A 72,089-nucleotide genomic window follows, 5' to 3' on the forward strand; every position below is an offset into this window, starting at 1 on the left:
GTGTGCCCTGATGCTTCAGTCACATCTGTATGGTTTGACCCTTGCGTCTGCGAGGATCTGAATGCAGCATTGAGGCGTTACAGTGGAAGCAGTGTGGGAGAGCAGCATATTTGTCGTCACCTTGGATAGGCTAACACAACAGAAATAAGTCAAGTGCACATAACTTGAGTTAACTTCTCTGAAGAGGCACCTTTTTTGTAAATGTGCTTAGATTTTAAAGGGTCAAAATATTAGGCAAGGCTGCTAAAAGAAAAAAACACATAGTACCTTCTGTTGTTGTACATGTGTGGAGGGAGAGAGGATAGTGGTAGTAGTAATGTAAATAAACTATTAGTATAGTACGAGCAGGAAAGCTTTGTTACACAGGGCAGAGAACTCCCCTGTTCCTCTAACCTCTTTATTTAATGGTAGAATTTCAAGAGGTTTTTCTAAAGTGATGTAGGATTCAAGACCTGTGATTAAAGCAAAAGCTGTTTAAGGAATTTACAGTGTTCATCTCAGTACAGGTCTCAAATCCCCCTTCATCCAGTAGAACCTCACCCCCAATCCTCATACTAGTTCCTAATCCCCTGCACCCATCAGATTCCCTCACGCCCCATACACATAAAAGTCCCTAATCTCTTTACCAACCCCCCAATGCCCATACAGGTCCCAAATACCCCCCATACCCACACTGGTTCTTAATCCATGCAGTAGATTCCCTCCTTCCCATAAGCATAAAGTTCCCTAATCGCCCTACCAACCCCCCATTCCCATTCAGGTCCCTAATTCCCAATCCCCACATACTGGTTCTGTAATTCCCCCAAGCAGATGTTCCCCTCATGCCCTTGGTCCCCCAATCCCTGCCTTGAGCAGACCATCCCCACTGGTACCTGAGCCCTCCCATGGCCATACAGATAATAACTCCCCCCTGCCCATACAGCTCTCTGCCCCTAGCAACCCCCAGCAAGTCCCACCCCCGTGCAGCTCCCTACTCCTAGCACCCCCCCACCCCTTGCAGCTCCCTGCCCCCCTGCCCCTAGCAACCCCCCGCCCCCCTGCCCCTAGCAACCCCCCAATCCCCAGCAGGTCCCGCCCCCCCGTGCAGCTCCCTACTCCTAGCACCCCCCCCCACCCCTTGCAGCTCCCTGCCCCCCTGCCCCTAGCAACCCCCCGCCCCCAGCAGGTCCCGCCCCCCCGTGCAGCTCCCTACTCCTAGCACCCCCCGCCCCCCGTGCAGCTCCCTGCCCCCCTGCCCCTAGCACCCCCCAACCCCCAGCAGGTCCCGCCCCCCGTGCAGCTCCCCGCCCCCCTAGCAGGTCCCGCCCCCCGTGCTGGTCCCACCAATTAACACGCAGCCCCTCCCTTCTCCCCGCCCCGCAGCTGTTTGGGCGGCGCGTGAGCCAGAGCCAGGCCCAGGCCCGGGCCGAGGGGTAGCCGCCGCCGCCGCCATGGAGCTGGGGCAGGTGCCGCTGCGCTTCTCCCGCCTGCCCATGTTCCCCTTCTTCGACGCGGCGCATTACCTGGCCTCCGTCATGGCGCTGAAGGAGCAGCGGGGTGAGCTCGCCCCCCCACCCCGGTGTCCCCAGACACCGCCGGGCCCGAGGCCGGACCCCCCAACTGCCGCTTCCGTCCCCGGGGAGCCCGGCGCCTTCCCCCCGTGCCCTCCCCAGCCAGGAGCCCTGGTTCTTGGGCTGCCCCGCCTCCCCCTCCGGCGGGTCCCCGGGGGCCCCAGCAGGGCCGGGGGAGGGACCCCGGCAGCCGGGGGTGGTGGGGGTAAAGTATATGGTCACCCCAGCCCCCCCCCGCATCTGTCTCTGGTAGCGCCGGCCCTGGGCTTTGTGGGGCTGTACATGGGGTGGCATGGGGACCCCCACATCCCCTTCCACCCCCCAGCCAACCTCCCCCTCACCCCGACCTTCCCTGTCCTGGGTGCTTCTCCCTGACACCCACCCACCTCTCGGGGAACTCTGAGCGCTCCCTGCCCCTAACAGGCACTCCTGCTGAAACACAACTGAGCCTGTCCGAGCAGGAGAGCGGGTGTCTGAGGGATTGAACATCTGCCACAGCCTCTTGGCACCCGAGACCTGCAGTTAGATTTGTATCTGTAAATGTCGGTGAACACCCATTGCAGTGCACACAGGCAAACTGACGAAAACAATATTGCCAGCTCTAAAAACCGAAGTGCTGCTTGAGAACCACAGTGTGATTTAAGGGTATTTACTGTGTATGTTTTGACGTGTTATGTTGACAATTTAAGCTTTAACGTTGTGAATCGCAGTATCTACTGTTGTTAAATAATTTAGACCCCCTCCCCCCATAAATTGCCCCTGCTGTGAACATTTAAATAGATAACAATGGGAAAAATGTTTAAACCCATAATGTTGCACTAAAATAAACAGCTAATTTATCTGTTGAAATTATATAAAAAAATTGAGTTCTGCCAAGCCTGTATGTATCAGACCATGGATAGGAAATGGAGACTGGTGCTCTTGGCAGTTAAATGTGTGCATGGGGCACAGACGTAAATGGTGGGTTCTACATGACTGAAGATTTCCCCCTCCCTAAAAGCTATGCTCTACTTAAAGCGGGAAGTTCTATGACTTCTGTTATTCAGGAGGTTAGACTACATAATCATAGTGGACCCTTCTGGTTTTATAATCTGTGAATTGTATGCACTTAAAATTGCCACTGATTTCAGCCCCAGAAATTGAATCTCTGTGTGCCTGTGGAGTGGAGGGTCTCAATCTGTTGCCTGATGCACCTGTTACTGCTCCCACAAACCCCTTCCATGCCAGCACTGTGGGAATGATATACATACGCTTTGTTGGTGAGTGGTGGTGTGAATATTTGCAGGCGATAGGGAATAGGTAACATTAAGCAGGGTTAGATAATATAATGGTAAACAATCTTGACCCTTGTCTACACTATAGCTTCTACTATTGCTACAAACTTTGAAAAACCATGTTCCCCTTTTTTCTATTGTTGTTGCAGACACAAGAGATCTTAAAGAACTTGTGTTCATTTTCAGAGGAATTGAGGCTTGCTCTGGTGGCCTTAGATAACCATTCCTTTTTATGCATGTTCTGTGCTTCAGCTGGTTGCTGCTGTCCACCCCAGAGGTAGCTGCATTTCAGTTGTAGTACATACAGTTTGCAAAATAATTAGGGATGAATGGTGTTAGAACTGTAAAATTATTCTAAAAAAGTTATTCTTACACTTAAGTGTTCTGAACTTCAGAATGCGATATTATTGCAACTGATAATGATAACTTGAAACTTCAGTTCTCTCGTGTCTATTTCTGAAGTTTGTTTTCTCATGTCTATTCCACTACAATTTCAAGTGGTGTATGTCCTGTCTAACTTAGTGGCAAATTACTGGAAAACTTTCTGTAACATTTTTTTGAAATGAGTGCCCCCAAGCAGGGAGGCTCTAATGTTGTATATGGATTTGTAGGGATCTCTCTCCTTATTGACTTTATATTTGTACAGTTCAAGTCAGGTGATTGTGCTCTTGCTGCTATTCTTTTACTTAATACACAAAATTATAGTGCTCATCCTTATCTAGATGCTTTTTGACAATTTTGAAATATACAACAGTGAAGGACCTCTTCATTAATCAGCATATTCACAACAAATAGCAATAAATCAGCAACAAAAGCCACCTAGTTATGATCTCCTACCAATGCCATGCCTTCCCATTTTTTCAAGCTAGGGAAAATAAATTGACAAATCATCCAGTAACTTGCTGGTTGAAAGCCTTGCTATTGGTGCTTGATTTTTTTTTTTTTTCCCTGCATGGCTTTGGACAGAAGGGATGAGTGGTTGAAGTTCCTTAGAAATTCAAAACATCCCATTTTTGAGGGATTGAACAAAGATGGGCCCAGAAACTCTCCAGAGTCAACACGACAGTCAGGTGTGTAGAAGCTAATTCGACTGTTATAAGAGTAAATCCTTCCCTGCTATGGAAAGCTATGTTGTAGCATTTCCAACATTTTTCTTCTGTATAGGAGTTGGTGCAGTATTTGGAAAGTCTGTGTTGGGGTGCAAGCTCTGTGGGGTTTGTTGTGCACTATGGATTTGGGGCTATCAACTAGCCTTCACTTCGCATAGAGTTGGGTCAAATGTTGTATAGATTAATCCAGCCTTGAGACTGGAATAGCTACTGTGGAGTGACTTAAAACTTTCTGTAAAAGAGTAACTGCCCCCGAGTAACTTCCCCATATCTGGGTCTTTGGCAGTTCATGACTGTTGTATCAGACTTATGCAGATTTAGGAAGACCATTGCATTGCTCTGTTTACTTCATGTTCTGAAAGCTATTTGCTACCAGAAGGGCTAGACGCTTTATTTTTGTTTAAATGAAAGCTTACTTCTATGATAACTGATGAGTAAATTCGCCAAGAAAAGTTTTACTGTTTGCCATTGGCAAGTGGATTTGTCAAGGCTTGCTTATTAACTAACATAGTGTCCAACAGTATTTGAAATTTCTCTAATGTCATGAACTAGATAAAATAACTGAAAAAATCTAAATAAGACTATAAATATATACAGTGTCAATTATTTGCATAATATCAAAGTGTGGTAGGCAGATGCATTAAAAATACCTAAACCACACATTTCTGTGTTCCACAGATACTAATCTATGCTGATTACTCTAATGGTAATGTTAATAGAAGCTTTTTACCTTTTGCGTCTCCTGATGGATTGCATCTCTGTGTAAACCAATTGTGGTAGTAAATTCCCTACTGTAAAAGTGGTTGTGATGTCACAAATATTGGCTTATGACATTATTGAATGAACAAGCAGATTAAAAGTGAGAAATCTCCTATTTATAGATAATTGAGAAGATGTTGCATTACTTTCAAGTTCCAAATTCCTCTCAGCTTCAGAATTGGGTCCAAATTGGAGATGGACATTAGTGAAGAAAGGACATACTCCCCCCCCCCCCCCCCCATGGCACGTCTTCAGTGTGGCTTTAGTAAAATGTTGCATTTTAGAAAGTTTGCCTTAGTTTCAGTACTTCCCTAGCTCTGGCTAGAGCTAGACAAATAATTCATAAAGATAAAATATGTCAAATGAGTAGTTCTGTTTTAACAGGCTTGAACAGAGCTTCACTTTAAAAAATAATTAATATTTAGAACTACCAGCCAAATTTCAGTGAATAAATCTTCGTCTGTTACTTATTTTCAAGCAGTTCATTGTGGCTATTTGATATTGAAAGTTTAAGCTGTTGAGTAAATTGGGTACTTTGGTCTTACGGTATATTTTTGTTCTTGGATTGTAATTTTTTGTCTGACTTGCTTTTCTTTTGCATGCCTCACTTTAGTATCTGTGCATCTCACAAACATTAATAAAATGCCCACATTTTACAGATAGATGATCTGATTCGGTGATTAAAGATTGGTGCAAGGTCACACAGGAAGTATGTGGAAGAGCCAGAAATAGAGCCCCGATCTCCTGTGTCCTCAGTCCACTACTTTAAATACAACAAGATCATCATTCCTATTTTAGAATCAGGTTTCTGATAGGAATACTTATGTATATGTATTCAACATTTATTTTCCATATGCTTAATTTTTTGTTGCTTCTACACTTACTCCTATCAACAAACTGCAATGCTGTAAATGACCATAGAATCAGTTTGAGAACACATTGAATTCACTTAGAAATTTCAATTAATGTACATAAATTTGTTTTCGTAATATTTATCTAGGTTTAAGTATAGCTCATTTTCTAACTTGAGCATGGAATTAGTAATTTTTTTGGGGGGGGAAGGGGCGTTGAGCTCCCCCCTCCCCCCCCGGAAAAGAATTGTAACGTAAATACTGGAGTTGCGAATGGGCCAAAATCATTCCAGCTGTAACTCAGTCAGTAGACTTGCAGTATAGGTGGTGTCCCATTGTGTTACAGCATAGTCAGTCAGCAGCCTGCATCATATTTTATTACATTGAGGGTTTACTGCATTCTTTTTAGAAACTGACTTTCCTTTTTTGAAATGCTTCCTTTGTTTTCACAACTTAAACCTTGGACCATGTATCATATATAGGACTCCAAATTTATTCTTTTCTAAGTACTCTGTAGGGATAATTTGTGGAAACGGTGTCTTTTTTTTTTTTTTTTTTTTAGTAATGGCATGATCACCAGTTAAAGTATGAGGTTTTTTTAAGAGGGGAAAAAAAACTTATTTACTATACACTTTGTGACATAAGAAACATTTTCTTTAAATTGTGAAGGGAAATTTAGTTTTCATGAGTGAGGTACTGGTGCCACTTGTTAGTCATATTTAATGTAGAGTTTTTATTTGTAGGTTTCTCCACATAAACTGATTTTTTCCCCAGGAGAATTATAGAATCCTTGGCATAGGGTTTTGATAAGTGAATCTGATTCTTTTTTTTTTTTTTTTTTTTTTTTTTTTTTAGTGCTAAGTTGTTGTTGTTAATAACTATATTGTTACTGATATGGAAACTAAGTAATCTTGAATAGTGTTTAAAAGCATTTCATTTTAAAAGGGCTTTTTATTTCACCCTTTAGGTGTATAACCAAGACAAGCATGGTGTGTGATTAATATTAATCATTTATTTTGTAGGTTGGAGGAGGACAGTGAGGAAAAAATGACAGGGGAGAGCATTAAAAAGCAAGGCTTTGTCACACTTTTTTTTTACAAGAATAGTTATTTAATGTCAAACATTTATAAAAACCAACTCTGCAACAGCCACTGCTTTTGAAACCTTAACTTCACCCCTAAACTATGGTATTTTCAGACTAGTTGGCTTTGCTCAAATCACATTCTGCATGATTTCATGATGCCTCATTAGTGTTAAAGGATGCTTCATGGGACAAACATAAATGACAGTTTATTTGTAAGTGAATGACCTACTTGAAATTGAATTTCTGTGTTTTGAAAGGTTTTATTCCACCCAGAAGGTTGTTAGCAATAGTAATACTAAAAGACAGTTAAAATAGAAAAGCAATGAAGCAACAAGCTTTCTAGCTATGTCAGCACTATAGCAAGAAAACAATTGCAAAACCCCAGTGTTTAGAGCCCAGAGATTTCTAATGATGCCTAGCATAATCTTTGCTAGGCTACCTTATAGTTTTGATTTGTTTGTGATACTTAAACTACCTTTTTATTGCTTAGTGCAGAGATTCCCGAACTTTGATCTCTGCTGGCTTTTGATATTTAGTTTCCAGCTGCTTTGCTGTCATCAAAGATTGCTAAGAAGAGCCTGGAAGTACGAAAAAGCAGGTGGAAACAAGGAAGAAGAAGTCAGCTTATCTACCTCTACTAGAGACCGCTACTGTGGATGAGGAGGAGACTAAATAGGAGCCATCCTTAGGCCTGGTCTGCACTATACGGTTAGGTCGATGTATAGCTAAGTGAACACAAGGCAGCTTACAAGTGTCTTCACTTAAATTTGACTCCCGCCAATGTAAGTGCCTCACTATGCCAATTTAGTGACACCACCTATCCGAGTGGCAAAGAGTCATGGTTGATGTAATTAGGTTGACGCAGTGTCAATGTAGACACTGCGCTGCTTACATTGACTGTTACTGGCCTTCAGGAGCCATTCCACAGTGCCCCACACCGACAATATAATCAATACAAGCGGTCCTGGTGAGGATGTGCAGTGCTGACACAAGGAGCAAGTGTGTGCGCACACAAGTGATTTAATAACTGTGGTGGCCGTAGGTTGACATAATTTGCTAGAACTGCCCAACCAGGCTCAGCCACCGAGGGTACCAGGTCAACATGATGGAACTGTACTGTGACAGGGAGAGGCTGGTACTGGCCGTGTGTGGTCAATGGAAGAAGGGGGAAGAGCCGGCCCCTTGCTGGAATGAATTCCCCTCTCTGACCAGCTAACCCCTGCCCTGCAGGCAGAGATCAGAAAGATACTGCATTCCTACCAACAGCTGTTTTCCAACTGGCCTGGGCTCACTTAGAGCTGGAGCTGTCCACTGGGTGGAGATGGGAGCTGGCCCTCCCATCAGGTGTGCCCCATTCAGAGTATGGTAACTAGGAACACAGCCCAGGCCCTGGAGTGAGAGGTCAGAAACATGCTGGCTTTAGGGGTGATCCAGTCATCCACCAGCCCTGGGGGTCTCTCCCATGGTGCTGGGCCCCAGGAAAAATGGGTCGATCTGATTCTGTGTGGCCTATCGGAAGCTCAGTGCCATCACCATGTCTGATGCCTGCCCATGCCTAGGCCTGATGAGATCCTAGACAAGTTGGGGGGGACTTGGTACCCCATGACCAGGGATGTCACCAAAGGCTACTGGCAGGTGCCTTTGGATCCAAATGCCAGGTTGAAACCGGCTTTTGTCACGCCTTTGGGGCTGTACAAGTCCCTGGTCCTACCTTTCAGGCTCAAGGAGGTGCTGGTCACCTACCAGCGCCAGGTGAATCAGTTACTGAGGGGGATGGAGAATTTTACCCTAACGTACATTGATGATATTTGTGCCATTAGCCAGATCTGGGAGGACCATGTGTCCCAGGTGAAGAGGGAGCTGAGTCACCTCCAGGATGCAGGGCTGACTGTAAAAGCTGGGACATGCATGGTGGAGTTGGCAGAGGTGTTGTACCTGGGCCACAAGGTGGGGAGCGGCTGCCTAAAGCCAGAGCTGGCCAAGGTGGGGACTGACCTGCTCCCCAGACTAAGAAACAGGCCCAGGCCTTTATTAGGATGGTGGGGCACTACCGGAGGTTTGTGCCCCACTTTAGCTCTGTGTCTGCTCCCATCTATGCAAGAAGGCTAAGCCAGACAAGCTGGTCTGGACTGGGCAGTGCCAGAGGGCTCTCTGCACGCTGAAGGAGGATCTGGTCAAGGGCCCGGTGCTGGGAAAACCAGACTTTGACAAGCCCTTTATGGTGTTGACAAGCCCTTTATGGTGTTCACCGATGCCCCAGACACAGGGCTGGGCGCGGTGCCGAGGCAAGCCAATGCAAAGGGGGAGAGAAACCCCATCGTGTACCTGAGCAGGAAGCTGCTGCCCCGGGAGCAGGGCTATGAAGCCATAGAAAAGGAATGCCTGACCATGGAGTGGGCTCTTAAAAGGCTGCAGCTGGATCTATTTGGGTGGCGCTTCACGGTGTATCCGGACCACTCGCCCTGCTGTGGCTGCACCAGATGAGAGGGGCCAATGCCAAGCTCCTGAGGTGGAGTCTGTCCTTCCAGGATTATGAGATGGAGGTGGCCCATGTTAAGGGGAGTGCAAATGTTATAGCTGATGCTTTGTCCCAGAGAGGGAGACCTGAACTTCCCCAGGTCACTGGCTAAAGTGACCCCGCTCAGTTCAGTCTCGAAGGGGGGAGAGATGTGACATAGTATGGATTTTCCCTTGTTATGTTGTATGTGAGTCTTACTGTTTTGCAGGAATGCTGTGTGTGCCTCAGTTTCCCTGTGTATTGCACCAATGTCTAGGTGGTGGGAATAAGGGTGCGTGACTTCAGCGGGGGCTGCCCCAGCTGCCTGTGCGGATGCTATGGCTGTCCCTTTGTAACCTGAGACCCAGGAGAGGGGATGCGAACAGGTGACTCTTGGCCAGGGAAGCGAGACAAAGGCTGGAGGAGGAGCAACGGGCAGGGCAGGGGCCAGGCAGCTGGAAGCAAGTCAGTCTTGGCTGGCTTGGGGCGCAGGGGGAGGGCTAGGGCCCTGGTTCTGGGCTCTCCTTCCGCCAAGATGGACTAAGCACAGAAATCAGTGACTTTCAGCCAACAAGTTCTGTCCGACGCTGTGTTCCTGTCGACTAATAAACCTTCTGTTTTACCGGCTGGCTGAGAGTCACGTCTGACTGCGGAGTTGGGGTGCAGGGCCCTCTGGCTTCCCCAGGAGACCCGCCCAGGTGGACTCACTGTGGGAAGCACATGGTGTGGAAGGGGATGCTGAATGCTCCGAGGTCAGATCCAGGAAGGTCGAAGCTGTGTAAGCTTCTTGCCCTGGCGACAGTATGCTCAGAGAGAGGAGGCATGCTCCCCCAGAGTCCCAACTGGCTTCATATGGAGTAGTTCCAGAGCATCGCCCCGGTGACTCCGTGACATGCGTGCACACAAGTAATTTATTTCAGAGTAGCAGCCGTGTTAGTCTGTATCCGCAAAAAGAACGAGGAGTACTTGTGGCACCTTAGAAACTAACAAATGTATTTGAGCATAAGCTTTCGTGGCTACAGCTCACTTCATTGGATGCGTAGAATGGAACACACAGAAAGAAGATATTTATACATACAGAGAACATGAAAGGGTGGAAGTAGCCATACCAACTGTAAGAGGCCAATCAATTGAGATGAGCTATCATCAGAAGGAGGAAAAAAAACTTTTAAAGTGATGATTGAGATGACCCATAGAAGGTGTGAGGATACTTAACATGGGGAAATAGATTCAATTAGTGTAATGACCCAACCATTCCCAGTCTCTGTTTAAACCTAAGTTAATTGTATCTAATTTGCATATTAATTCAAGTTCAGCAGTCTCTCTTTGGAGTCTGTTTTTGAAGTTTTTTTTGGTTGCAAAATTGCCACCTTCAAGTCTGTCACTGAGTGGTTAGAGAGGTTGAAGTGTTCTCCCACTGGTTTTTGAATGTTATGATTCCTGATGTCAGATTTGTGTCCATTTATTCTTTTGCGTAGAGACTGTCCGGTTTGGCCAATATATATGGCAGATCTTGGGAGACAGGCCAATCCTCGCTTACAGACAGCCTCCCAACCTGAAGCAAATACTCACCAGCAACCGCACACCATACAAACCCAGGAACCTATCCTTGCAACAAAGCCTGATGCCAACTCTGTCCACGTATCTATTCAAGTGACACCATCATAGGACCTAATCACATCAGCCACGCCATCAGGGGTTCGTTCACCAGTACATCTACCAACGTGATATATGCCATCATGTGCCAGCAATGCCCCTCTGCCATATACATTGGCCAAACCGGACAGTCTCTATGCAAAAGAATAAATGGACACAAATCTGACATCAGGAATCATAACATTCAAAAACCAGTGGGAGAACACTTCAACCTCTCTAGGTTTCAGAGTAGCAGCCGTGTTAGTCTGTATCCGCAAAAAGAACAGGAGTACTTGTGGCACCTTAGAGACTAACAAATTTATTAGAGCATAAGCTTTCGTGGGCTACAACCCACTTCTTCGGATGCATATAGCGTGAAACATATATTGAGGAGATATATACACACACACACATACAGAGAGCATGAACAGGTGGGAGTTGTCTTACCAACTCTGAGAGGCCAATTAAGTAAGAGAAAAAAAACTTTTGAAGTGATAATCAAGATGGCTCAGTACAGACAGTTTGATAAGAAGCAAGTGTGAAAATACTTACAAGGGGAGATAGATTCAATGTTTGTAATGGCTCAGCCATTCCCAGTCTTTATTTAATCCTGTGTTGATTGTGTCTAGTTTGCATATCAATTCCAGCTCAGCAGTCTCTCCTTGGAGTCTGTTTTGAAGTTTTTCTGTTTTAAGATAGCCACCCGCAGGTCTGTCATAGAATGGCCAGACAGGTTAAAGTGTTCTCCCACTGGTTTTTGAGTATTATGATTCCTGATGTCAGATTTGTGTCCATTAATTCTTTTGCGTAGAGACTGTCCGGTTTGGCCAATGTACATGGCAGAGGGGCATTGCTGGCACATGATGGCATATATCACATTGGTAGATGTGCAGGTGAACGAGCCCCTGATGGTATGGCTGATGTGATTAGGCCCTATGATGATGTCACTTGAATAGATATGTGGACAGAGTTGGCATCGGGCTTTGTTACAAGGATAGGTTCCTGGGTCAGTGTTTTTGTTCAGTGATGTGTGGTTGCTGGTGAGTATTTGCTTTAGGTTGGGGGGTTGTCTGTAAGCGAGGACAGGTCTGTCTCCCAAGATCTGTGAGAGTAAAGGATCATCTTTCAGGATAGGTTGTAGATCTCTGATGATGCGCTGGAGAGGTTTTAGTTGGGGGCTGAAGGTGACAGCTAGTGGTGTTCTGTTATTTTCTTTGTTGGCCCTGTCTTGTAGGAGGTGACTTCTGGGTACTCGTCTGGCTCTGTCAATCTGTTTTTTCACTTCAGCAGGTGGGTATTGTAGTTTTAAGAATGCTTGATAGAGATCTTGTAGGTGCTTGTCTCTATCTGAGGGATTGGAGCAAATGCGGTTATATCTTAGAGCTTGGCTGTAGACAATGGATCGTGTGGTGTGTCCTGGATGGAAGCTAGAGGCATGTAGGTAAGTGTAGCGGTCAGTAGGTTTCCGGTATAGGGTTGTATTTATGTGACCATCGCTTATTAGCACAGTAGTGTCCAGGAAATGGACCGCTTGTGTGGATTGATCTAGGCTGAGGTTGATGTTGGGATGGAAATTATTGAAATCATGGTGGAATTCCTCAAGGGCTTCTTTTCCATGGGTCCAGATGATGAAGATGTCATCAATGTAGCGCAAGTAGAGTAGGGGCGTTAGGGGACGAGAGCTAAGGAAGCGTTGTTCTAAGTCAGCCATAAAAATGTTGGCATACTGTGGGGCCATGCGGGTACCCATAGCAGTGCCGCTGACTTGAAGGTATATATTGTCCCCAAATGTGAAATAGTTGTGGGTGAGGACAAAGTCACAGAGTTCAGCCACCAGGTTAGCTGTGACATTATCGGGGATACTGTTCCTGATAGCTTGTAGTCCATCTTTGTGTGGAATATTGGTGTAGAGGGCTTCTACGTCCATAGTGGCCAGGATGGTGTTTTCTGGAAGATCACCGATGGATTGTAGTTTCCTCAGGAAGTCAGTGGTGTCTCGAAGATAGCTAGGAGTGCTGGTAGCGTAGGGTCTGAGGAGAGAGTCCACATAACCAGACAAGCCTGATGTTAGGCTGCCAATGCCTGAGATGATGGGGCGTCCAGGATTTCCAGGTTTATGGATCTTGGGTAGCAAATAGAATGTCCCTGGTCGGGGTTCTAGGCATGTGTCTGTACAGATTTGTTCCTGTGCTTTGTCAGGGAGTTTTTTTAGCAGATGGTGTAGTTTCTTTAGGTAATCCTCAGTGGGATCAGAGGATAATGGCCTGTAGAATGTGGTGTTAGAGAGCTGTCTAGCAGCCTCTTGGTCATATTCCAATTTATTCATGATGACAACAGCACCTCCTTTGTCAGCCTTTTTGATAATGATGTCAGGGTTGTTTCTGAGGCTGTAGATGGCGTTGTGTTCAGCATGGCTGAGGTTATGGGGTAAGTGATGTTGCTTTTCCACAATTTCAGCCTTTGCACGTTGACGGAAGCAATCTATGTAAAAATCCAGTCTGTTGTTTCGACCGTCCGGAGGAGTCCACGCAGAACCTCTCTAACCACTCAGTGACAGACTTGAAGGTGGCAATTTTGCAACCAAAAAAACTTCAAAAACAGACTCCAAAGAGAGACTGCTGAACTTGAATTAATATGCAAATTAGATACAATTAACTTAGGTTTAAACAGAGACTGGGAATGGTTGGGTCATTACACTAATTGAATCTATTTCCCCATGTTAAGTATCCTCACACCTTCTATGGGTCATCTCGATTATCACTTTAAAAGTTTTTTTTTCTCCTGCTGATGATAGCTCATCTCAATTGATTGGCCTCTTACAGTTGGTATGGCTACTTCCACCCTTTCATGTTCTCTGTATGTATAAATATCTTTCTGTGTGTTCCATTCTACACATCCAATGAAGTGGGCTGTAGCCACGAAAGCTTATGCTCAAATACATTTGTTAGTCTCTAAGGTGCCACAAGTACTCCTCGTTCTTTTTACAAGTGATTTAATAACTGCGGTGGCTGTGATGTTGGTAGGTTGGAGGAAGCTATTGGAAGATATTGAAAGGATTATTTCTACACCTATGTTTGAGAGGTGTGCCTGTCACTTGTGAAGTGGTGTGTTACTGCATCCCCAGGTACTGTTAAATGATCATATGGCAGCAGTGTCCAGGAATGCTTCTTTAGTGTCTGCACCTGGCTGGAAAACTCTCAGGTTTTTTGGATGTGAACCCTGTTATTGTGATACATACTTTTGTCACTCCAAGACTGGATAAGTACAATACATTCTGCATGGGGCTGTAACTTTAATCAGTCCAGAAACTAAGGCAAGTGCAGAATGCAGTAGTCTGCCTATTAAATGGTACTTCCCAGTTGCAGTACATGATACCTGTACTCAGTGATTTACATGGGCTACCTTTTGGTTTCCTGATTGAATTTTAAATGTTATGTTTGATCTATAAAGCCCTAAATAGCTTGGGAGCTTGCTGCTTGAGATACTGCCTCTCTCCTTGTGCCATATTGCCACAGTTGTGATTAGTGGAGGTGTGCTAGGTGGATCCTCCTTAATTTAAGAGGTGGAGCATGGTTAAAAGAGATGGTAGTGTATTCTCTGTGAGGGTCCCTCAGCTCTGTAATAAGTTCCTTTCCTCAATCTTAAATAGCCATGTGTTCTGGGGTGAAGGGCATGCTGCAAGGTTAATCAATTTATACCTTTTAATGCAGGGGGAGGGAAATTGTTTTGTTGGAGGTTTAGTCCTGGTGGCTGGCAGACAGGTAAGCTGCTGTTTAATTCATTTCTGGTTTTGTAATGTATTGGGGGGGGGGGCAGAGCTCTGGATAGGTGCCCCTTTTATTATAGTAGAAATCCAAATAAATATTTAAAAAACCGAAACTACCCCATATTCTGCATGTCTTCTTCTCCTGTATGGTGTATCCTCTTTTTTATTATATGGGATCTGGAGCTAATGACCCTTTTATACACTTCACCTGTGTCATTAAGCGAACCTGATAGTTCACCCAGATCATTATCTCCTTTGTTAACCTTGTCAATTACAATTAAACTTAATTAACTGCAACTTTAATGCCCAAACCAGTGATAATAGAATTCAAGCTGAACAGATATCCTCTGATTTTGAACTCTAATAATTATTGCAGTATTGTAAAATAAATCATGCAATACATATAAAATACAGACTGTAAAGATTTAATGTTTAAATTTGAAACTCCAAGATACTAGTTGGTGTCTGTTTTGTAAACTTGGCTTTTGTGCTGGAGTTCACAGATCTAATAGCTGACTTTACCGGATATTTGCTTGTATCTATGATTAGAAATGCAGCCTTTTGTGACTATTCCAATTAAGTGAATACAGTAAGGGCTGTGTGTTGCCTTTGATCCACTTGTGCATTTTTTTGTGTGTCAATAGGTGTCTTCTCATGGTTCAAGGGTAGTTTAAAAAGGATAATTAGAGGGCATCTTTATCTTTTGAATTTCATTTGCTTGTAATCTGTGGGCTGGAAATGTACTTTTCTCTTAGTATAACTCTTCTCTCTCCCTTTGGCAACTCTTCCTTTTCCTATGCTTCGAGCAGAGATTAAATTTAATATTGCTTGCTTTCTTGTTTGTACATCTCTAGGGACACTTTCACTTTACCAAATGTAATTTAGGGCTTATAAGAGGAGGAAGGGAAAAAACAAAACTTGATTTTAATTCAAAAATATTTAGAAGCTGCAATGGAAATTGTAGACTGACTTAAAAAGGTAAAATGTGGAAGGAAGTTGTGGTAATTGGGATGGGTTGGTCCCCCCTTCTGGGATGACACCTGATGTACTGGGGTTTCACTGAGCCCCTCCTGCTCCACCAACCTGGATTCCCTCTCCCTGTTTTGCTGAATTAGGCTCTCCGGCCTCTTGTAGCATACACACACACACACACACACACACACACACACACACAGGTAGGGCCACGTGCAGCTGCAGACACAGACTGAAGTCAGCTCTGTGAGAGGATTCACCCAGCACTCTCATGCACACCCCTTTTGGGAGATAAATGCCAAATAATACTGTCTTGCGCTGTATAGAAAGATTTGCACAGCGCATGCTCATAAAAATTCGCCCTCTCCCTCAGTGTGAAGAGAGAGATGCACAATTTCTTGCCCCCCGTTAGAAATTGCACAAACTGGCTTTAATAATAAAACAATTTTATTAACTATAAAAGGCAGATTTTAAGTGATTATAAGGGATAGCAAACAGAACAAAGCAGATTACTGAGCAAATAAAAGAAAAATGCATACTAAGCTTAAGATCTTAAAAAGACTGGATTTAAGAAGTAATTTCTCACCCTAAATGTAGTTTTAGGCAAGTTGCAGAGATTCTGTAGCTTGGAGTTCCAGTTATTTCTTATAGAGTGGACCCCTTTCTCAATCTGGACTCACCCCTGCCTTTCCCCTCAGGTTGGTTCCTTTGTCCCTTCAGGTTCTTTCAGCAGTCCTTCTTGGGTAGGCAATGGAGGAGAGTCTAGATTAACCCCCTCGCCAGCCTTAAAAAGGATTTACTTAAGGTGGGAGACCTTTGTTTGATCCCCATCCCCCTACAGAGGAAAAGTACCAGCAGTGTTCAAGGTGGTATTTTGGATCAGGTGATCTTATCACCTGACCTTGCAGTGTCAAAGCAACTATGAAACCAAGTTTATTTGCAATGTCCACAGGAAGGAACTGCAGGCAGATGGGAGATCCACAACTTCGGACTCTCATGGTCTTTTTCTAATGGCCCATTAAGTCTGATTGCTTACTGTCTGGTGGGCATTTCCCCAAGTGTACACAGTTGTAATTGTTATAGTCAATATTCCAAACTTTAAATACAGAAATGATACATGCATGCCAATTGGTTATTCACGTTCAGTAAATCATAGCCTTTCCAATGATATCTTACCGAGTCATCTTGCATAAAGTACATTTTAGTTATGCCATATTCATATTATAACCATATTTCTATGAAGAGATTACTGAGATGTTATAGCCCATATTCATCTGTCCAGTTCAACAAAGCAATATTTTGAATAGTAACTTGAAAGTACCTTTGAATCCTGACCATCTGAGACTTGTTGAGCGTGAGATTAGTCTCCTCCCCCATCCCCAAAATATACTCTCTTCTTCTTCTCTCCCTCCTATTCCCTGGTAGTCGGATACACATTTAAGTTGAATCACCCCCTGAAAAATGTCAGAACACAATGTCAATCTCCCATATCCCTGCAGACAAATTAAGTCCATATAATTGCTGGGAAAGCAGTTTTAAAACTTTCTCCATGAATGGTCATGCATCTCTATAAGGAAGATTCCAGGATCTGAGGATGGGATTAAATTTTTGCCTCCCTTCTCTACAAACTAGGAAAGGGGGAGAGAATACCTTAGTATGTAATAGGGTGCAGTAGTCCCAACATTTCAGTCTGCGAGAGTGCAGTGCATGAATGCCCTTAACTTGATTACAAAAATGGTGCTGGATGAGAGGGATTGTTTTTGTCCTTTTAGGGCTAATGTGACTAAACCAAGGTGTGAGCTAGGAATGCTTCAAAGTAGAATTGATGATAATCCATAAGTCTTTCTAGCAATCAAAAAGTTATTTTATCACATACATAGGTATGCAGGGTGCTTATCTCCATATACTTATTGATCCTTTTAATCAAAGATGCCTTCATCTTTTCCCCTGTTAGTTACATACCTGCAATATCAAGAATTTCCATTAAGCCCAGTATCCACATCTTGAGTATTTACCAAACTACTGTCCTTAGGCTGGCTGCCATTATGATAGAGAGTATAGCTGTCAGAACTGGAATATTGACTTGAGAACCATCTCACACTCAGGAGCTGTAGTAATCAGAGTAATTTATTGTTTCATAATCTGGGACTAATAATAAATCAAGAGTTTAACACTGTCTGTTGATCATAGAATATTAGTGTTGGAAGAGACCTCAGGAGGTCATCTCGTCCAATCCCCTGCTCAAAGCAGGACCAACACCAACTAAATCATCCCAGCCAAGGCTTTATACAAGGCTGATATACATTTAAGCCTATTTTTAAATACAAAACTAAGCAAAGCCATTACAGAGCAAAAGTACAAGCAATAAGAGTAAATCCGATGTCAATAAATGAATGTTTCTATCAGCTGAATCTCTTGTTGTAATGCATAGATCTGCTGTGGGTATGAGCAGATCTATGCATAAAGGAGGCCTGGAGAGGGAAAAAGGATAGCTACATTCATCAGAAAAAGAAGCAGTGATGGAATCCTCTCCACCCTACTACATAATTTTGTACTTTTGAAGCTGTTTACTCCCAAATGAGCTCTATTTTTAAGGAGAAACAAATGAATTTATGATATGGCAATATCAATGTTTAAAGCAAGTATTCCAAAACTCTGACCACAGATTTAAGTGGTGGATGTTTTCTAGGGGCAGGACATACCGTAAGTATAGCAGTCTTCAGAAAGACATTGTTCTACTTACTACTGTCTTAGAAATAATAGTGGTCAGAAAAGTCTAGTGCATGCAATGAATTCTAACAGTACAAGAAATACTAGTTCAGATAGACTGTTCTGTAGTCCCCTATACAAATGAAGCTTTGTTTCCCTCAGGGTTTTAGGAAAGTTTGGGAGTAAACAGCTTCAAAAGTACAAAATTATGTAGTAGGGTGGAGAGGATTCCATCACTGCTTCTTTTTCTGATGAATGTAGCTATCCTTTTTCCCTCTCCAGGCCTCCTTTATCCCAAATGTACTTTTAGGTTAGATTGCAGTTCTGAACAAACTATTGGATGGTAGGTTGCATTCAACAGTGAAAGTGATCTGATAAAGTGTGAACACCTACCACTGCGACTGATATTTCTGCTTTGTCTTGGCGCGTGTTTTTTCTTCTCTGCAACCTTTTTGTCTTTTCCACTTTGCATTCTGTTTCTCCCTCTCCCTGCTGCTATTTTGCTTTGGGATGTCTGTAGGATCAGCAACTAAAAGTGCATCTCTGTCAGTTTCTCATTGCAGTTCATGCTGTCTTGAAAGTGATATAGCTAGCTGGTGGTCTGTCACCCGTTGTGCATCTGTATAGGCTGCAGGCAGACAACTGGTTGGGAAGAGTGATTTGGTGTCAATTATGTGTGTGTAAACTTGCCAGACACTAGCTGTGTGTTTGTGAGGATGGGGGGGGAGATTGGTGAATGCTTTCTAGGGTTTACTTGAGCTAGAGGGTGTGAATTTAGTGGGGCTTATGGGAGCAAAATAGGTTTCACATGCTGTTTTATACTTTGGAAGTGGCAGATTTTAAGAACAGAAGAACTATACTGGATCAGACCAATGGTCCATCTAGCTCAGTATCCTGTCTTCTGACAGTGGCCAATGCCAGGTGCTTCAGAGGGAATGAACAGAACAAGCAATCGTTGAGTGATCCATCTCCTGTCGTCCACTCCCAGCTTCTGCAGTCAGAATCTAGGGACACCCAGAGCATGGGGTTGCAGCCCTGCCAACTTGGCTAATACCCGTTGATGGATCTATCCTCCATGAACTTATTCTTTTTTGAACCCCGTTATAGTTTTGGCCTTCACAACATCCCCTGCAACGAGTTCCACAAGGTGACTGTGTGTTGTGTGAAGATGTTTCCTTTTGTTTGCTATAAACCTGCTACCTATTAATTTCATTGGGTGACTCCTGGGTCTTGTGTTATGTGAAGAAGTAAATAATACTTCCTTATTTACTTTCTCCACACCATTCATGATATGATAGAGGTCTATAAAATCTCCCCTTAGCCATCACTCTTCCAAGCTGAAAAATCTGTTTTATTAATCTCTCCTCCTATGGAAGCTGTTCCATACCCTTAATCATTTATGATGCCCTTCTCTGTACTTTCTCCAGTTATAATATACTGTATCTTTTTTGAGGTGGGACCACCAGAACTAAATTTCAGTAGATTAAGGATTCCTTTATTAGGAATCCTGCACCACTCAGATGTCAGGCATTCCAGGATCTGGAAGAAAAACTCCATTACTTCAGCAGTTTGGGAAGTATCAGGAGATGGAAATGATGGTATACAGTCATTAAAATGTTGATGTTACCAGATTACTGGTCCCTGAATATTTCAGCTTCTGGAGGAGAGGTTGGGAGACTAGCTCAGGTGTTGATACTCTGATAAAATAATGTGCTTTAGTGTCTTGTTTCAGTAGGCATTCTTGATGCTTCAGGATCTGCCCTGCACTTTGGTGCTGGGTAACTCTTCTGTCTTGGCACACACCCATTGTCTTGCGGGGGCAGAAAGAATGCTGCTCATGGCTTCAAATTATGACAGTGAACTATATCTGTGAAGGGCAACCACGTTGGTTATGGTATCTCCCTTTAGTAGACCATGTTGTGCAGGAATGTTAGATTTTCTTGCAGATGTCATCTTAGCCACTAAAGAAATGTTTGCAGCCTTCATAAGAGGTTGCTAATTGCTTGTATGCTGTCTGGATTAAACTATTATGTCTGGCTGCTGTGAAGTTTGAAGACGTATCAGGCCTTTTTATGTTTGACCTGGCAAGAGGGCACATTAAGTTTAATTTTGTTTCCATTGAAGCTGCTCGTAAATCCAGTCTAGGTCAGCATAAAAGGAGGCATAACGTTATTTAGCTTAGTTGTGACAAGAATTCAATGAGGAATTAATGAATGGCCTATCTTACCTAGGCAATTTGGTGACATGATGCCAGATGATATTCAGTGTAGTTAAGTGCGGGGTGGTGCATGTTGAAAGTAATAATTTGAACTAATCTCAGTAATAAGTTCTAAATGAACTCTAGCTACTCAAGAAAAAAGATCTTTGTCATTGTGGATAGTTCAGTGAAGACATCTGCTCCATGCTCCGCAGGAGTCAGAAAAACAGGCAATGTTAGGTTGTATTAAGAAGTGAGTATAGTATATATTGAAAATATTCGGATCCAATTATATAAATTACTGGTGTGTATTGTTCGATTCTGGTCACCTCGTTTTAAAAAGTGTATAATTAGAACTGGTTGAAAATGCAAAACAGTCACATTTTGATGACATTTCAAATTTTAACTTTGGAAAATTTGGCCAGCTCTAGATACATCAGAAATAAAAAGGGTCTGGGGGGAAGAGGGGAGAATGACAATGATTAGAGCAGTGATTCTCAAACTTTCGTATTGGTGACCCCTTTCACACAGCAAGCCTCTAAGTGTGACCCCCCCCTTATAAATTAAAAACACTATATATATATATATATATATATATTGTGTGTGTGTGTATATATATATATATATATATAATAAACACTATTATGAATGCTGGAGGTGAAGCGGTGTTTGGGGTGGAGCCTGACAGCTTGCGGACCTCCCCCCCACGTAATAACCTTGCGACCCTTTAAGGGGTCACGACGCCCAGTTTGAGAACCCCTGGATTAGAGGCATTGCAAGGTTTCTCAGAGTTTTTAAAAAGTATATAGTTCATTGAGGAGATGAATGTGAGGACATCAGATATAAAAGAATAAATGATGTATAAAAGGGCAGTCATTTTTATCCATTATAATAGAATAAGGGGACACACAAAAAGCTTTGAAAGATTTTAAACTGATGACTAAACCCCTTTTATGCAACATCTAATTAACCGATGGAACTTGTAGATTCAAGATACTTTTGAAGCCAAGGATTAGCTATTTATATGAATAGTAACATCCACAGTAATATATTAAATAGTATAAATATTTTTAAGGGATAACTTTTCTTTCACCTTTCCCTGAAACATCTGGTACTAGCCACTGAAAGACTAGTATCAGGCTAGATGGATCACAAGACTTGATGTACTAGGTCAGTACAATGTTACTGTGAGTCACTCAACTTTCTGTGTTTCATTTGCACTGTGAAGATACTACCCATTGTAAAGTGTTTTGGGGTCTTCTTATGAAAGGCATTGTTGAGTACAGTATAGAGGTTTGTTGTTGCTAGTAGGTTTCATAGCAATATTTTGGCAATCAAGTTCTCATGCATAGGTGTTTTTCTTTTCCTGATCTTTCCTTTGTGAGGGGATTGATGTGTAGTATTTTGCATCATCGTTCATAATATTACCTGATATTCAGTGCTTATCTTCAATGATGTGTAATCTTATCAAACAAACCAAGCCTGTGTCTAAACTATTTGGATGTTACTGACATTTTAAAAAGTTTTAAAATTTGGTATGTTTGATACCGTCTTACTTGTCTTGGACAAATGTCATTTACATGCTGCCTTTTTACTTTGCTTTATTTCAGGAGCAGTGGAGGTGTCACGCCAGAGCCCGATTGCATGTTGGTTTAGTGCTATGCTTTACTGCTTTGGTGGGTCTGTTCTGTCTTCCTTGATGCTTGCAGAGCCTCCTGTAGGGTTCCTTGCAAACAGCACTAATATCTTCCTGGCATCTTCAGTCTGGTAAGCATGCACAAGAGTATAAAATAAGTACCTTTGTTTTTGTATTGGTAAACTCGTACTGTGTGCACACTTATAAAGTGCTTATGCAGCTGCTAGAGCTCCACCGATAGTAAGCGACAATGGGGTAACTGTAGCAAAAAGCCTCCCTAGATACAAAACCCCTGGTGTGGATACAGTCAGAGAGGCTTCAGAGTTGACGCTGATTGGAATTAATGGAAGCAGCTTGACTCTCTTGAAGGAGCAAGATTATCTTTCATTTAGGGTGTACTGATAATATTAATTTGGATAATATGGGAATTTAATTAATTTTATTTGGTTTTAATAATAATATTAATAATTATTATCAATATGAATTAGTATGGGTTTTAGGCTCGCCAATTTGTTTGATCAGAAGATAAAAGTTTTTGTCCTGAATCACACTCCACAGAATTTACAAAGGTCAGGGGTATGACAGGAAGCTCACATTGAGACAGATGTAGCCTTAAAGACTTTTTATTAAAATTAATAATAGTAAGTAAATGGTAAAATAACGAGTTACAAAGTTACAATTGCATTACTGCTATTCAAAAGATACATATGATAATATAGTATTATATGCGGCAAAGCTTTGGTTAATATACTCACACCCTTTCCTGGTGGCAAGAGACACAGGAACAGCCTTGTGGTTCAGAGCTGACTAGGGTTTACTTGACTAAGTTAAACTTAAATCAAAACCTAATAAACTAAGAATAAAACTTAGGGAAACCAAGCTTAGCCTAGTTCCTTTGAAACTTAGTTTAAGAAGAACAAGTATAGCCTACTAATAGTAGCAGTCATCGTAGATAGATAGATAGAATAGATAGAGTGGAGGAAGTAAGTGAGAATAGAGTAAAGTGAGAATGGAGATGGAGTAAAGTGAGAACTGAAGTAAGTGAGAAATGGAGTAAAGTGAGAATCGAGTGCTCTATTGAGGTGGGTCACCTCTTTTATAGGGCAAATGCCGGAAATCCTTCCTCTTGTGCCCAAATTTTATTCCGCACCCACAAAAATGTTAGGGTACACTTACCCCATAGGCTAATATGTATGTGCGTATTGATGACAGGTATGTATGCACATCAGTCTCTTGTGGTGTACTTGTTAAGTATGTGGGTACAACATTGAAAACCCCCCTATGCCATTCTCCATTGTCTATTGGCCTAAATAAAAGGTCATAGACATCGGCGTGAGTACTCACCTCTTTAGATAACAAGCTATAGTCAACTTTGCTTTCTGAGTAAAAGGTCTTAATATAGAGATGCTAACTTTGCCTTAGCTTAACATACAGGATATGGCCTGTAGGTCTCTTGCATGACCGCCAAACTTCCTTTTAATATACATTTATAAACCTATTACAATAAACCAAATACTTAAACTATAAGAAAAGATTTTATAGATATAGATATATATGCATGCATGCAAGCAAGCAGGTTAGTCCTATAGGCTACATCTGTCTTTGGAAGGCCGTCTCATGTACGGCCATTCATTTGACTTAAAGCGTTTTCTATTTATTATTGGCAAGTGGATAAGTCAGTCTCTTCAAAGTTTTGTAAAGAAACTAGAGGGGTAAGTTTGTCCAAGGCAGAGTTTATTATCATTACTTTTAAGAAGTAAGCTAATTCCTAGAAAGATGAGACATGGGGCTTGTCTAAGTTTAAAGGATTTTGAGGTAGCTATTGGGCATCCAGATTAAACTAAGAGGTAGGTGTTTTTCTGCTGCTAGACGGGGGGGGTTGCTGGGACTGATTCCACCACCCCCTCTCGTTCAGCTTGTGCTTCCTGGCAATGACCTGCTTTATTTACTGCCAGCTCCCAGCTTGACGTTCTGAAACTAAAAGGAGACGGGAGTCATTTTAGGAACAAAGGTGAGGGGAAAATTTACATGGAAGTCAGCAGCAAGTTTAATGGGAAGGTGGGTGAGAGAGAGGCAGTGAATTGGCTTGCTGTGGGAAAGGGATAGGTTCCAGAGCTTGGGATTGAAGGGTGAAGGAGATCTTGTTTTGTTCCTAAGGGTCTGTCTGTGCTGCAAAAAAGTGCGTTCAACTCAGATTAGCTTGCTTGGGTTAAAATAACATTGAAGACATGGCAAATCAGCTTTTAATTTGGGTTAGCAGCTCAAATTAAAGCCTATAGGGTAGTCTGGGGTTAAATTTAAACTGCTAACTCAAGTTAAAAGCAGAGTTGCTGTGTCTTACTGCTATTTTAACCCAAGTTCACTAACGAGGATTAGCTAACCAAAGCTAAGAATGTACCTTTTATTTGTGGTATACCCAAAGAGTGGCTGCTGGGAGGAAGGCAGAGTTCCAGTAGAGAGGGGAGAGCAGAGGATGTACTCTTCTTTAGTACTTCAGTTCAGAATCCGATTCCTCAGTTTTCCAATAGTTAACCTATATTATATATCTAAATTGCTGTGAGATGCACCATTATCAGATATGGGGTTCGAACAATTTTGTTGCTGAGGAATGCAGACCTTACTGGACCACTTCAAGGAAGCAAAAAATGGAAGCAGTTCAGCTCAAATTAAGAGATGGTATCCTTTACTTGTTTGGATTTTTGCAAAAACTAAACCTTATCTTATAGCATCAACTTCTGTTCCTTATGGTTGACATTGCAGACAACCATCAGCAAAATACACTTAATCTTCTGGGGGTCTAATGCAAATTTCACTTAAACTTTGGAACAAATAATGGATCTTTCACAAATTAGTTGATTTAAGAAAAGTGTGCTTTCTAAGTGTGTGTGTGTGTGTGTGTGTGTGTGTGTGTATATATATATATATATATATATAAATAATTAAAAAGCAAAGAACTTGGAAAGCACAATATTTGTGTATGGAAATGATAAACTGCTACTAGACAGCAAAAATTTAAATCTTTCTCCTGTTTTTTGGAGAACTTGAAAACCTGGGGAATATTTAGAGTCAAATTTAATTAACATGGTCTGGCTACTTCACAACCAAAGTGCCAGATGACCCTTGAAATCAATTTAATGGGGTTTGTGCTGGCTTCTGAGAAGTCTTTTTGTTGTTGTTGTTTTTTGTTTACCCTTGGCTTTCTTTCGCTACATCTTATGGTAATTAAACTTTGTCCCATATACATACTTGAGGTGAATGAGGCTTTTTTTAAACAACAAACAAAATCATCCAAAGCACAGGACTTGGTGGTGACGGGGGACTTCAACTACCCAGACATCTTTTGGGAAAATAATACAGCAGAGCACAGATTATCCAGCAAGTTCTTGGAATGTATTGGAGATAACTTTTTATTTCAGAAGGTGGAGAAAGCAACAAGGGGAGAGATTGTTCTAGATTTGATTTTGACAAATAGGGAGGAACTGGTTGCGAATTTGAAAGTGGAAGGCAGCTTAGGTAAAAGTGATTATGAAATGGTAGACTTCATGATTTTAAGGAATGGTAGGAGGGAAAACAACACAATAAAGATAATGGATTTCAAGAAGGCAGACTTTCGCAAACTCAGGGAGTTGGTAGTTAAGACTGCTTGGGAAGCAAGTCCAAGGGGAAAAACAGTTCAAGAGAGTTGGCCATTTTTCAGAGAGACATTGTTAAGGGCACAAGAGCAAACTATCCCACTGCGTAGGAAAGATAGGAAGTATGGCAAGAGACCACCCTGGCTTAACCAGGAGATCTTCAATGATCTGAAACTCAAAAAAAAGAATACAACAAAAAGTGGAAACAAGGTCAAATTACAAAGTATGAATATAAACAAATAACACAAGTATGTAGGGACAAAATTAGAAAGCCCAAGGCACAAAATGAGATTAAATTAGCTAGAGACATAAAGGATCACAAGAAAATATTGTACAAATACATTTAAAAGCAAGAGGAAGACCAAGGACAGGGCAGGCCCATTACTCAATGAGAAGGGAAACAACAGAAAATGTGGAAATGGCAGACGTGCTAAATGACTTTTTTGTTTGCTTTCACCAAAAAGATTGGTTAGCAATTGGACGTCTAACATAATGAATGCCAGTGAAAATGAGGTAGGATCAGAGGCTAAAATAGGGAAAGAACAAGTTAAAAATTACTTAGACAAGTTAGATGTCTTCAAATCACCAGAACCTGATGAAATACATCCTAGAATACTCAAGGAGCTGACGGAAGAGATATTTGAAAAGTTATGGAAGACAGGAGAGATTCCAGAGGACTGGAAAAGGGCAAATACAGGAAATAAGGACAACCCGGGGAATTACAGTTAGTCAGCTTAACTTCTGTACCCAGAAAGATAATGGAGCAAATAATTAAGCAGTCACTTTACAGACAGTGAGAAGATAATAAAATGATAAGTAACCGTCAGCATGGATTTGTCAAGAACAAATCATGTCAAACCAACCTAATAGCTTTCTTTTTACAGGGTAACAAGCTTTGTGGATGAGGGGAAGTGGTATATGTGATATATCTTGACTTTAGTAAAGCTTTTGATACTGTCTCACATGATCTTCTCATAAACAAACGAGGAAAATACAACCTAGATGAAATTACTGTAAGGTGCGTGCATAACTATTTGGAAAACCATTCCCAGAGAGTAGTTATCAGTGGTTCATAGTCAAGCTGGAAGGGCATATCAAAAGCAGTCCCACAGGGACCAGTTCTGGGTCCGGTTCTGTTCAATATCTTCTTCAATGATGTTGATAATGGCATAGAGAGAACACTTATAAAGTTTTGCGGACGATACCAAGCTGGGACGGGTTGCAAGTGCTTTGGAGGATAGGATTATAATTCAAAATGATCTGGATTAAACTGGAGAAGTGGTATGAAGGAAATAGGATGAAATTCAATAAGGACAGATGCAAAGTACTCCACTTAGGAAGGAACAATCAGTTGCACACATACAAAATGGGAAATGACTGCCTAGGAAGGAATACTGTGGAAAGGGATCTGGGGGTCATAGTGGACCACAAGCTAAATATGAGTCAATAGTGAACACTGTTGCAAAAAAAAGCGAACATGATTCTGGGATGTATTAGCAGGAGTGTTGTAAGCAAGAAACAAGAAGTAATTCTTCAGCTCTACTCCGTGCTGATTAGGCCTCAGCTGGAGTATTGTGTCCAGTTCTGGGTGCCGCATTTCAGGAAAGATGTGGACAAATTGGAGAAAGTCCAGAGAAGAGCAACAAAAATGATTAAAGGTCTAGAAAACATGATCTATGAGGGAAGATTGAAAAAACTGGGTTTGTTTAGTCTGGAGAAGAGAAGACAGAGGTGACATAAGTTTTCAAGTTCATAAAAGGTTGTTACAAGGAGGAGGGAGATACATTGTTCTCAATCTCTGAGGATAGGACAAGAAGCAATGGGCTTAAATTGAAGCAAGGGTCAGGGTAGTTAAGCACTGAAATAGATTGCCCAGGGAGGTTGTGGAATCTCCATCCTTGGAGATTTTTAAGAGCAGGTTAGACAGACACCTGTCAGGGATGGTCTAGATAATACTTAGTCCTGCCATGGGTGCAGGGAACTGGATTAGACCTCTTGAGGTCCCTTCCAGTCCTACGATTCTATTTTATACTCTTGTTTTGTTAAATTAGATGAGTTTGTTCATTGACGTACTCAGGTGGAAGAGATGAAAGCTACTTTCTGAATGTAGTCTTGTAATAGTTGTTGGTTTAATTTGCTTTAAAATATATTTTCTGAACAAAACTTCAAACTCACAAATCCCTATTTAGAATTTACTTTTAGAAACCGGTTACAAGAAAGTTAACTATTTGATTTCTTTAAGGACACGGTCTCCTTGAAATCTAGTCTATTATAAAAGACTAAATAGTATCAGGTACTATGTGTCCCCTCAGTCCTCCTACTGGCTTTATAATTGCAGCCTGTTATAAAAGCACATTTTTATTTTAAAACATTTGTACTCTTGCTGAATGAGATGCGCAAAGGACAGATTCCTGTTTGGGTGCATCCAGGGAAAACAGTAAAATGGTATGCAAACTGGGAAAAAAGAGAAATATATATTCTGTAATCTTGAGTGTTACATGTAACTGGAATAGGTATACCGTTTTCACAAGTAACTTTTTTTAATGTTAGGTTTCAGAGTAGCAGCCGTGTTAGTCTGTATCTGCAAAAAGAACAGGAGTACTTTTGGCACCTTAGAGACTAACAAATTCATTTGAGCATAAGCTTTCGTGGGCTACAGCCCACTTCATCAGAGACATAGAATGGAACATATAGTAAGAAATATATATACATACAGAGAACATGAAAAGGTGGAAGTAGCCATACCAACTGTAAGAGGCTAATTAATTAAGATGAGGTATTATCAGCAGGAGAAAAAAAACGTTTGTAGTGTTAATCAAGATGGCCCATTTTAGACAGTTGACAAGAAGGTGTGAGGATACTTAACATGGGTAAATAGATTCAATATGTGTAATGACCCAGCCACTCTGTCTCTATTCAAACCCAAGTTAATGGTACCTAGTTTGCATATTAATTCAAGCTCAGTCGTTTCTCGTTGGAGTCTGTTTTGACATTGCACCAAAAGATGTGAAAGAGCAAAGCTGACAGTATATAAACCAAATGTACTGTTAAATCAGACTTAAGTGAAAATGGTGTGTATTGCTCATGACCCAGTACAAACATTATGAAACCTTTAGAACTATTAGTTATGTAAAAAACCTGTCATTCTTGCTCACTACTAGAACTTTACATTGACTTATCATATGATTCCTATTTGGTCTTAAAGTAAAATAAAGCAGAATTCATGCCCTAATATATAAACTGGTAATGTGACACTTTGATGCTGAATTACCAGATAGAGAAAACAATAACATTATAAACAGTATGTGGAATAGCAACATCTACTGGTAGCTGTTGGTAGTTGCATAAAATAATAGTGTTTAGAGGATAGTAGAAAATAACAAAAAATAGAGAACTGTGGTTGATTCTGCCATTGTTCAACAGAATGCGATGCTCTAGTTTTTCAGTAGACTATTTTATTCTGTTTTTGATATTGAAAAAACAAATACTATGCTTCATAATTACAGCACCAACACAAAACACCTAAAACTGGTAAAATCCATTTGAATTTCCCCACAATTTATGGGCTTTTTAATAACTTCCATTAATAAGTTAATTATTAAGTAGGGTGAGTAGTACAAAAATATTAAGGCAAATTAATCCCTTGGAGTAGGGAGGTGAGACTCATATACTGCAACACCTGCTTACACAAGAATTAATTTTGTCCAGTGTAGATATTGTCACTCTGCAGTAACATTTATATGAAGGAACCACTAGCATGGGAGAATGCTGTGAAAGTAAATGTTAGCAATTCAATATTCAGCCACAAATATTTTGCATATGTAGTTGTTTGTAATTATTACACCAATCACATACAAATTGCATAGTGAAACAAAATATTAAAATGTTCCCTTGAGCTGGATGGAGGCAACCATGAATTTTATAAAATGGATTAAAAATATCTATAACACTTGCAATAGGTAGTGCTTGACTTATTAATGAACAAATTCTTAAATATACACATATACATGCAGATCAAGTGTCACTGAATTATTAATTTGATTTTAAAAAGATAACCATTTTGTGAAACTGAAGACTAATCTGAGCAGAACTCCTTGTTTTTCAGTTGTTCACTAACCATTTAACATTCTTAACTTCAGTATTTCAGTTCAGTTGTGATTTTTATTTTGCATGACTGACCATATTGGCATGCAGAGTTGCAGCCTCTTGCAGAACGCTTCAGGGTAAAAAAGCCTTAGCACTGGATCGAACTCTTAGCTCAGTGGTTTGAGCATTGGCCTGCTAAACCCAGGGTTGTGAGCCCAATCCTTGAGGGGGCCATGTAGGGATCTGGGGCAAAAATTTGTCTGGGGATTGGTCCTGCTTTGAGCAGGGGGTTGGACTAGATGACCTCCTGAGGTCCCTTCTAACCCTGATATTCTATGATTCTTACCCCCAGTATGTGACTACAATTTACCAATCGCCAGAGTTTATATGTTCACTATCCAGAGGTTTAATTGGCTATAATAAATAGCAGTTGCACAATACAATCTGCATCCACACTATCATGCACTGATGCTTGGTCACTCTTTTTCTCATATACCATGGAACAATTAAGTTCAATAATTGCTTTCATATATGGGGGGGGGGAAACAGGTCACTAGTCAGTGCAAAAGAAAAAAGTGGATGTGCTCTTATTTGAACAGTAATCATGCAGTAATGCAACTTGTGACATCTGTTGCACATAAGAAATGGGTTATTGTGCAGATGAAGTCATACAAATTATTTTACTCAGTCCTTTCACTTCTCATTTTTAAAGGTTTAGATTATGCTAAGGTATCCTCAAGCCTATGTTGCTAATCACAGATATATTCAATGATTGCATACAGTCAGTCATAATTATTGAATCCAGAACTTCAATTCTCTTGTTTGGGAGAGGGCATCTACCCTTGCACTGGAGGAAGGCATTGAAAACTATGGGGGGGCAGATCCAAATTTTTGAATATGTGCCTCAACAGTTTCAACTTCCCCATCACTGGTTCCTCTCCTTCTCCCCTCTTGGGATTTCAAGGACGTGGGTTTAATTCCTGCAAAGACCTAGATCTGCTCCTCTGCCAGCAAGTCCTGAGCACAGCTTTCATGTGGCGTTTTGTCTTCAGAATAGTCACAGTCAATGGTACTAGAGAGTCACATAGGTCTCAAGAAATAGGAAGACATGCTAGATCTCAGGCTTTGCAAGGAGGGTGCTTTCTCCTTTCAGGGCCTAGCCAAGAGACTCGCTCCCCAGAAAAACTGAGTAGGGACAAAATAAAGCTCCACACACCAACTGCTTCTTGTCCTATTATGCTGGAGCAGCTGTACTGATTTCCAAGGGGCTAGGGTTGGGCTAAGGGGCTACAGTTCATATCCAGTATGTGATTTCCCATCTTGGGCAGCAATGAAACTGTAAAGACTGATTTAAGTATACAGTCCCCAACAATAGTGCACTCAGTTTAAGGCACTGGACCTATGACTGTGAATCAAACCCAGTTAAATCAAAAAATGGTAGTATAATCTAAAAATGAAAAGGCTATGAAAGTAAAATATGTAAGGTTTTTGTTACAATTTTGGTATTGTTATAAAAAGTAAATTGTTTGAACATATGAGTGTCCTTGAATTGTTAAAACATGAGACTATAAAGGACCATCCTGAAGTCCAGCCCGCTTGTGGTGGAAATGGCAAGTGGGGTAACAGAGCCCATTTTGGATAAATTGGAGCTCGTGGCTGTAGAATCCTTAAATTCGGAACACTGCATACCAGTGTTCTTCTTTAAAGAAAACTACAACAGTTTGCTTAGCCCCATATTCTGAAAGTTCAAAAAGCTGAAAGCCCTGCTCACTGTAAGAAGTGAAATGTATTTGACTTGAACAAGGGATGGCAGTCTTGCTAAAGTGTTATAATTTGGTGTCACTGGCAGTATGAGAGCCCCGTGTCAGAATATAAGTGAATTCCTATTCTGCTCTAATACTACTTTAACAATCCAAAGAAGCTCAAATGTTTACACAAAGTTTACTTTTTTTAAACAATAAACCAACATTCAAGCTGGATAGCAACTTGAGAGAGGAATCTTGGTGATCTATAAGCTTAAAGAAATGTGTTCCATTCCAAGGATGTGTTCAATTTGTTCTATTGTACTTTAAGGAAGCCTTGATAAACAATTTATGATGTGTTTTCGGAATATATTTTGTGTAATGACCTTATATTTTAGGTGCTCAAATATCAGGTGATGGGTGCAATATAAATACCCAGAAAGAGATTTAATTAGGTAAATTCTAAAAAGGGACTATTCTAATTTTCAATTTGGAGCTAAAGCACTAAAGGATATATGGCGTATAGGGATAATATTAAAGAACTCTTAGTGATACTCCAACATTTATTTTTAAAAGATGCTTTAGGAGAGTAACTTTGTTGCCAAGAGATTTTAAGTAGAAATTTTCTTCTAAATTTCAGGTATCTTGTATTTTTTTGTCCACATGACATAGTCTACCGATGCTTTTCCTTTCTGCCTCTTCGACTGATGATTGCAGGAATGAAAGAAGTGACTAGGACTTGGAAAATAACAGCTGGAGTTGCACATGCAAACAGCCACTACAAAAATGCCTGGCTTATCATGGTAGCTGTTGGCTGGGCCAGAGGTAATGTGTAAAATCTCTTGTTCTGTTGAATTGTGACGTTTTAAAGTGGTATTTAAATTGTGAACCATGTGGTCTTAGCAATAACACCATGATCTACCATGTGGGAATGGTACCCTTAAATTCAAACTGTTGTCCCTCACGGAGGGAAAGCCTGTGTGTCTGTGCAGCAATTTCTCTGCTCAGATGAGGGATGGCATTGACTGGCTTTGGAGGGAACCATGCCTAGCCCTTAGGAGGAAAGATGCCTGTCCTCATTTAAGGATCTTTAGGATTTGGTGGTTGATGGCAAAAGGAATCAACAAGGCTATATATAACTTGATCATTATAATCATAAACTTTTCAATGGAACTGTTCTTACAGAAGTTACACTTCTATATAGCAGGACTGTTACTTTTCTAATTTTTTTGTATGTCCCAATACTTTAATCAGATTGAACACACTAGAGGCATTTTATCTCATCTAATCGAGTTGTCTCCTAAATTAAATAACTACCACATAGTATATCTAGAAATGTATTGTACACTTCAGAGCAGCAGTGTTTGCTTTACTCTTGTACTTTATATCTCACTACAGTAGAGACACCACTGGCTCAACTCTGGCTTTATTCTTTTAGCTCTGCATTGTAGTTTATTTCCACTCTGCTTGGGAGCCCACAGACACGTTAACAAAAGTAATTCTAACTTGTGTTGGATTTGTTACAGTGTTTATTGAACAAATAGAGTGCCACATTCTTCTTATGCCTTATTTCCTCTACATGCACGCACGCACACACACACATCTTGTAATCTTTGATTATTTTCCCTATAATGGAAATCTTCTAGATTTTGTATTGGGATGTGTGCACGCATGCTTGCTCTCTCCCCCATATTTGTATGCCTATATATAAATTGCCATCTATGATCCTGGAAGAAAATGGATTTTCATAAGAATGGCCATAATGGGTCAGACCAGTGGTCCTTCTAGCCCAGTGTCCTGTCTTCTGACAGTGGCCAATGCCAGATGCTTCAGAGGCAATGAACAGGGCAATTTAATGACTGCTCCATCCCCTATTATCCACTCTCAGCGTCTGGTAGCTAGAGGCTTAAAACACTCAGAGCATGGGGTTTCATGCCTGACCATTTTGGCTAATATCCATAGATGGACCTATCCTCAGTGAACTTACCTAATTCTTTTTTGAACCCAGTTACAGTTTTGGCCTTCACAATATCCCCTGGCAACAAGTTCCAAAGCTTGACTGTGCGTTGTGTGAAGTAGAACTTCCTTTTGTTTGTTTTTAAACCTGCTGCCTATTAATTTCATTGGGTGACCCCTGGTTCTTGTGTTATGTGAAGGGGTAAATAACACTTCTTCCTTATTCACTTTCTCTACACCGGTCACGATTTTATAGACCTCTATCATATCCCCCCCCCTTAGTCATCTCTTTTCCATGCTGAAAAGTCTTATTAATCTCTCTTCATATGGAAGTTGTTCCATACCCTTAATTTTTGTTGCCCTTCTCTGTACCTATTCCAATTCTGATATATCTTTTTTTGAGGTGGGGTGACCAGAACTGCACACAGTATTCAAGGTTTAGCATACCATGGATTTATATAGTGTCATTATGATATTTTCTGTCGTCTTATGTATCCCTTTCTTAATGGTTCCTAACATTCCATGAGCTTTTTTGAGTGCCGCTGCACATTGAGCAGATGTTTTCAAAGAACTATCTACAAAGACTCCAGGATCTCTTCCTTAGTGCTAACAACTAATTTAGACCCTATCATTTTGTATGTATAGTTGGGATTATGTTTTCCAACACGCATTACTTTGCATTTATCAACATTGAATTTCATCTGCCATTTTGTTGCCCAGTCACCCAGTTTTGTGAGAACCTTTTGTAACTATTTGCAGTCTGTTTTGGACTTGCTAACTACCTTGAATAATTTTGTATCTGCAAATTTTGCCACCTCCCTGTTTACGCCTTTTTTCCAGATAATTTGTGAATACGTTGAATAGCACTGGGCCCAGTACAGACCCTTGGGGGATCCCACTATTTACCTCTCTCCATTCTGAAAACTAGCCATTTATTCCTTTCCTTTGTTTCCTGTCTTTTAACCAGTTACTGATCCATGACAGGACCGTCCCTCTTATCCCATGACTGCTTACTTTGCTTAAGAGTCTTTGGTGAGGGACCTTGTCAAAGACTTTCTGAAAGTCCAATGACCCCTTCAAAAATTCTAATAGAGTAGTGAGGCATGATTTCCCTTTACAAAAGCCATGTTGACTCTTCCCTAACAAATTGTGTTCATCTATGTGTCTGGTAATTCTGCTCTTTACTATAGTTTCAACCAGTTTGCCTGGTACTGAAGTTAGGCTTACTGGCTTGTAATTGCCAGGATTACTTCTGGAGCCTTTTTTAAAAATTGGCGTCACATTAGCTATCCTCCAGCCATCTGGTACGGAAGCTGTTTTAAGTGATAGATTATGTACCACAGTTAGTAGCTCTGCAATTTCACATTTGAGTTCCTTCAGAACTATTGAGTAAATACCATCTGGTCCTGGTGACTTATTAGTGTTTAATTTTTCAGGTTGGTCCAAAACCACCTCTATAGATGCCTCAGTCTGGGACAATTCCTCAGATTGGTCACCTACAAAGAAGAGCTTGAGTGTGGGAATCTCCCACACATCCTCTGTAGTGAAGACCGATGCAAAGAATTCATGTAGCTTCTCTGTAATGGTCTTGTCTTCCTTTAGCTCCTCGATCGTCCAATGGCTTCACTGATTGATTGTTTGGCAGTCTTCTTGTTTCTGATGTTCTTAAAATATTTTTTGCTGTTTTTGTATCTTTTGCTAGTAGCTCTTCAAAATCTTTTTTGGCCTGCCTAATTATACTTCCACACTTGATTTGCTAGACTTTATGCTCATTTCTATTTTCCTCAGTAGGATTTGACTTCCAGTTTTTAAAGGATGTCTTTTTGCCTCTAATCTCTTTTACTCTGTTTAGCCATAATGGAACTTTTTTGGTCACCTTACTATATTTTTTAATTAGGGGTTTCCATGCAGCTTGCCGGCATTTTGCTCTTGCGAATGTACCTTTTAATTTCTGTGTAACTAGCTTCCTCATTTTTGTGTGGTTCCTCTTTCCCTTGAAGTTAAATACTACTGTAGTGGGCTTGTGTACACTCAGGGTGGATTTGATTTAAATCACTAGTCAGGAAGACTTGATTTAATCATGGAATTCTACATAAAAGTACATTCTTGTTGGTTGTTATAACCTTAATACATATTCTTCACAGCTTGGAGATAGATGTAGGTTTCATTTTTGGAAGGTACACACTATACATGTTTTAAGTGATTTATTTTGAAAACTTTTCAGATTAGTTTTACAGCTATATCAGAAAATGAATGATTGTTTGGCTATTTCCTTTACCAAAGGTAATTGAAGCAGATATTTGAGAGGTCATTGGGAGGTGAACTGTCTCCAATTCAACAGGCTGATCATTAATATTTAGAGGATTTTCTTGCTATGCTGTATTAGGAGGAGAACATCACCAGACAGACATTGAAATTGTTTATTTAACTAAATAACATAACATTATTATGTATTCTGGATTTTAAAAAAAACAAAAACAAAAATTAAATCGACTGTCAGCCAGGTCAACATGAGAAACTTAGAATATTGGCTTCTGCCGCTAACGCAGTCGTCTTCACCTTCATTTTCCTGTTTGTTCATAATTTGGAAAAGAAAAACAAGCTGTCCTGCCTTTTCAGGTCCCAAATCATTTCTCAGTTTGGAATGAATTAGTCCAAAGGAAAATATTCTTTCTACACCGGCAGAAGTAGCTACTTCTGTTAAATGTGAGATTATCACTTCATCAGTCTCTGAATCCAAGTGCTTAAGTGACTTCCACCAGTTCACTGGTGGGACTTTCTTTAAAATATCATCAGCAAACATATATTTCTTGAATGGTTCACCCTTAGCTCTGAAGTTAATTATAGTTGGCATTATGGAGGGATGATTGCTGGATGTCCATGTCATAGCCGCCAACTCTTCTTCAGCAGTTAAGGTTTGACCCTGGTCCCGAGCACTGAGAATATTTGCAAGAAAATGAGCTGGAGATAGTGCTTGTCCCATTCATTTTTTTTAATGCTTGTAATTTAACTCTGTCATTGCATATATCTCTTTTTAAGATCTCAATCAGTTCCTTCCAAATTTCAACAGCGTCAGCAATAAAACAGCTATTTCCCTGCATTTTGTTCAAGGCTACAGAAATAGGCTTCAGGGTACTCCGCATGTGTTCAACATTTCTCTGAAGCCCAATGTTGAGAACTTTGGCTGTGACAGAGCCATCTACTTTTTCACCATTTTGTTCACAAACTGTCATCAGATTAGGTCAGTTCTTGATATAGTCCCCAAAACAGTCCACTACTGAGTTCCATCACACGTCTCGTGGGAGAGTTAGCTTGGTTCCTCCCACTTTTTTCAGAGCAGCTGCTGCAAAGTGATTGTTACGGAAGTATTTTGCAATTTCAACAGAATTAGCCTTTATTTCTGGAACACTGAAGTCTTTGGCTAGGAGGTGCATCAAATGAGCACTGCGACCATATGTTGTTAGCTTGGGGCTCTCTTCACTTCTAAATAATTTCTTCTCCTCTTGGATATGTTTGCAGCATTGTCTGTGACCAAGCTGCATACTAGACATTTGAAAAATATTTTTACAGTGTTATAGCTTTTACTGCTACTTCTTGTAAGTATTCTGCTGTTTGTGCATTTCCTGATGTATCAATTGTTTCTCTAAGGAAGATCTTACCTTGTTCTGTTGTCACACAAGCACATACAACAGGACCATTGTGGACATTGCTCCACCCATCAAGACTCAGGTTAACAATTTTATGCTCTAGACCTCTTGCACACTGCTCAATTTCTCTTTCATACACTTTATCCAGCAATTTGCCTGTGACATCTGCTCTGTTGGGTGGATTGTATCCTGGTCTTAATGACTGAACCATGTTAATGAAGTGTGGGTTCAGTCCTACGGAAAGGAGAGTTTGTTGCATAAACAAACCAGGCAATTTTTTCATCTTTTTGTAATCTGCTGGTTCTTATCACAAATTTATCTGTGGTAGTTTCTGGATGATGATTTTTTTTTTTTCTTTTTGCTACAGGTGATATACTGTGGCTATGTGACATACATGATGAGACTGAAACACTATCATTGGCAGATAACTCTGAAACTCTAGAAAATGATGGTGATCTTGAAGGTGGATAGTCTTCAGAATCCTCTATGTTGAGGATGGATTGTCCTAAACAAAATAAGTCAATGCAGTTATTTAATTATTATTACCATACAAAGAAAGATCTGCCTATTTCAGCTATTTATTTTTTATCACAACTGCATCTAAAATGATAGTACCATAGAGTAACAACTATGTTTTTTGCTCAAACATGAGAATTCAAGAATAGTCCAGAAGGAAGACAGGCAGTCCTTAAGAAGGAAGTATGAAATAAAAAAGTTTACCAGCCTAAAGATCCTGCATGTTCAGACATGTTCCTTTCATCATCTTCGACGCAGCTTCCTCCTGAGAAGGAACACTTCTCACGATGTTGTTTCATTCCGGCAGCCAGGCCTTGCATTTCTTTGTTGCACTGTTTGCATTTTGTCAAGTATCAGGGGGTAGCCGTGTTAGTCTGAAGCTACAAAAACAACAAGGAGTCTGGTGGCACCTTAAAGACTAACAGATTTATTTAGTAACTCTCCATGTGTCAGTATATAATGCCTGCGTCTGTAACTTTCACTCTATGCATCTGAAGAAGTGAGGTTTTTACCCACGAAAGCTTATGCCCAAATAAATCTGTTAGTCTTTAAGGTGCCACCAGACTCCTTGTTGTTTGCATTTTGTACGCATGCCTGTCTTACCCACAGGTAGAGGAACTTCATTAAAATATTCCCAAACTGGGTCTCTCTTATGGCCTACTGCCGTTATAGGTTTTCCCTTCTAGTGAGAGAATGGTATAGTAGATCTCAAATCAATGAAGGCTACACTCAGAAAGATCTCAAGACTTCTGGAATACAGTAACTCCCCATTTAATGTCCTCTTGCTTAAAGTTGTTTCGATCTTGCGTCCCTGCTCAATTACAGAACATGCTCCATTTAAAGTTGTGCAATGCTTCGCTATAACATCGTTTGGCTGCCTGCTTTGTCCACAGCTGGCAGTCCCCCATCAGCTCCCCTTTGCCCCTCCCGCCCACCAGCAGACCCCGCGGATCAGCGCCTTCCCCCTGCCTCCTGCCAGTGGCAATCAGCTGGCTTGCGGTGTTCAGGAGGGAGGGGGGAGGAGCGAGGACTTGGCGCATAGGCTCCCCCTCCCTCCTCTGCCTCCTGAACGCGCAAACCAGCTGATTGCTGCGGGCAGGAGATTGGGGGAGGGGGGAGGAGCGAGGACACGGCGTGCAGAGTAAAGGGGGAGGGGGGAAGAAGAGGCGGGTTAAGGGTGGGGGCTTGGGGGAAGGGGTGGCATGGGCAGGCCCCCCCCCCCGCCCCTGGTGCTTGCAGAGTAGGGGAAGCTGCCGCTGCTGCGCAACGTGCTTCTCCTAGCCTACAACACCTTCAGCCTCCTTGCCTGCCTTATTGTCTGCAGTGCCAGTGGGCTGTGCCTGTGTGGGGCACCTCCCAACCACAGTACTGTACTGTATGGCAAAAAAAAATTTCCTTGGAACCTAACCCCCCATTTACATCCATTCTTATGGGGAAATTGGATTCGCTTAACATCGTTTTACTTAAAGTTGCATTTTTCAGGAACATAACTACAACGTTAAGTGAGGAGTTACTGTATGCTGCTCAAACAGTTTCACTTTTGTTTCTACTGCCTGTCCCTCCCTTCTCACATTTATCTCCAGACTTCTTCTCCCTGTCCAGATCTATTCCGCCCCCAACAATCTTCTATTCACTGAACTTTTTGAAACTTTTCACTTTTAGAGAGAGGTAAGGGATTGACTCTGTGTACACAAATTTGCAGAGGGACAATAGGGTTGAGGTCTGTTATTTCTCACCTCTGTATATTTATTTATTTATTTATTTATTTATTTAAAAACATTTTTGCTGTTAACAAGCATGTTATCTCTGGAGACACAAATCCACAGTTTGAGAACTGCAAAACTAAGCATCTCTGATGGTATATTCTAGTCTGAGCACTGAGTCCCGTTGGGTAGATAGAAAGATTAGCGTAAATAATCTATACAGAAGCCCCTGGAACCCCATAAGATTGGGTCCCTAATCCATGAACTATTGGAACTCATTTACAAAACTTTTCTTAACATTACATGAATACTGTCTCCTATTATAGAATTAGAATTTATAATCCCTATTCCATGATGAGATATCTTTGAGCTATAATGTATCTTAATTAAAACTATCTTTTAGATAGGTTTTTCCTCAAAGCATTTTATCAAAAAAATCAGATATATATAATTTTTAAATCGTTTTTTATCCACCTTGTCTACACTACACAGCTTTTAGCAACATGGCTGTGTCTCTCCTGCCAACAACGCACTGTTCACACTGACGCTTGTCGCAGCAAAACTTTTGTCTTTTGGGGGAGGGACGGGTGTTTAACGCCTCTGAAAGACAAAAGTTTTGTCATTCAATTGCCAGTGTAGACATGGCCTTAGTCACTAAGAGACCATACCACTGAGACATGTTATAATTTATTGGATTTTCAGGAGCTGGTGGTGGCTTAATCTCTAACTTTGAGCAGTTGGTGAGAGGTGTTTGGAAACCTGAAAGCAATGAACTTCTGAAGATGTCCTAGTAAGTTTGTGTAAACCATAGTACAACTGTAATCATTGTAATAACTTTGTTCTCTTTGGCTCTTGCATTCGAAGACCTACATGAGTAATTTTCTTGGTGCAGCATTTAAAAACAGGTGCTAGTAGACTGCTTATAAATTCAAAGTAAGTGGGTCCAAATCTTTACTATGTGTTGGCTGGCCTGACCGATGTGCAATGAGTTGTTAATCTCAAATGATTTCCTCATGAATAATAGTCTCCACTACAAAATTACCACAGAATTGGAACTAACTGGTAAACATGTTGGCTACTTGTGCAGAGAGGACAATCATTTGAATGGGCAAGAAAAATTAACCTCCTCTTCCAGACCTGTGGTTCATCCAACTCAGAAATGAAGCACATTGTGGCAGGGTAATGTGAGTGTCACTTACAGTCCAGCATGTGCTGGTACATATTCTGAAGGTAGTTAGATGACTTTAGGACTGCCAGTCTAGTGGATATATTCCACCAATGCTAAATACTTTATTTAAAAAAAAAACCAAAAATAACCAACAAAAAACCCAGTTGCACTCTTCTGAACACACTTTCAAGCCATCTGTTAAATATATAGCATTAAAACACGTCAACACATGCCTCTGGTGCATTGCAAGATAGAAGATGCTACTTGAGTTTCAGCTTTCAGTTCTTTGTCTCGCAGAAGTGTTACATAGCACCCAGTTTAGCTTCTGCAAAAGAGAGAGAATTGGAACTGGCTGGCAGGCCACAAAATACTGCTGTAAAGGGAGACAAGCTCATAGGGGATTTAAAAGGTCCACTTTGCCCTCCCATGTGACTTCCCAGTTGGTTTCTGTGGAAATGATTATTTCAAAAACAGGGTTATGACTTTTGAGGAGAGAAACATTTAGGGATGCTGTTTTCATGTAACTGTCCTGGGTAATAAAGAATGACAGAAGAGAGAGACAAAAATTATGAGCAGCACTATTTCCAAAAGGAAGGATTGTGAGGCTTATGGTGTCAGCTGCACCTGAATACTTCAAACTTAGTGAAATAAGTAATTTATGCTAGTTTAAAACACTGCAGTCACTTTCTTCTTTAAAAAATGCTAGCTGAAGGAAGAATGAGTTTTAAATGTTAAAAATTGTGGTATTGCATCTAGTCTTATGAAGGATAAAAGCTGAGATTGCAATATGCCAGAACAGAGAGGTGTTGGACACAGATCACTGTCCTCACATCCTGAAATTATTTTGGTTAAAAATTCCCTTGACAATTTTTTTCAAATGTTCTCCTTTGGTTGTAAAGCTAAATGCATGAATCTAATTAAAGGTGTGATAAGAAATGAAACTTGACGAATCCCAAATCATAAGAATATAAATATACAAGTAGAGTTATACTACTGGCTTCCTGATCAGGGGAAAGATACTGAGTGCACAAAGTTGAGGGTGAACAGAGGGAACTAAGTCTAATAAACAGTAACCATGGATGATTCCAGCCTCCTATAAAGTGGTCAAATGTCGCAACAGTCTAAGATTTAGACAAGCAGTTTCTTGACACCTTAAATGCTTGGTTCTTAGAACAGCTTGTTCTAGAGCACACAATGAGGAGAGCTTATTCTTAACTCAGTCCCAAGTAACATGTAGGAGTTGACTGAAGTAATAGGTTAAGTTGAACCACTAAGTAATAGTAACTACAGTAAAATTAAGCTGAAAATCCTCCGGGGGAAGAAAGTACCACAAAATGATTAGAGGCATGGCAAAAACTTCCATAAGAAGACTGAGTGCAAATATTGGCACAGTTTAGTTTAGAGGTGACTAATAAAGGGATATATCAAATATATAAATTAAATAATGGTATGGGGAAGGCAAATTGGGTGGAGTTCTTTAAATTCAGGAACAAAGATCTAAGAAATTGAAAGCTTGCAAACTAAAAACTGGTAGAAGTATTTTTTAACAAAACATGTAATTAGCCTGTGAAACATGTTGCCATATTGTTACCACAAGCTTTTTATCATTTACTTTCAGCCGAGCAAATATTATAGTTATATTTTTGTATGCTATTACTTTCCAGATCATAATTTCTATCAGCATAGGAGGGGGAGGAGAGAAAATTCACACACTTGTCTTTACTTTGTTTGGTTTCCAGCCCTGTAAAAGTGGCTCTGGTAGGTGCAGTACTCTTCACATTGCAACATGCCCAGAACCTACCGATAGCAAGACACAACCTTATGTTCTTTTATACCACCTTTCTAGTGGTCACAAAGGTAAGAATTTGGAAATGTATAATTATTTAAACATATGCAATACAGCAATATTTCTCACTGTACTTTCTAAAGCAAGATGCATGTTGTTGAATATTTCTCTTTATACCCCCCACCAGAGTACTAATTTCACTTTCTGGAGAGATCTGGTCAAACTCAATTGGTGAAAATGGCATAGCTCAATTGAAGTCAGTGGAGCTACCCCAATACCAGTGGAAGATCTGACACCCATGAGCCTTAAGTAACTCTTCCATATGTGAAGCAGACCAACGGGAAACTCTGCATCATGACCTTTGCTAAGTTGTATTAAAAGAATATTTCAGAAATTTGGCACAGGGAGTTGATATTTCAAGTTACTAAATTATTTGAGAGAGAGATACAATTAAGAGACAACAGGTTGTCTTGCCAACCTGTTAATACATGTGGAGCAAAAATGAACTGCAGCCAAAGGCCAAGTGTTTCTAGTCACCGAATACGTTTATAAGTGACTGGAACATGCTCTGTTTGTCTTCATGCTGTTTTTTAAAAGTTTGTGGTTTTGGACACATCTTTCAACTATATAGAAAATAATGGTGAAGGAGAAGAGAAAAATAATGTGAAAAGTGTTTACTATCACTTTGTTTATAAAAAGTGTGGATATGTATATCCACACACATGCATGTGTACACATGCGAGATATATGCACATTATTGTTCCCTTTAATCTTCTTATGGTTGAACTCTAAACTATCCCATTCTGCATTTATCTCCTTCTGGAAAGCTGGGCTATATTCAGGACTGTGTTAACCCTAAAAAAGGCAAAGTTGGAATCTCAGTATCATCTGATCTGTAACAATCTTGAAGGTTGCCACTCTGTTCTTGAGGAGATGTTAAAAAATGGGTGAACTATGAAGGAGGGTTTAAAAAGAACTGCCTGCCTCCCCCAGGGCATCCCTAGAAACATTGTTTCTAAAATCTGACTGAGATATTGGGTCTCCTGGGTGCTACAGTAATGCAAGGAATCCTTATCATTAATGCTCCAGACTTACCTTTTCTTAAAACATCTAAACATCAGAGACACTCAGGATACCAGGGATGTGGTGTTAGGAGATAGTTAGGTGTGGGGGAGGGGGTCTGCAGCCTCAGACTCCCTGTACTGCTGAAACCCATAGTACAGAGGCACACAACTTTGTGGCACCAGTTCTGCATTGGTGACTTGTTAGGACCTTGAAGTCAGCTAGTAACTGTAATGCACTGCTAGATTGACACAGTTCATGCAAGTCTGACAGACTTATGAAGTAGTCTTGCTTTCCAGACACTTCTGAAACCTCTCTCAGAATCAGGGTATTACTCTAGTCTTTAGTGTTGGGTTATAAATACCATATTGGGTCTATTAAGCAGGTCCTTTTCCCCTTAGTCCTGGAGGAAGTTCTCCCAATAAGTTTGTTTTAACATGGGAGTTTTTTTAAGGATACATGCTACCTAAATCAGTGATGTCCAACCTTTACTGCTTGAGGGCAATTGAAGGTCAAGGGGCCACAAACAACACTCTGGGGCAGATTCTTTCTTTCCTCCCATCCTTCCGATCCGCTCAAGTAGTGCAAAGGGAGTGGAATTCAGCCACAGGCCCCCTCTGGGGATTTACCCCAGTGTCTGAAGTCTTCAGTGGTGTAGAACCAGCGTAGCCTCACTCCCCACAGCCTCTGGCACGGTGGCAGTGTTGGGAGCAGGAAGGGGAGGAATGGCTGAACCTTAGGATGAAAACTACAACCAGGAACTAATATTCGTGCTGGAACAAATATTTATGAAGAGTTTGTATTAGCATTTAAAAATCGTATTAGTTAAGATGGTAATTAGTTGCCAATTAGCACAAAACATGACTAAGAATTCAAGTCTAGACAAGGCCCTAGAGTATTTTACAGTAACTTTATTGCTTTGTTTTATACGTCACTTTTTTAAAGATACTTTATTTCAGTGGTCAAGATAAATTTGATAAATCTACAGAGAGCTTCTGTTTCATCTTTCTCATTGGCTTACTCTTCATGCATTTATTAAGCTTACTTTATTTTCTGTGTGTACACTTAGACTGAAATACAACAAATAAACCTAAGTTGAAATAAAATCATAGGACTGGAAGGGACCTCGAGAGATCATCTAGTCCAGTCTCCTGCACTCATGACAGGACTAAGTATTATCTAGATTAGGGGTGGGCAAATTTTTTGGCCCGAGGGCCATGAATGTAGGGCTGGGGCAGGGGGTTGGGATGTGGGAGGGGGTGCGGTGTGCAGGAAGGGGCTCAGGGCAAGGGGGTTGGGGTGCAGGAGGGGGCTCAGAGCAGGGGGTTGGGGTGCAGTGGGGGTTCAGGGCAGGGGGTTGGGGTGTAGGAGGAGTGTGGCAGGGAATTGGGGTGCAGGAGAGGTGCAGGGGGCTCAGGATGGGGTGCAGGGTGCAGCAGGGGGCTCAGGGCAGGGGGTTGGGGTGCAGGAGCAGTGCAGGGTGCAGCAGGGGGCTCAGGGCAGGGGGTTGGGGTGCAGGAGTGGGCTCCAACCTAAACTGCCTTTGCTGCAATTTAAGCCCATTGCTTCTTGTCCTATCCTCAAAGGTTAAGGAGAACAATTGATCTCCCTCCTCCTTGTAACAAATTTTTGATGTATTTGAAAACTGTTATGTCCCCTCTCAGTCTTCTCTTCTCTAGACTAAACAAACCCAATTTTTTCAATCTTCTCTCGTAGGTCATGTTTTCTAGACCTGTAATAACTTAAGTTGTTCTTCTCTGGACTTTCTCCAGTTTGTCCACATCTTTTCTGAAATAAGGTGCCCAGAACTGGACACAATACTTCAGTTGAGGCCTAATCAGCGCAGTGTAGAGCAGAAGAATTACTTCTCCTGTCTTGCTTACAACACTCCTGCTAATACATCCCAGAATGATGTTTGCTTTTTTTGCAACAGTGTTACACTTTAGGATTGTTTACTTCTATTTTTAGTTGAAATGCAGTTATTTTGGACAAAGATTTGCACCAGAGGCTAGAAATGCCCTAGATTTATAACATGTAAAATACAACACTGTCTTCAAATTAGGGATATATGGAATTCAGAGTGCTGAAAGCTTAGAGATGGTCTACATAAACTTGCACCAAAATAATTAAATAAGTTTCATTTATATCTTTTATTTCAGTGCAGGTCTGTGTGATTTAGCAGATGAGAGTTTAATGTAAAATTGAAATAGGATGCTTCTATTAGAGGAGTGTCCACATGCAGACTTGTGCTGAAATAACAAGTGTGAATTAAAACTGGTTTAGGTATTTCAGTGCGTGCTTTTGTATGCAGACCAGCCCATATGTGCTGATTCTTCTTCTTAAATCGTCTTTTTATTTGGAGAGCTAAGGCTTTCTAACTTAAATTTGACCACTTTCTTTATAGGTAACCATGATGTTGACACAATCTGCAGTTTCTCCATTTGCTCCTTTCGAGTCTGTACTGGGCCGTATGCTCTTTGGTTGGCAACAAACTCCATCTAAAGTAAAGGGTGAGGCCAGAGTATCTTCCAACGGAACCTCTTCAGTCTGTGACCGTTCTGCTGGCGAGGCCAGTGAAAGCATTAAGAAAAGACAGGCAAAGAAAACAGAATAAGTGGCCAAAAAAATGATCTTGTTACATGTGGCCGTAACACTTTAAAACATTTCTATTTCAAATGATGGGAAAAAGAAAATGGTATGTAAGGAAATACATGTGACAGACTGGCAGCAGTGATGAGTTTTGTGTACTACTGTAATGTAGTTAGCCTTTAAAGTATATTTTGTAAATTGTAATTCAAATGCTGGGAATGTGTATCATGGTAGACGTTTCTAATTTAAATGGTACTAAAAAAGAGATTTTATAGTGATGATAAAACAAACAAACCTGAAGTTAGTAACAAAATGAGACAATCAGATTTGACTATTTTTCCTTTTTCTTTATCATTTATTTTTGCTTATATTTTCTGTTTTGATTCTTGTTTTTCAGCTGAATAAAGTGGATAGTTATACACAGTAGCATATGCCAAGGTATGAAAGGCTCTTGTAGTCTTGTTCAATTGAGCAATGGAGTTAGAGTAAAATTTTTACCAAACGTTCACATTATGTGAATAAAAAATTAACACTGTAAATAGTTTGCACGGCAAAACTGTGGAAATGTGCCAAAAACAAGGCCTTTGTTCTCTAGAAAAATATCTGAATTACTACTATAATTCATGTTGCACTGATCTTGATTCTGCTTAGTCACAAACTAGAGAATATTTTTCATTTTCTACTTTCCAGAATAAGAGTAAATTCTCTTGCACTTTAAAAAAAAAAAAAAAATTATAGTTAGTACTGAAAATTTTCTATTTGCGAACATTTATCCAGCTAACCCACTTTGATACTGTCAGCTGAAAACTTTTGATTTATGTGTTTGCTGTTCTGTAGACAGTAAATCAGACAGTAACGTAATATTACTGTTATTAAATTGCTAATGTTCATTTGTATTGAAGCATATGACTTTTAGTATTTCTTCCATTTTCATTTCGCTGTGACTGGATGTGTTCTAGCATGGCATCTTATCCCAAATATCTAACATCTTCTCCTGCTTTCTAAAGTAGACCGTCATTGTGAAAGGAACTCGGAGAATTACATGTTGCAAGTAATAAACATTTTGGGTTGGGAAAATGGGTATCACCTTAACCTTCTCCCTGATTGTAGGATAAATGCATGTATTTTACTTCCTCCCCCACACTCGCCTTTTCTGCACTAGTGTTTTTATTAAAATCTCCCATCATTTTGCTACTACCGGTTAAGCTGCACCAATGGTAGCAATGGCAATAGCACTGGTGCAAAAACTGTGTTCATACCTCTGTCATTTAACCCTGTTTAGATTAGGGTCATATGATGCGGTAATAAAGATACTTGTGCCCTGTCTATTCCACCACTTATGCAGGTACTAGCATTGGTGGAGCAGTTACTTGCTGGTGGTAATGAGTAAGAGTACTTCTAGTGTAAGATGCACCATAATTGTCCATCAGCTTTTGCTGAAATGCCTCTTCCTGTTCCTTGCGTATGTTGCACACCAGTTTGGGAACTCCTTTCTAGCAGCTATTATCTTAGTGAAAGTCTCTCAATTTTAGAAGATGTAATTTTAGAAGAGGAAGTTTCAGAGATGTTGCATTTTGTGAGTGGTATCTTTCATTTGGCCTGTCATTCATTTTGTCGTCAAAACTATTTTCTTCTGTGTTTCTTCTGTCAACAAGCCTAACTTTGAAGCATTTCTGTAGCTAAATTAAACCAGTTACCTCCATGTGAAAATGGCAAGGGGGAGAGAAAATGTACATTTCTCCTCAGACTGCAGTTCAACTCTGAAAAATGATTGTGGGCAAACAGTTATCCAAGTAGCTCAGGGGTCAGATCTAAAATCTGAAAATGAAATTCCAGTTGCAAGGTACATTTCTGAATTTGAGAATCTGAGTTCAGATGTATACAAATGTGGCACCTTATTCAACAAAGCTTTTCTTTCTGTGTATTCATAGTCATATATACTCATTCTTGTAGCCAAAATAATTTTTTTTACTGCTTTTTCTTCCTGTTAGTCCCAGCCAACATAGCTGAGAGAGAATGCTAAATCTATTTGATGTATTTGCAGGGTTGGCAGCTAGAAAAAACCTCTTCACCTATGCACTGAGAACCTCTGATATGGAAATAAAGAGGCAAATAGAATTCCATGATGCTACTTCAAGTCTTTTAGATAAGAATCCAACTTTATAGTAAACCTTAGATTTTAGGCAGTGTCCAGGTATCTGGCCATGTATTTCAGGTCTCGTTAACTAAAACAACAACCTACTTCAACATGGAAACAAATTCATGAAATCCAGCCTATCATTGGGCAAAAGTCTTATGAGTCTAGTGCCTAAAGGACAAAATAATGTCAGATTTTTGCCTTATAACCTTGGGGCTCAGTTTGTTTTCCAGTAATAAGTGGTAGAAGTGTTGAATCGCCTCATACCAGAATATTAAATACCCATATGATTTTAGGTTATAAAGGGGTATTTGGATGCCATTAAAAGTAACTACTAGTTACCTGGTTAACAGGGAGCTAAAAATGAGAGACACCAGTAACTGCAGTACTTCCTGCACATGTAAAACTTTCAGGTAACTCGTAAGTCCCTAAGAGGTGTATTAAGATTGTGAACAAGTGTTCGAATACTTCATAGTACTACCCTTGGTACATTGGGTATGAGACCTTTTTCCCCCCCCCCCCCCCAGGTAACTATTGTACTACTGTGAAATACTGGCCAATATCACTATTTTTAACCCAAATGGCTATGTGAAAATATGTTTAGAATTACTTTAAGTTTACAATAATTTGAAGCAGAAAATGGGGTGTGTTATATTCAGTGTGGATTTATAAAAATTACATTATTAATAAAATAAGTGGAAACAGTTGTGTTTTTCCTGATTATCTTATTTAGATGTTTTAGACAAATATAAGAACATAAAATCCAAAGCCTGTAATGTTACTTTCAAATAGAAATAAGTTTTTCAAAAAGATTATACTGTAATAAATTGCGTTCCCATTCCAGAGGAACTTTGAAACCTCTTCATATTAAAATACTTTAGAGAATGATCTTGCAGGACAGATTTCTAAAAGAACTCAGCATACAACAGCTTCCATTCCACCTACATGACAATCTGGCCACTCCAAAAATGCCCAATATCCAGCAGCTCCCATTGTTCTCAGGTTCTGGATGCTGAGCACGCCTGAAAAATCTGATCCTTGCTGTGAAAACTGAGAATACTGAATAACAAGACACAATTTTTACAGTTTCTTGGAAGAACTTATATCAGAGCTACAGCAGCAGAACATACATTATTCCTATACTCAAGATTTTTTTCCACATGTCAGCTCTGGTTTTTAATGTAAAAAGGTGTCTCTCTGCACGTCCTTCAGTTTACTGATCATCTGTTTCATTCATTAATCTTTCAGATCTCGATCTTCTTGTGTCGTAGTCAAGTAACTTTTACAACAGCCCTGGAAAAGTTAATTTGGGGATACTTTGCATTATAAATACTCAACCAAATCCCATCCTCCTTAGATGTGGATTGGTTCAGGTAAATATCCCCTTCTCTAGCTATCATCCCTAACATACCTTTGCTAAATTCTTCTTTGCAAGATCAGACCGTGTATTCAATGTAATTGCTGTGCTGGCTAGATACAGGATAAAGTATTCTTGATTAACCAGATCCAGCACAAGTGCCATATATGAATTACTTCCTGTCTTACATTTAAGGAAACAATCTGACAAATGAATCTTTTGCTAATACAAACTAAGGCTCTGATCTACTTGGGAGCCCCCCCTGACTTCTGAGGTTCTGTGGGGGCAGAGGGATCTGCCTGCATGGATCAGATTACAGAATCAAGGCCTAAATTGACAATAGAAGAAAGTTATAGAGTAATATCAAGGCATGGGTGAAGTGATTCACATAAACATAACAAAACAGAACCATTGTTCAAAACTTAGACCCAAATACTTTTTTGAAGATTATAAATTTTTCCTTTTTGTACTCTTTCCAGTACTAAGTTTTTGGACTGAAGTGGAAATAATGAAAGCCCACAGCTGCTGCTGTTTCTAATTTGGCTAAAACCAGAAACTAGTGGGAATAGTATATATGTGATCTCTCAAGAATTCCAGCCTCTGTTACCAGGTTAAGTAGGTCTGAATAATCTAGGTTCTGCGTCTGACGAAGTGGGTATTCACCCACAACAGCTTATGCTCCAATACGTCTGTTAGTCTGTAAGGTGCCACAGGACTCTGTCGCTTTTTACAGATCCAGACTAACACGGCTACCCCGCTGGTACTCATCACTGTGATACATAAATAGAACCCCCGAGTCTTGCCCATTACTAATATCTAAATACAAATTCAAGGTTTATGAACAACAATTGAAGCTGGAGAGTAAAATAAATCCCTCTGACTAGATTCTAAACAAACCAAACAAATGGCCACCAGCAAAAGTAGCATTTAATAACATAACAACAATCAGAAAATGTGATGTAAAACAAAATGATTGGAATTATTTGTGTTAATAAAATGGCCACTACATACAGGCAAAGGCCTTTATTGCAAGCCTACCCACAGCAAGGACAAGGAAACACCCATCAAAAGGGTAAACACCCATCATGAGGGTAAATTGTTTAAAGTGATGTACAGAAGGAACACACAAATATTCTCAAGAATAGTATGTTGCCACTCCTGTATTCTGCTTTGAAAATGGATCTTGTGGCTTTTGTGAACACTAATATATTAGAAGAATGTAGTCTGTATAGAACAGCATATCAGAAACACAACCAGCATCCTAACCTAGCTCTCTGCTTCCACCAAGTCTGATGTGTTCACAGCTTCTTTGGAGAGACCAGCAGATAAGCCGCCAATCTTGCAAAGAAAGTCAAGACTGTTTGCTTGAGGGAATCACAAATTCAGAGAATGTTCTATGGTCAGAGAAGCAGTTCATTAAATCATAAACCTAACAATTACTTATACTGGAATTCTTAATATTGGAATCCCAATTCCAGTGGCACTTGGTACTTTTAAAAGGCTTCCAAAAATGAAATAGTGCATAGATTTTCATGGGAGTTGGTTGAAAATCAGGTAAGTAACTGGGAAGAATTTACCACCATGAGATGGTGCGCTGTAGTACATTTTGTCAATCAAAAGAGAATTTCTTTGTAAAAAGGCCAAATTTTGTCCAAGATGCTGGTGGAACTCCTATTTGATATGTATGGTCCCCATCCCTATAGTATCTATGTGCCTTCCAAGTATTTAAAAATAGAAATAATCTTCCTTCTCAGGTTGTGGAAATCATTAGTTTGGTCAACAGGGTTCTTGTTTGCTTGTGAGAAGGAAATATTGAGGGAAGCCAAATCCAAGGCCTTTTGCATTTCTTCTGAAAGCATTTAGTTTCATGGTTGCTCTCATTTCCTGCTGAAGTGAGTTCCATAGTCTAGCTCCTGCAAGAGCTTTACCTTCTGAATTTACAAGCCTCCCCTTGTTGGCCATTAGTTCAATTGTTCCAGTGGAAGGTTGGTTGCCAGTGGGAGGGGTTTTCTTACGTAGCTAGGTTCTATCCTGTGAAAGACTTTGAACAGCAGAGGAGAGACCTTGAACTGGTATTCAGATGTCAAGCCAATGACTAGAAGAAAGTTCTGAGGTGATGTATTCTCACAGACTTGTGTTGCTGAACAGATGGGCTGCTGTGTTTTGTACTAGCTTTCAGGCTGTGTGGCTTCAATTTATTAGGATGATATTTAATGTATTTTTAGTGCTCTCTAATGTGATGTAGCAGCTGGAAGTGAAGAGAGCCAGCACCACATGATCTGCCAGCTCACAGTGGACCCACCAAGAAGTGCTCCATGGGCCACAGTTTAGGAACCAGTGAATCCATCAGCAGATACCTGCAGAGTTTCATGCCCTTATGTGGGAAATGCATGAAGGCAAGCAGGTGATCCAATGACTTTTTTTAACCATAGATGAGCTTTTTAAAAACCATTTAGACAAACATTTAATACATCCTCCATTTTCCTACTCCTATCCATTTCCACTGTTCTCTATTTAGTTTTATTGCTTCTTTTGAGTTATAACCTTATGGTTTATAGCTGTGCCATCCTCCTTGTAGAATTTGATGTCTTTATATGTCTTATGAACTCTTTTGGGGTCTGGATTTGGACTTAGGAGTCTGACAATGCATGGAAAAATATAGGGGTTGGCCTGAACCACAAAATTCAGGTCCAGATTTTGGAAGTTCCCTTCCCTCAAAATTTTGGGAGTGGGTTTCACAACCCAAGGCTTTGATTTCACCCAACACAGATATAGGATCCAGAACAATACTGGTTCTGAATGTGGAATCAAAACTTCAGTTCACATGTTTGTATTTGGGTTTTGGTTCCAGGCCAGCTCTTTAAATGAAACCCCCTAAATAAAACCTAATGTCAGATTTGGGTGCCCAGTCCTTACTTAAACTAAACATCTATTGATCTCAAATGTGTGTTTTCCCTGAGTAAGGACTGCCAGACAAGTCCTCCTAATTTTGATAAGCTGAACAAACCAGAAAGACATTGGGATTTAAAAAAAAAATTCTGTCTCTCCTGTTCTTGAATAAGACACATATTAAACAGTGACAGTTTTATTGAATGAATAATCTAGCAGATATGAATAAATGCTAAATGGTCACTCAAGATAGCCACTAAAAAGTAGACAACAAACAAAGCTACTCATCTTACTGACAGAAGTTGCCATACGAAGCTAGGTGAAACAGGCACACCAAAACTACAATTTGCTGTATGAACAATCTCTCTCCTTAGAATCCTAGAATATCAGGGTTGGAAGGGACCTCAGGAGGTCATCTAGTCCAACCCCCTGCTCAAAGCAGGACCTAATCCCAACTAAATCATCCCAGCCAGGGCTTTGTCAAGCCTGACCTTAAAAACCTCTAAGGAAGGAGATTCTACCACTTCCCTAGGGAACCCAGTCCAGTGCTTCACCACCCTCCTAATGTAAAGGTTTTTCCTAATATCCAACCTAAACCTCCCCCACTGCAACTTGAGACCATTACTCCTTGTTTTGTCATCTGCCACTACTGAGAACAGCTGAGCTCCATCCTCTTTGGAACCCCCTTTCAGGTAGTTGAAAGCAGCTATCAAATCCCCCCTCATTCTTCTCTTCTTCAGACTAAACAATCCCAGTTCCCTCAGCCTCTCCTCATAACTCATGTGCTCCAGCCCCCTAATCATTTTTGTTGCCCTCCGCTGGACTCTTTCCAATTTTTCCACATCCTTCTTGTAGTGTGGGGCCCAAAACTGGACACAGTACTCCAGGTGAGGCCTCACCAATGTCGAATAGAGGGGAACGATCACGTCCCTCAATCTGCTGGCAATGCCCCTACTTATGCAGCCCAAAATGCCATTAGCCTTCTTGACAACAAGAGCACACTGTCGACTCATATCCAGCTTCTTGTCCACTGTAACCCCTAGGTCCTTTTCTGCAGAACTGCTGCCTAGCCATTCAGTCCCTAGTCTGTAGCAGTGCCTGGGATTCTTCCGTCCTAAGTGCAGGACTCTGCACTTGTCCTTGCTGAACCTCCTCAGGTTTCTTTTGGTCCAATCCTCTAATTTGTCTAGGTCCCTCTGTATCCTATCCCTACCCTCCAGCGTATCTACCACTCCTCAGAGTTTAGTGTCATCTGCAAACTTGCTGAGAGTGCAGTCCACACCATCCTCCAGATCATTAATGAAGATATTGAACAAAACCGGCCCCAGGACCGACCCTTTGGGACACTCCGCTTGAAACCGGCTGCCAACTAGACATGGAGCCGTTGATCACTACCCATTGAGCCCGACAATCTAGCCAGCTTTCTATCCACCTTATAGTCCATTCATCCAGCCCATACTTCTTTAACTTGCTGGCAAGAATACTGTGGGAGACCGTATCAAAAGCTTTGCTAAAGTCAAGGAATAACACATCCACTGCTTTCCCCTCATCCACAGACCCAGTTATCGCCTCATAGAAGGCAATTAGGTTAGTCAGGCATGACTTGCCCTTGGTGAATCCATGCTGACTGTTCCTGATCACTTTCCTCTCCTCTAAGTGCTTCAGAATTGATTCCTTGAGGACCTGCTCCATGATTTTTCCAGGGACTGAGGTGAGGCTGACTGGCCTGTAGTTCCCCGGATCCTCCTCCTTCCCTTTTTTAAAGATGGGCACTACATTAGCCTTTTTCCAGTCATCCAGGACCTCCCCCGATCGCCATGAGTTTTCAAAGATAATGGCCAGTGGCTCTGCAATCACATCCGCCAACTCCTTTAGCACCCTCGGATGCAGCGCATCTGGCCCCATGGACTTGTGCTCGTCCAGTTTTTCTAAATAGTCCCGAACCACTTCTTTCTCCACAGAGGGCTGGTCACCTTCTCCCCATACTGTGTGGCCCAGTGCAGCAGTCTGGGAGCTGACCTTGTTAGTGAAGACAGAGGCAAGAAAAGCATTGAGTACATTAGCTTTTTTCCACATCCTCTGTCACTAGGTTGCCTCCCTCATTCAGTAAGGGGCCCACACTTTCCTTGACTTTCTTCTTGTTGCTAACATACCTGAAGAAACCCTTCTTGTTACTCTTAACATCTCTTGCTAGCTGCAACTCCAAGTGTGATTTGGCCTTCCTGATTTCACTCCTGCATGCCTGAGCAATATTTTTGTACTCCTCCCTGGTCATTTGTCCAGTCTTCCACTTCTTGTAAGCTTCTTTTTTGCGTTTTAAGATCAGCAAAGATTTCACTGTTTAGCCAAGCTGGTCGCCTGCAAACTATACAGAGCATAAGGATAACAAGGTTCAGGACAAAGTGAAACAAGTTGAAAGCATGCAAGGAATGAGGACAAAGGAAGATGAACAGCAAGTGAAATTGCCGATAGACATGTTTCATTTCAGTAGCAGCATGTTCTCCATGTAAGAGGGGGAACCTAGCAGGTGTGATCAGGAACAAACTAAGACCATGGACCCTAATGCTCGTCACACAATCTCACCCCTACTGAGCTAGATGAAGATGCTACACTTCTCATTGAATGTGAATCTGGTCTGTGCAGATGTTCCTGAAATGAACACATCAAAATATTATGAGGAAAAGCAACAATTAAGGAGGTCAAGCAGGGTAAGACCCCTGGGGATAAATGTTCAGTGTGATGTGCAGGAATGCAATCAAGCATATCACATTATTAATAAGATGTGTTTCAAAAATCCCCTCCATCATGCTGAATTTTTTTACCTCCTGGTGTTAAGAACCAGGCTGAAATGACTTAAAAAATGGATTTGTGCTTGACCTGCTTACTAACATACAGGAAGCAGAAAAACAGCTTAAATTATGCGCTTGGAATGAAATTTATCCCTGTGCAAAGTGCCAGCCAGCATCACATAACTCCTTGAAGCCAGAGGAATTTGAAAGTGCTCAGCACTTCTAAAAATGAGGCCATCAACCTTTGTTCTGTTTTCTTATCTGTAAAATGGGTGTCATTCCTTTTTAACCTCTCAGGGGTGTTGTGTAGCTTAATGAATTGTTTGTGAAATGCTTTCAGATCCTGACATGAAAGGTACTATTAGAAATGTGAAGTATTATTAATAGAGCTTGTCAAATATTTTTCACCAAGACTTTTTTTCAACCGAAAGTGGATTTCTGACCCAAACAAAACCTTTTTACAAAAAAATTGAAATTGGATTTTTTTCCCTCAAAAAAACCCCCCAAAAAACCAAAACTGGAAACTGAAAACTGATTTTTTTTTTCAGTAAAACTATATCTTTTTTTGTTTTTGAAAACTTCTTTTAAAAATAAATACTGATTTTTTCTGAACCAAAACATAGCTTTAGAAAATAATTTGATTTGATTTTTGCATCCAAAACTAAAAAGATGATGTGAGATTTGGGGGAGAGGGCGGAATCAATTTTTAAAAAATGTATCATGGAAAAATTGGTATTTTCAACCAGCACTAATTATTAAATTGAATGCTTTTGATTAGGGCTGGTAGAAAATTATTCATTGTGAAGCTGTTTTACAGTTAAAAATTGGCTTTTTAATTGAACTATCTGCTTTCTGTGGAAAATTTGATTTCTTTTGTCAAATAATAAATGTTTCAGACTAAATATTTTGGTTTTTGATTTTTTTGCCATAAATTCAAAATTTTGAGAGAAATTTCAGTAAAAATGTTTTTTTTTTGTTTTTTCTTCCTGCAGAATATTTTGATTAAAAAAAATCATTTTCTGACCAGCTAATTTTGATTACATTGGCAATATTATTGATGGCTTGAATTAAAAAACAAAATCCTTTAACTGCATTCTAATTTTAAAAATATTATGACTTACATGAAAACAAAGGTAGTAACTACACCGTTAGGCAGCCGAAAGCTCCACCACCACAGTAAAAACAAGTGTATGGAGCATCACTGCCAGGAACATAATGGAGTATTTTTATCATTAAGGCTTATTTCTAGTAGTACATCAAAGCTCCCCATGGAGCATGGCAGCAAGGTCCGTATGGCCCGTTAGTGTGCAGCAGACTTGGGCGATGTAGACTCACACTCCAGCTTGCCACACGCTTTGTCTCCATCTAGACAAGCCCTTAGTATTTTATAAATCATTCTGCCCATATTCCTTCTCACCCTAATCTGATGCTAAAGTAGAATGTGTGGATCTGAATCCAGCACAATCAGTTTATTTCACATTGTTTTAATCAATGCCTGGGAGTTGATGTTATACGCTTGTGCATACTAATCTCATGATTCTTTCCACTGCGCAAGAGTGGTAGCAATCTGACTCCTAAGCAGGAGGAAGAGGCTAGTGGTTTAAACCAGGCGTGTTTGAAAGACTAATTAGAAGTGAAATACAAAGGTTGTTGGCTACACAGCACCAAGGTCTCAAGGCGTCAAGCCAAAAACAGGTATGAAGTTATCAGCAACCACAGTGCAAGCTTCTGCCCCAATAATGTGCCTTTACAACCTGAAAGGATCATCTGTATGGTGAGCCTGAAGGTAGGTTATTTGTCTTGTCTATTCAACTCTTGGTGCCTCTGTTGGCAGTGCTGACTGCTGACCATTGTGATGGTGCTTTGAGATCTGAACACTGGAAACTAGACTAATATGATCAACTCTTTTTACATAGACCCATGAACAACCTGCAGATTATAACTTTAAATTGCTAGTGAGCTGGGGCCCAATCTGTCTTCCATTACGGTCAGTGGGAGCTGGATCAGCTGCCTGATCTGGATTCAAACTGGAGAAAAGCTCTAAGCCATCCAGTGTCCTATGGAACTATAACCTTCTGGTCCCTATTAAGAGCTGCTCATTTCAGTCCATCCCAAGAGCTATACATAACCTGCAGAAAAATAGGATAGATGGTTCATTGTACAGAATCTAAACTATAACTATATTTCTGTATCTTGCTGATGTATTTTGCCTGTATAGTTGCACTTGATTTGTAGATATGCAGTAGTTTCTCTGACTAAAAGCGTCTCAAAATCCTCTTCTTTCCAAGAAATTGACTATTTTTACATAGAGTATAGGCAGTAGGGCACTTAAATATAAAACATTGACATTGGTCCCCAGTATCCTAGTTTGCAGAACAACATTGACAGTGTTGCTGAATTCTTTGTAGAGCTCGCACTGCAAATTCTTGCAACAGTTGCTCAGGCTTTTCGCCAATGGCATTACAGTACTAAACCACAAAAAAAGCCCAGGGTTACATTCTCTGCTGGTGTGACCCATTGACTTTCATAGTTATGCTAGCAAAGAATTTGGTCCCGTTATCAAATTATATTTAAGATGTGTCTTAAAACTATGAAAGGTGTAAAAATCAAAGCAAAAGATGAATCTCCCTCTTAATTACTCTCCTTAGTGTCTAGGCATTGTGCTGCACTGAAGACCTCAGACATACCAAAGCTCAGTGGGATTTTAATCTGAACACTAAAGGCGAGATTTTCAAAGACATCTAAGGGATTTCAATACCCAATTCTCATGGGGTATCCATCCAAATCCCCTAGGAAGCTTTGGAAATCTCAGACTGAAGCTCTAATCCTGAACGCATCCCATAATGTGCTGACCACCTTCTGCTCCTAGTGATTTGAGAGTGCTCAGCACCTTGCAGGATCTGGCCCTAAGTATGTATGTACAGGCCTCTTTTATTGTACTAGTTCAGGGGTCAGCAACCTACGGCACGCAAGCCGATTTTGAGTGGCACGCTGCTGCCTGTCGCGGTCCTGGCCCCCAGCCCCACTCAGCCCCCCCACCCACCGCTCTCCCCTGCGGGGGCAGGAGGCAGAAGCTTGGTCCTGTGGCAGCCAAGCTTCCCTCCTCCCCCGCTTCTTCCCCCAGCGTGGTGCTTTCCTGCCCCTCCTCCTCCCCCTCCTTCTCCCTGCGCCGATCAGCTGATGGCCCTTGCGAGGGAGAGGGGGACAGGTGGCAGCATGCTCGCTGCTCCATAGGGGAGGCAGAGAAGAGGTAGGGATGGGACCTTGGGGAAGGGGGTGGAACAGGGCATATCCCTTCCAGCCCCCTGCCATGAGCCGCTCAGGACAGGGGGCTGGGAGCACCCCCACGAGCCGAGCACCCCAGCCCTCTGCCCTGACCCCCCCACACACCCCCCAGCCCTCTGCCCTGACCCCTGAACTCCCCCACACTCAGCCTTCTGCCCTGCACCCCCACACACCCCCAGCTCTCTGCCCTGAACCCCCCCACACACACCCAGCCTTCTGCCTGCACCCCCCCAGCCCTCTGCCCTGACCCCTGAACCCCCACACACCCCCAGCTCTCTGCCCTGAACCCCCCCACACACACCCAGCCTTCTGCCTGCATCCCCCCAGCCCTCTGCCCTGACCCCTGAACCCCCCCACACCCCCAGCTCTCTGCCCTGCATGAGCTGGCTCCCCTTATAAACTAGTACAGGGGTGTGTGGGGGTGCAGGGCAGAAGGCTGCCCTGCACCCACACACACCCCCAGCTCTCTTCCCTGACCCCTGAACCCCCCCCCCCTCAGGTCTGGGGTCCTGGCTGCTGGCCCCTTGCCAGCTGGCATCCTGGCCGCAGGCCCTGCTCAGCCCGCTGCCGGCCTAGGTGAACAGAACCCCAGGCTGGCAGCGGCCTGAGCAGGCTGGCGGCGTAAAATCGGCATTTTAATTTAGTTTTAAATGAAGCTTCTTAAACATTTTGAAAACCTTGTTTACTTTACATACAACAATAGTTTAGTTCTATAATATAGACTTAGAGAGAGAGACCTTCTAAAAACCATTAACATGTATTACCGGCCCACGAAACCTTACATTAAAGTGCATCAATGAAGACTCCACACACCGCTTCTGAAAGGTTGCCGACCCCTGTACTAGTTTATAAGGGGAGCCAGCTCATGCATGTGCGTGAAGCCATTAGAGCCGATTGTGTAAATGCCATTTTCGAAGCCTTTATTTCTCCAGTGAGGAGTTTTCTTTGAGACAAAATGTAACTGCTCAAACATTCTACTTAGAGCTTCTCCAACACATATTTACAAGGCCATATGGGCATGCTGGGGCTCCAGCTGGAGGGAAGGCCCTGCTGCAGTGACTCCTGGCTCCACATCTTGCTGCCTGTAGCGACTGAAAGGAAGATTTTCCAAGGCACAAATTGAAATCAGATTCCCGGTTCCCATTGGCCTGGGTCAAAGTTGGGTGCCTGACTCTCTTTGGAAATCCTCCCATTTAGTATATGATATAAAGCCCTACCGCTCTGTGCTCTGGTACCTGAGCCATACTGCTCTCATTCCCTCAGCCCATGCCCTCTCAACTTCCTGCGCGTCATTTGTATTTCCCTTGGGGGTAGATACAGCTTTTATTCCCCTAACATGCCATGTTTTTTCTGCCTTTCTAGAATTATTTTTCTCAATTTTCTTGGCTCAGTCTTTTGACAATAATAAAAATCTGTTTAAAAATGTTTATTACATAACAAAACAATCACTTTGCCCTTCTACAGTGCCTTCCCCTCTTTGGATCTCAGAGTTTTACAAATTTCAGTGAACTAAGCCTCAAATTGACCTTGGGAGCTAGGTGTTATCATTGTATAACATGAGGAACTGAGGTACAGAGACAGTAAAGGCCATATGAAGGCCCTGATCCTGCAAACGCACTAAGCACGTTAGTAGTCCAACTGAAGTAAAGTGATGCATACATTTGCAAGATTGAGGCCTACGGTTCCTAGAGCTGAAGCCATCATGGGGAGAAGGACCAGGTGCAGTGGTGGTAGAAGGCACTATGCCTGCAGACAGAGACATTGTCTAGAGCCATTACTTGCCCTGCACACCCCAGCAGGCATTTCTATATATTTGGGAACGTGTTGCCCCCAGAACAAACTCCTCCAGCTGCATGTTCCCATCCCTCCAACCCATGGCACCTCTTTGGCACTGTTAATACAGCATCCCTTAGATGTCTTTGGCTCTCAAATTTAGCCAAATTATGGCTGCCCCCTGTGCATAAATACTAGTGGTAGAAGGCGGTCCCTACACCTTTCCCTTTTTCTCCCCCCATCTGCCAAAAACCTTTGCCTGGCCAGCAGTAAGTTGTCCGAGTGACTCAGCCCAAGGTCAGACAAGAAGTCCATGGCACAGACCGGAATAATATTATGCGAACACTTTCAATTTGTATTTTCTTTTTTCATCATTTCCTTTCTCTCCATTCTGCTCTGACTCCATCACTGTGACATCAGAGTCCTTTAAAACCACCTCTTCTTCTTTGTTTTAAAGGGTATATTCTTTGCACTTCTTGATCATTTTCTGGAATTAGATGTGTTTTATGTTTTTAACATGTTTGGGATTTTAAAAAGTCTCTGGTATTTGCTAATAATAAAAAGAGATGATAGGCATTGCTGAAATTGAGCAGCTACAAAGGATTCTGGTATATAGGTTAGTTCATTTTGCTGCAAAGCATGTTGGGTGAAATTTGCCTGCTGGTGCAAAGTCCTGTGTACTTTGTAAACCCTGCAGATAAGATGTGCAAGGCATCAACAGGCCACGTACACTCTGTGTTGCAGAATTTCTCTCCTCACTAGACCACTTTGGAAGGGATAGGGATCCAGAGTGACCTAGACAAGTTGGAGGATTGGGCCAAAAGAAATCTGATGAGGTTCAACAAGGACAAGTGCAGAGTCCTGCACTTAGGACGAAAGAATCCTATGCACTGCTACAGGCTGCGGACCAACTGGCTAAGTGGCAGTTCTGCAGAAAAGGACCTGGGGATTACAGTGGATGAGAAGAGGGATATGAGTCAGCAGTGTGCCCTTGTTGCCAAGAAGGCTAATAGCATATTGGGCTGCGTTAGTAGGAGCATTGCCAGCAGATTGAGGGAAGTGATTATTCCCCTCTATTCAGCACTGGTGAGGCCACATCTGGAGTATTGCTTCCAGTTTTGGGCCCCCCACTACATAAGGGATGTGCACAAATTGAAGGGAGTCCAGCGGAGGGCAACGAAAATGATCAGGGGGCTGGGGCACATGACTTACAAGGAGAGGCTGAGGGAACTGGGCTTGTTTAGTCTGCAGAAGAGAAGAGTGAGGGGGGATTTGATAGCAGCCTTCAACTACCTATAATAATAATAATAATTAATAATTAATGGAGATATCCCATCTCCTAGAACTGGAAGGGGCCTTGAAAGGTCATCGAGTCCAGCCCCCTGCCTTCACTAGCAGGACCAAGTACTGATTTTTGCCCCAGATCCCTAAGCGGCCCCCTCAAGGATTGAACTCACAACCCTGGGTTTAGCAGGCCAATGCTCAAACCACTGAGCTATCCCCCTCCCACCTGAAGGGGGGTTCCAAAGAGGATGGAGCTCAGCTGTTCTCAGTGGTGGCAGATGACAGAACAAGGAGCAGTGGGGGAGGTCTAGGTTGGATATTAGGAAACACTATTTCGCTAAGAGGGTGGTAAAGCACTGGAATGTGTTACCTAGGGAGGTGGTGGATTCTCCTTCCTTAGAGGTTTTTAAGGCCCGGCTTGACAAAGCCCTGGCTGGGATGATGTAGTTGGGGGTTGGTCCTGCTTTGAGCAGGGGGTTGGACTAGATACCTCCTGAGGTCTCTTCCAACCCTAATTTTCTATGATTCTAAGAGGAGCTGAGGATTTGTGTTCATGCACAGCTAGTAACCCACGCATCTGAAGGGGTGAAGGGCTTGCAGCTTGCAGCTTGGCTCTGGGGTGCCCTGCGTGTGTGTTGTGTATTTTAATTTCAACTCCATGTTCCATTCACTCTGAGCCCCATAGTTGGAGCATTCCAGTGGGGTGAATTTCATTCACTGTGGTTTATCTAATCCTGCAAATCCTGCTCCTGCTATTGAATTCAATGGGAGTTTTTCATCTGTCTTAAGAGAGCTCGATTTGGGTTTTCAGAGCCTCAACAGTTCTGCCATATTGTATGTTTCCCCACCATCATGTTGAGCCTTCCTAGTACAATTCTGCAGGCAATGTGTATTAAGCAGTGAGATGTACTCAAGTGCTGGCTTAAGGGGAGAGGAAGATGTAATGGACTGGAGCTGGGCCTGATCCTGCCATCCTTCCCTATGTTTGTTAGTCTCACTGAAGTCAATGGGGGCAATTCCATGAATTAGGACTGTTGGTATGAGAAAGGGCTGGAGAGCAGTGTTGCTATGTGGAAAGTCATAGTGTCTCCCAAGTAACCCTGGACAGCAAAAAGTTTCCCTGTTCTGCAAGAATTTTTGAGATTTTGAACATTTTTCCTGACCTGCAATGGGACAAGAAGTCGAAATCTTGAAATACTTTGTGAACTCAAAATAAAATAATCAGATTGGGTCAACTGAAATATTTCTTTTCAATCATTTTGAAACATTTTTGTTTTGATTTTTTACTTTGTTTAAAAATGTTAAAAAAAAAATTAACTTAAACTTTACAGTGAAAAGTTTCAACCCAAAATAGGAGCTTTTTCATTCAGAAAATGTCAGAATAGAATGACAATTTTGAATCTTTTCAAAAAAATTTCAAAATGGGAAATTCATCAAGACCCTTTCCTACAAACAGTTTTAGTTTAGATGAATCAATGTTTCTCAACAACAAAAAATCTCTTGTCAAAAAATTCCCAACCAGTTGTAGCCTTCCTACTACATATTTTCTATGTAGTAATGAGAGAGAGGCTGCTGATTCACTAATATTATTAAAGACAATGGGCCAAATTTATCACTGGTGTATCTCCAGTTGAGTCAATGGAGGAATTTGCCTCTGTACATTGAGGAAAAATTATAAAATCTATTAAGCCTATATAATACATAATTATAAAGAATCATAGTACTGTAGTGACTCAACTCCAAGTCACAAAAGGAACCTTATTATTATTATCTATACATGCCTGAAAGGAATGGGGCATTTGTTCTGACAATATTAAGTATTACAACTTTTTTTCTTTGTGCATTAATATTGACCTGACCAATAAAGATCATTTTAACAGGGTAGGTGTTGTGTATAGAGGCATTTCTGGACAATATTCACCCACGAAAGCTTATGCTCCAATACATCGGTTAATCTTAAAGGTGCCACAGGACTCTCTGTTGCAATATTCTCTTCGACACTTTGTATTTTTATCGAAATAAAGTCTGATTTTCATGACACTTTCCACACGTTTATAGCTGGGATGCTTTGGGGGTTCTCAGTACGGGGTTATCACAGCGTGCCCTGTAACCTTGGATGCTTCTGTGCTTTGCAGCTTTGGCTCAAAACCCCAATACCAGCAGCCTGCTTACAGCAGTGACCTCCCCCTGGAGCCTGGTTCCTCCTGCTCTGTGTTGGATCCTGGTGAAGGACTGGCCAGCCATGCTGGAAGATTGACTGTGGTAAGAAAACTACTTTGAACAAAAGAATTCTAGTTTCCTGAGTCAGGTTTTAGTCTTATAAGCATATTTTTTTAGTTTTGTTTGTGTGTAACCATTTCGATCCCAGTTCCTTCTACTTGGGATCATGTAAATATCTGTCCTCTGTTAATAAACTTAATCTTGTTTTATTGCACAACCCATCTCAGTGGAGTGGTTCAAACTGAAGAGTAAAATCCTCAGCCAAACGAACAGGCTGATGCTGTAGACAAACAGTAGTGTGTCTAACGGAGAAGCAAACCTGACATGGTTTTGGGAGTGCTACAATGAGAAGGGCTGAGCACTGCATGGGGGACAGTTTTGGGTAGACTCAGGACCAGGGGGGTAGTTAGTATCACCCTGCATGGAGTAACCAGCCTGAGGTCACTGTGCTCTGAGCACAAAGCTGCACAGCACAGAAGCACGCAAAGTTACACAACCCCTTCCTGGTCTGCTTGAACCCCATAGCGCCACCATAGCCCTTAGTATTGCTTTTTGTCTTTGGGGTTCTTCAACTAATTCTCAAAACTGGAACCATATGGGAGCCCTCCGCTGTTGGAAAACATTGCGTGGCTATTGCTGGTTTTGTATGATCAATCTCTCACCCTAGAAGGTGGTAATATAGAGAGAGAATAGCAGGTGTGAGAAGATATTCAACACACCTTAATCCAGTCTCTAATTGTGCACAAGCAGCTTGAGTGCACACAATTACCATATCTATAGTCATTAAGGGGAATATACATATGCAGACTTGTGCACATTTAACTCCATGATCAGACAATGAAAAGCTGCTGCTGGAAAGTTTGTCCCCAAATGCCAGATCCGTACTGTAAAAGATAGTGAGCTCAAATCCCATACAGGTATAATTTTATTCAACTTTCTATATATTCTTTCCTTTGATGTGATCAAAGATGAATTCATGCTTACTCATATCTCTTTTCTAAAGTGAAATGCAGCAATGGAGCAATGCCAAAGTACACCAGCTAATGATCTCAGCGAAAGTATTTGGGGAAAACCATTTTGTCTTTTTGTTTTTTCCCTGAACCAGGAACTGACAAAGTTCCTATAGCAAGAGAAGCTCTTAAATGATGGGGAATAGAAATCTGACATTCAACTTCGCACACTTAAGATGTGTCTGATGCATTGCTATGCAACAGGCAAAGCAGAAAGTCTCAACAACCAGACATGCTGGTTGATTTTAAAGCTCTTGTCGCCATTGATTTCAGTGAGGAGTTCAGCATAAAAATGGATGGCTCAGTATTAGTGCCCATCTCATTTCGCAGCAAACATGCATTTCACTATCATCTATTTTTCCCATAGCAATTTCCCCTGGAGAGACAATGGGCCAGATTCTGCTCTAAGTTACCCTTCTGGAATAGAGTTCTAGAATTTAATGGGAAACAACAACCCCTTCTTATAGGTGGGTGTTTTTTTGAACCATCCTTGAACTATATCCCTTCTATTGATCTCTCTGATAGTTTAAAACTGAACAAAAATCCCTCTGTTTTATAGGCCCAATGTGGCATTGGATCAGCTGAGCATTCACGCAAAATCCCATTGACTTCAGTGGGACTCCATTCAGGTGCAGATGAGTGCACTAGCAGGTCTGGATGAAGGATTAGGATCATAGAAAGGAGATAATTTTCTATGACAGTCTAGAGACCCTCAGAGTGATTTTTATTCAATCTGAGCCCTATTAGTCTCGTCCCTATTACATTCTACAGGATTTTTTCCAGAAGGATTATACCCATGCAGCCCTCATGGATTTCAATGGGATAGCTCTGGTACGACTGAGAGAATTTGGCCAAGTGTGCATGTTGATATTTGCCTTGTCAGAACCTGTTTGCATATGCCAATTGTGAGCCCTTAAGTGGCAATATTATTCAGACATCAGGCCCGCTTCTCTGTCTTCATATATATAATATGTGCCACGGATGAAGCCCGGCATTTGGGAAGTTCCAGTGGTAACTGGAGCTATCTTAAAGGGCTCCTGACAAAAGAAATTAGCATTTCAGCAGCTCCTTGGCCAATTCCAAGATGGTATTTAAATAGCTGACTGCCTTACATATCAACTGTTCTTGTTTAGGAGGAGCAAGTCCCTGTTTTTAAAGCAAAACAACGATCATTCTTCCACTTTGCTCTGCCTGAAAAACTTTTAGTCCAATTAATTTAAATGGACTAAAAATGCACATGTTCCTATTTTTTTCTCTATCTGACCCTATTTATAGCATTCAAGTGCTGGAAAATATGTGACAGAGGCCAGGGAGGAGGAACAGGTTTAAGATTTTAAGCTCAAATATTTTGTTCTGCATAGGGCTGAGCTGCTGTTGGTGAAAATATTAGAAAGAAAAACGAAGGGGCAGCACAGTGGGGAAACCCTGCGAGAAACCCATGTGATGCAACAAGTATCGACCCTTCGTTGCATACGAGAAAATGAAGATTTCCTGGACAGACGTCAGGATATGCTTCTATGGGCACAACGTTCTGAAGAATCGGAGCAGGCTGTGCAGAGGGGACTGAGGGACGGTGAAGAAATTTGGCAGCATGTGACCTCCAGAAGAGGAAAGAGGAGCGTCCATGTACCAGCAATACAGATACAGGTGAGCAACCGTTTTCATGTTCTCTCCACAGGTACTAATGCGGAGAGTGGACTAGATGATACATGTGAGGGAAGGGAGCAGAAGGAGACGCTGCCGTTTGGAAGGCATGAGATGCACTGTCCTAGGGATGGGGGTTCCATGACCACCGCTCCCAAGAGAAGGAGGAGGGTGGTGGTGGTCGGGGACTCCCTCCTCAGGGGGACTGAGTCATCTATCTGCCGCCCCGACCGAGAAAACAGAGAGGTCTGCTGCTTGCCAGGAGCTAGGATACACGATGTGACGGAGAGACTGCCGAGACTCATCAAGCCCTTGGATCGCTAGCCCTTCCTGCTTCTCCATGTGGGCACCAATGATACTGCCAAGAATGACCTTGAGAGGATCACTGCAGACTACGTGGCTCTGGGAAGAAGGATAAAGGAGTTTGAGGTGCAAGTGGTGTTCTCGTCCATCCTCCCTGTGCAGGGAAAAGGCCCGGGTAGAGACTATCAAATTGTGGAAGTCAACGAATGGCTACGCAGGTGGTATCGGAGAGAAGGCTTTGGATTCTTCGACCATGGGATGGTGTTCCAAGAAGGAGGAGTGCTAGGCAGAGATGGGCTCCATGTAACGAAGAGAGGGAAGAGCATCTTCACAAGCAGGCTGGCTAACTTAGTGAGGAGGGCTTTAAACTAGGTTCACCGGGGGAAGGAGACCAAAGCCCTGAGGTAAGTGGGGAAATGGGATACCGGGAGGAAGCACGAGCAGGAGAGTGCAAGAGGGGAGGACTCCTGTCTCAGACTGAGAAAGTGGGACAATCAGTGAGTTATCTTAAGTGCCTATACACAAATGCAAGAAGCCTGGGAAACAGGCAGGGAGAACTGGAAGTCCTGGCACAGTCAAGGAACTATGATGTGATTGGAATAACAGAGACTTGGTGGGATAACTCACATGACTGGAGTACTGTCATGGATGGATATAAACTGTTCGGGAAGGACAGGCAGGGCAGAAAAGGTGGGGGAATTGCATTGTATGTAAGAGAGGAGTATGACTGCTCAGAGCTCCGGTATGAAACTGCAGAAAAACCAGAGTGTCTCTGGATTAAGTTTAGAAGTGTGAGCAACAAGGGTGATGTCGTGGTGGGAGTCTGCTATAGACCACCAGACCAGGGGGATGAGGTGGACGAGGCTTTCTTCCGGCAACTAGCAGAAGTTACTAGATCGCAGGCCCTGGTTCTCATGGGAGACTTTAATGACCCTGATATCTGCTGGGAGAGCAATACAGCGGTGCACAGACAATCCAGGAAGTTTTTGGAAAGTGTAGGGGACAATTTCCTGGTGCAAGTGCTGGAGGAACCAACTAGGGGCAGAGCTCTTCTAGATCTGCTGCTCACAAACAGGGAAGAATTAGTAGGGGAAGCAAAAGTGGATGGGAACCTGGGAGGCAGTGACCATGAGATGGTCGAGTTCAGGATCCTGACACAAGGAAGAAAGGAGAGCAGCAGAATACAGACCCTGGACTTCAGAAAAGCAGACTTTGACTCCCTCAGGGAACTGATGGGCAGGATCCCCTGGGAGAATAACATGAGGGGGAAAGGAGTCCAGGAGAGCTGGCTGTATTTTAAAGAATCCTTATTGAGGTTGCAGGAAAAAACCATCCCGATGTGTAGAAAGAACAGTAAATATGGCAGGCGACCAGCTTGGCTTAACAGTGAAATCCTTGCTGATCTTAAACGCAAAAAAGAAGCTTACAAGAAGTGGAAGATTGGACAAATGACCAAGGAGGAGTATAAAAATATTGCTCAGGCATGCAGGAGTGAAATCAGGAAGGCCAAATCACACTTGGAGTTGCAGCTAGCAAGAGATGTTAAGAGTAACAAGAAGGGTTTCTTCAGGTATGTTAGCAACAAGAAGAAAGTCAAGGAAAGTGTGGGCCCCTTGCTGAATGAGGGAGGCAACCTAGTGACAGAGGATGTGGAAAAAGCTAATGTACTCAATGCTTTTTTTGCCTCTGTCTTCACAAACAAGGTCAGCTGCCAGACTGCTGCACTGAGCAGCACAGTATGGGGAGAAGGTGACCAGCCCTCTGTGGAGAAAGAAGTGGTTCGGGACTATTGAGGAAAAACTGGACGAGCACAAGTCCATGGGGCCAGATGCGCTGCATCCGAGGGTGCTAAAGGAGTTGGCGGATGTGATTGCAGAGCCATTGGCCATTATCTTTGAAAACTCATGGTGATCGGGGGAGGTCCCGGATGACTGGAAAAAGGCTAATGTAGTGCCCATCTTTAAAAAAGGGAAGGAGGAGGATCCGGGGAACTACAGGCCAGTCAGCCTCACCTCAGTCATATTCTATGATTCTATGATGCATTTCGGACACAATTTTTTAACACTGGGTGATAGTTTCTTCAATCTAGGAACATGGGAGATCTCCATCTCCTAAAGGGTTCAAATTAAGACTGGATGCCTTACTGGAAGATAGCTTTCAGACATGATGAAATTCTATTGCGTGTCTTACACCGGAGGTCAGACCTGAAGATATGATGGACCCTTCTGTCTTAAAATCTGTGTCAGGAGAAACAGGATACTGTATTATGTAAAAGAAAAAGTCCCACAATAAATGGAGACTTTTTGGCCAAACTCAGCAACCCTTATTCACACTGATTAGAATAGAATATCAGGGTTGGAAGGGACCTCAGGAGGTCATCTAGTCCAACCCCCTGCTCAAAGCAGGACCAATTCCCAACCTCTCCTCATAACTCATGTGCTCCAGCCCCCAATCATTTTTCTTACCCTCCACTGGACTCTTTCCAATTTTTCCACATCCTTCTTGTAGTGTGGGGCCCAAAACTGGACACAGTACTCCAGATGAGACCTCACCAATGTCGAATAGAGGGGAATGATCACGTCCCTCGATCTGCTGGCAATGCCCCTACTTATGCAGCCCAAAATGCCGTTAGCCTTCTTGGCAACAAGGGCACACTGTTGACTCATATCCAGCTTCTTGTCCACCGTAACCCCAAGGTCCTTTTCTGCAGAACGGCTTCCTAGGTATTTGGTCCCTAGTCTGTAGCAGTGCCTGGGATTCTTCCATCGTAAGTACAGGACTCTGCACTTGTCCTTGTTGAACCTCCTCAGATTTCTTTTGGCCCAATCCTCTAATTTGTCTAGGTCACTCTGTATCTTATCCCTACCCTTCCGCATATCTACCACTCCTCCCAGTTTAGTGTCATCTGCAAACTTGCTGAGAGTGCAGTCCACGCCATCCTCCAGATCATTAATGAAGATATTGAACAAAACCGGCCCCAGGACCAACACTTGGGGCACTCCGCTTGATACCGGCTGCCAAGTAGACATGGAGCCGTTGATCACTACCTGTTGAGCCCGACGATCTAGCCAGCTTTCTATCCACCTTATAGTCCATTCATCCAGCCCATACTTCTTTAACTTGCTGGCAAGAATACTGTGGGAGACCGTATCAAAAGCTTTGCTAAAGTCAAGGAATAACACATCCACTGCTTTCCCCTCATCCACAGACCCAGTTATCGCCTCATAGAAGGCAATTAGGTTAGTCAGGAATGACTTACCCTTGGTGAATCCATGCTGACTGTTCCTGATCACTTTCCTCTCCTCTAAGTGTTTCATAATTGATTCCTTGAGGACCTGCTCCATGATTTTTCCAGGGACTGAGGTGAGGCTGACTGGCCTGTAGTTCCCCGGATCCTCCATCTTCCCTTTTTTAAAGATGGGCAGTACATTAGCCTTTTTCCAGTCATCTGGGACCTCCCTCGATCGCCATGAGTTTTCAAAGATAATGGCCAATGGCTCTGCAATCACATCCGACAACTCCTTTAGCACCCTCGGATGCAGCGCATCCAGCTCCATGGACCTGTGCTCGTCCAGCTTTTCTAAATAATCCTGAACCACTTCTTTCTCCACAGAGGGCTGGTCACCTTCTCCCCATACTGTGCGGCCCAGTGCAGCAGTCTGGGAGCTGACCTTGTTTGTGAAGACAGAGGCAAAAAAAGCATTGAGTACATTAGCTTTTTCCACATCCTCTGTCACTAGGTTGCCTCCTCCCTCATTCAGTAAGGGGCCCACACTTTCCTTGACTTTCCTCTTGTTGCTAACATACCTGAAGAAACCCTTCTTGTTACTCTTAACATCTCTTGCTAGCTGCAACTCCAAGTGTGATTTGGCCTTCCTTATTTCTCTCCTGCGTGCCTGAGCAACATTTTTGTACTCCTCCCTGGTCATTTGTCCAATCTTCCACTTCTTGTATGCTGCTTTTTTGTGTTTAAGATCAGCAATGATTTCACTATTAAGCCAAGCTGGTCGCCTGCCATATTTACTATTCTTTCTACACATTGGGATGGTTTTTTCCTGCAACCTCAATAAGGATTCTTTAAAATACAGCCAGCTCTCCTGGACTCCTTTCCCCCTCATGTTATTCTCCCAGGGGATCCTGCCCATCAGTTCCCTGAGGGAGTCAAGTAGTTAGTATTTATTCATGTGAGTAGTCCCATTGTAACTGAGTATATACTACTCAACATCAGTAAGAACTATTCAGCATAAGCAAAGGTTGCAAAATCAGCCCCTGTGGACTGGAGACACACACACCACCCATACTTTTCTTTTAGCACAACATAAATACACCACAACCTACAGTGTGTAGTGGAGGCAAAGCTGAGCTGTGCTGAGTGCATACCCACTGGTTTCAGGCAGGTTTGTACTTGGCACAGCTCAGCTGTGCCTCCACTGCCACTACCAGTGCTGCCACGGCATCCCAGCTCTTTATACTCCTGCTAGTTCAATGAGAGCTAGCACGAATGTGTGTACATGAGCAGGGGAATTACACCCCTAGCTCGCCTGAGAGCACAGGTACAACTTGACATGAAATCACTGAGTGATGAAATTGATATTTGCACCTGGCAAATTTGTACAATTGCCCCAAAGTTTGTGTGTCCTGTTTGGGTAAAATATTTGTGTTCTGGATAAAAAGCATTATATAAAATTTGGTCGGTATTACTACAAGGAAATCCTATTACTATAGTATGTTACAAGTGTAACATTACACTGTGATAAGGACACACTGCTACTATAGATGACGGGAGACAGCAACATTCTGGGACGAGTTCCTTTCATTCCAGTGCTGTTTCCCGTGATGGTTATGCCTAATGATGATCCTATTCAGTAAGTAAACCAGAGGTTGGATCCACAGCTAATGTAAGTTGGCAAAGCTCCTTTGAAGCCAGTGGCGCCAAGCCGATTTACACCAACTGGGAATCATTCTAAGGGGCCATTAGTTTCAAAATATCTGGCACTTGGGCTACCAACTCTGACCTCCATGGCCCAATCCTCCTCCCATTAAAGTAAGTGGCAAAACTCCCACTGGCTTCAACAGAAGTAGGCCTGTGTCATTACTGTTCAGTTATGATCAGCTCTCAGAATCAGTTTAGTCTCCACAGCATGCAAGTATCTGTCAGATTTTATTATTCTGTTGCTTGTTACCCCCACATTTCCTTTAATTTCCTTCTGCTGTGCTATTGGAAATTATTTCTTTCATCCTCACTGTTTTAAACTCCACCAAGACCTATTGAAATGCCTTAATAAATTCAATGTAAACATTTTATTATGCCTCCTGCTTTTTATCTACCCTGCCTGTTTCCCCACTCCCTTTCTAGCAATTTTTGGCTGAAATTGGCCTTGAGCTGCAAAGTTTGGCTCAGCATACAGATCCAATCTTCCCAAGGGTGTGGGGTGCTTGAATCTGGGATTTTGGTTGAGGCGATTATGGAGA

General features: G+C 41.7%; 1 protein-coding gene across 4 annotated transcripts; it reads left to right on the top strand.

Annotated features, from left to right (window-relative positions):
* Window positions 1–1,381: 1,381 nt before the first annotated feature.
* On the top strand, window positions 1,382–48,762 carry TMEM38B (transmembrane protein 38B). 4 transcript variants are annotated; one of them, XM_065406104.1, is made up of 7 exons: window positions 1,382–1,536; window positions 3,791–3,894; window positions 22,014–22,170; window positions 32,140–32,324; window positions 40,024–40,111; window positions 42,229–42,346; window positions 45,742–48,762. In XM_065406104.1, exons 3-7 carry the CDS (start codon window positions 22,064–22,066, stop codon window positions 45,949–45,951), a joined length of 708 nt encoding a protein of 235 aa, XP_065262176.1. In that variant the 5' UTR covers window positions 1,382–1,536; window positions 3,791–3,894; window positions 22,014–22,063; the 3' UTR covers window positions 45,952–48,762. The 4 variants fall into 4 exon arrangements, with proteins under 4 accessions (XP_065262176.1, XP_065262177.1, XP_065262174.1 ...); XM_065406105.1 differs by having other exon boundaries at window positions 3,794–3,894; XM_065406102.1 differs by lacking the exon at window positions 3,791–3,894.
* The last annotated feature ends 23,327 nt before the right edge of the window (window positions 48,763–72,089 follow it).

The sequence above is a fragment of the Emys orbicularis genome, chromosome 6 (assembly GCF_028017835.1).
Source record: "Emys orbicularis isolate rEmyOrb1 chromosome 6, rEmyOrb1.hap1, whole genome shotgun sequence".
NCBI lineage: Eukaryota > Metazoa > Chordata > Testudines > Emydidae > Emys > Emys orbicularis.

Coding starts and splice junctions, on each gene's coding strand:
- TMEM38B (XM_065406102.1), top strand. CDS start 1,431: ATGGAGCTGGGGCAGGTGCCGCTGCGCTTCTCCCGCCTGCCCATGTTC. Junction 1,537..22,013: donor GGCGCTGAAGGAGCAGCGGG/GTGAGCTCGCCC, acceptor GCTTTATTTCAG/GAGCAGTGGAGGTGTCACGC. Junction 42,347..45,741: donor CCTTTCTAGTGGTCACAAAG/GTAAGAATTTGG, acceptor CTTTCTTTATAG/GTAACCATGATGTTGACACA.